Source organism: Triticum aestivum, chromosome 4B (genome assembly GCF_018294505.1).
Source record: "Triticum aestivum cultivar Chinese Spring chromosome 4B, IWGSC CS RefSeq v2.1, whole genome shotgun sequence".
NCBI classification, from domain to species: Eukaryota; Viridiplantae; Streptophyta; class Magnoliopsida; order Poales; family Poaceae; genus Triticum; species Triticum aestivum.
The window spans coordinates 574,968,261-575,040,349 of record NC_057804.1 but is presented as its reverse complement, the minus strand read 5'-3'; the positions used below and the strand labels follow the sequence as shown (position 1 = coordinate 575,040,349).

At 44.0% G+C, this 72,089-nt stretch overlaps 1 protein-coding gene and 1 long non-coding RNA gene across 4 annotated transcripts in view; both read right to left on the bottom strand.

Annotated features, from left to right (window-relative positions):
- Positions 1–55,677: 55,677 nt before the first annotated feature.
- LOC123093345 (uncharacterized) lies at positions 55,678–69,560 on the bottom strand. 3 transcript variants are annotated; one of them, XR_006445296.1, is made up of 16 exons: positions 68,795–69,560; positions 68,293–68,451; positions 65,138–65,314; positions 64,434–64,687; positions 64,098–64,316; positions 63,780–63,921; positions 62,694–62,779; positions 61,813–62,022; positions 61,631–61,708; positions 60,873–60,984; positions 60,687–60,752; positions 60,496–60,582; positions 58,601–58,714; positions 57,852–58,012; positions 56,147–56,252; positions 55,678–55,981 (listed from the first exon to the last, which is right to left on the bottom strand). It is a non-coding gene; the product is annotated as an uncharacterized lncRNA (long non-coding RNA). The 3 variants fall into 3 exon arrangements; XR_006445295.1 differs by having other exon boundaries at positions 68,814–69,560; XR_006445297.1 differs by lacking the exon at positions 65,138–65,314 and having other exon boundaries at positions 68,814–69,559.
- A 1,924-nt stretch (positions 69,561–71,484) lies between these two features.
- Positions 71,485–72,089, bottom strand: part of LOC123090229 (uncharacterized) — a 6,032-nt gene continuing 5,427 nt past the window's right edge. The window contains exon 7 of the mRNA XM_044511633.1: positions 71,485–71,501. Coding sequence (XP_044367568.1) covers positions 71,485–71,501 — 17 coding nt within the window. The remainder of the gene's footprint in view (positions 71,502–72,089) is intronic.

Here is a 72,089-nt window from a genome sequence, read left to right as displayed (position 1 = left end):
CTAGACATACTTTCGATCCTACAATATGAATGAATGTGATGCACCAGTATAAAGAAGAACGATTGCAGTAAATGACTTAACCAAAAACTTACCTATTACTGCATCAGGCTGCGCTTCAACCTCCTCCATGCTAACGTGGTTCACTTTTCCCCTGTTGAAAGGGTTGGGCTTCTTCCCAGAGCTTCTATTGCCATTTCCATTCTTTGCTTTAGAACACTCAGTGGCATAATGTCCATTCTTCCCGCACTTGAAACAAGTAATGTGACTTAGATCCTTCTTGGCGGGCGTTGCTGGGTTGGAACAGTTCTGGCCTTTGCTTTCTCCGTTACCATTCCCATTCTTGGGTCCACTATGGTTGTGTGGAATCCCTCCATTGTGATTATTACCTCCATGGTTATGTTGAAGGTGTCCTCCCGAGTTCGAGGTAAAACGGGGCATCTGTTGAGCTCCAGAATTGTACTTCCCTTGTCCATACTTCCTCTTGCGGTTTTCAATCTGCTGCTGCTGCTTCCCTTCAATCATGAGAGCTCTATCTACCAACTCCTGGTAGTTGTTGAAGGTTGCCACCATCAACTGCATGCTCAGCTCATCATTCAGTCCTTCCAGAAACTTCTCCTGCTTAGCGGCGTCTGTAGCAACGTCATCAGGGGCATAACGTGCTAGCTTACGAAAATCATCCACATATTGGCCTACTGTGCGTCCTCCTTGGCGCAAGTTGCAAAACTCGCGCTTCTTCATGGCTATAGCTCCTGCTGAAACATGGGCAGTGCGAAAAGCCTGCTGAAACTGATCCCATGTGACAGTGTCGATGGGATAAGTGGCTGTGAAATTCTCCCACCATGATGTTGCGGGTCCATCAAGCTGGTGTGTGGCAAAATGCACTCTCTCCGCATATGTGCATCCTGTAGTGGTCAGATCCCTTCCAATCTTGTGGAGCCAATCATCTGCAACAATCGGCTCTGTGCTACTGGAAAACACCGGTGTGTTTAGCCTTAGGAAACGGGCTAAGTGATCAACAAGTGGTGGTGGTGGTGGGTTGTTGTTGTTCCCTTGGTTCTGATTCTGGACTAGTAGCTGCATCAGGGTATTTTGTTGCTGGATCAACTGGGTGAGCTCCGGTGGGAAAGCAAATCCATTGTCATGTCTCGAAGGCATCTGATAGGTTTAGAAAAGGTGAGAAAACAGAATAGAATGAGGTCTAGGGGGAAAACACTACCCATATGCTCGTGAGACAAACACAAACAGTTTCACTTCAATCAAATCAAACAAGGGCATACAATCGGTCTAGCTATCGTTACAAAAGTGCTTGGACTATACTATATACATGGTGGAAATACTACTACTGATATGGTGGTCGACTAGAAAACTTGATCGGTGGAAGACTCTATGATATCTGCTCCAGCTTCATCAACATAGTCATCATCGCTATCGTCGGGGTCCGATTCGGTGTCGTCAATGATGATGTAGTTCTCCGGACAAGTGGAATCGTCGTCTTCTCCTCCTGGCGCGGGGTCTCCCATGAACACTCCTAGCTTCCTTGTCAGATCGTCATTCTTCTCCACGAGTATCGTCGTTTCCTCCTCATATCCATCGCGTGTAGACTTGAGTTCTTCCTCTAGCTCCGTGATCCTGGTCATTGCCTTCTTCAGATCTATCATGCCTGCGCACATCTGGTTCTCCTGGCGACGAATGTGCTGGTTTAACTCCTGGATGAAAGCTGCAATAGATCTATCCTTCCTCGTGCTAATCATCTCCCATTGCTCATCTCGGCGCCCAAAAATCTGGTAGATAGTATCCTTGAGATCCTTGTGGCAAACTTCACCAATGCGTCCCATGGCGATGTGGGCTGCCATGCTCTTTCCTAAACTCCAGGTTGGTGCATCAAAGGAAAACTCTATGGGCTCAGTGACTGGCATGAACGTCCTCCCTGGAACTTGAACTTGAATCATCCAACGCTCCTCTTCTGGTAAAGTGGCGATGTAGGTCCCGATGAAGCTTGATATTCCTATGCTCAGGTATCTAGTGACTTCCTTCAGGTGTCGTCCAAAAGGTGTATCTTCATCCGGTTGTGCGAACTTGTTCCTTGCATCCGCCATCCTAAAGAGTAGAAAAGGGAGAGGAGTTATAATGAGAAGAGAGTAGTGATCTAGGGCTTTAGCTTAGTGGTCGTGTCCTACAGTCAGCGTGTGCTCTGATACCATCTTGTAGCGACCAGACCTCAAACAATCTGATCTCTGTGCATCGGTGTCATCCCTGGGTCAGTAATGCTGACACGCACAATACTTGAAGGATTTATAACAGAGTAGCAATCACACACTTATTACATCGAATGTCTCAAAAGAGATCTTATCTTTACCTACTAATAAAGCGACTATCGCTTCTGGTCGCCCGTCATTAAAATTACCCTTCAAGTTGGTAAAAATTACCCACCAATGCCACCGGTAGGTGAAAAACGATTCAATTGTTCGGACAAAAATTGTCGCCTTTTGCGTTGTCTTATAGGTACGCGACGAATAGAAATCATAAAACGTCTAGCTGCAGAGTGGTTGGCCTATCACTCATCTAGCGAGGAGATCAGGGTTCGATCCCCAGCTTCCGCAATTTTTAACTTTCTATTCTCACTCATGTCCTACGTACGCGTTCATGGGCCGGCCCATGTGCGTGGCTTTACTCACCTGTTTTTTTCATTTTACTTTTTTGTCCTTTTCTTTTCTCATTCTATTTTCTTTCTTCTTTAAATTAATTCGTGATTTTAATATTCTAAATAGTTGCAAGTTTTCAAAAAAAATTGTTTGAGAAATCATAAAATATATGTGAATTCAAAAAGTTTAGAAAATCATTAAAGTTTGGCAGATTCAAAAAATGTTAGTGGTTTTGCAAAACTGATCGCAAAATTATAAAAAATCACAATTTGGAAAAAAATGTCGGGAATTAAAATCATGTTCATGATTTTGAAAAAAATGATTGTGTATTTAAAACATATTCGGGAATCTGAAAAAACAATATTCATGACATTTTAGAAAATGTTCACAGAAATAAAAATAAATACTTATTTTTTTAAATTTGGTCACCAATTAAAAAAAAGGTCGTCCATTCAAAAAATGGTTGTTGAGTCAAAAAATGTTAATGAATTCGAAACCGGTTCATACATTTCAATTTTTTTGTAAACAAAACTAATGTTCATGATTTTTTGAGAAAATCAAAATTTACAAAAAAAATGTTTGTCGATTCTAAAAACTGTTCACTAATTCAAGAGTATTTTATGTCTAGGATTTTATTAGTTTTTCAAAAGTGTTTATATGTTTGGCGTTGGGAGTAGTTCGTGGTCAATGAGATTTGTTTTAAAGTTTTAAACGGTCCCCTGCACAACATAATGACAAGTGTGGCATGCACTGGCAAACTCATAACCTTGGGATTTACCACGTCAAATGCATTGTGATCATATGGATATCGCGACCATCATCGGCTAGGGTAAGAAACATAAATAAATGGCAACATGGTGATCCACTGTGTTAAAATAGAGTACGCTCATATATCAGGATATTGAGTCATACTTATTTGGTTAGTCATAATTTTTTGTCTTCCGTTGCAACGCACGGGCATATTTGCTAGTTATAATAATATGGATTAAGGCCATCTAAAAACAAAAAAGCGGAAGGCTTGGAAGATCAAGTGAGTCCATCAACTCCAACGACATAGCTGAGTGAAAGACCAAGACCTAAGGCACCTTACTCGTCATCTGAAAAGTCTGCAACATGAATGTTGCATCCCGAAAACGGGTCAGCACATGGAATATGTTGGCAATGTAACACAAGAGAGTAATGAACAGAATAATTGTTATCACTACATGCAATATGGCTGGTGGAAAGCTCTATGGTTACAGTTTTGCATAAAGCCAATTTTTCCCTACAATAAAGGAATAAATCTTATTTAACTATCATGGTGGTTGTTAAACATTGAGAAGGTTCCTTCAACTCAATCCCAATTAAACATCATCATTAAACCCAATCAAATTTTATTAAGAGTGATGAGATCGACAGGATAATCCAAGAACTAGATACCCAAGACGTCCATAACCGGGGACACGACTAACCATGATTAGTTTGTACACTCTGCAAAGGTTTGCACACTTTTCCCCACAAGACTCGATTACATCCATGGTCGAAGAATCGAGACACAGTCTTTCTGAAGCATTAACTCTCTACTCTGGATAGACAGTACCACCTACAACCCAACCAAATCTGCTAGTCTACCTCTTCAAGAGCTTCACGCAACTTACTCAACTATGCCAGAGCCCATATTGGCTTGTGGCTGCACACGAAAGTTTCTAGCATGAATAGTCTTATGATCTCTTTGAGCCTGGGTGGCGGACCGTAGGATGATCACACGGGTACTCCGGGATATCCTAGGACAACAGTGGATTCTCCAGGTGCCCTAACAACCACTGGGTACTCCAGGGTGCCTTCAAGCAATCCACCCAGATGTGTATTTAAGTAGCCACCTTAATTTCAACCTTTAATTAACAAAGCTCACATATGTCATGAATCACTCGAACAAACCACGTCTACGAGCATAGCATAGTAATATAAGCAACGTAGAAGTAACTCCCAAAGGTTTGATAATAAACAGGTGACTAGGTACTACCTCATATACTTCCCAAAACCCACAGATTAAATCAGATCCTAATCATGCAATTGTTTGAGGATTGATCTAATGCAATAAAACTGGGTAGTAAAGAGGTATGATCAAAGTGTTACTTGCCTTGCTGATGATCCACAAAACCTAGAGACTCGTAGTAGCATGCTTCACACTCTCTATCGCAAACAAACAAGCATACAATAAGCACTCAACTAGAAGCACGGGTAAAACTCAAATAAGATATTTAACCAGAAAGTTCAACTTAAGAACTCCAGTTTGCAAAAAGAATCAAATCAAACGAAGCAACGAAACTCAAACTGCGAAAGGAACAAGATCCATTTACTAATCTGGACTTCGGTCAAATTTTACAGTACCAAAATCTTGTTCAAGTAGGTTAAACAGAAAGAGGGCTTCGAGACGAAGATCTAGGCACTTGAATCGCCTGATTCCGACAAACAAGCAAAAAGATAAACTAAAACTAAGATTCGGGCTGAAATCACTTTCGAAAATAATCGTGGAAAAACCCTGGAAAAAGAAAAACTGATGAATAGGCTAACGAACGAATGTTCGCTGTCTGTGGCTAAACGGTGAAAACCGTTCGTTAAAATGAAGGTATGAACGGGCATCCGCTAATTAACTAAACCGGAAAAATCCGATCTAATAAAAAAACCGAATGGTTTTTCTTCGAAAACCGGGGCTACCTCGGGATGCGTGTTGGCGGCGGCGTTGGCTCCGGCGGCGAGGCGCGGCGGCGGCGCGGTGCAGCGGCGGCGGCGGCGACTGGCGGCGCGGCGGTGGGGTCGGGCTAGGGTAAGGGTTTGGGGCGGCTCGGGTGGTGGGCTGCGGGATCGGGTGGGCGGCTTATAAAGGCCGGCCGGGGCGAGTCCTAGTCGGGTACGGCCCGACTAAGTCGGTTGACTTTTTTTTAAAATAATTCTATGAACAGAAAAACAAAGAAAAGAAATACTAAACGGACTCCAAAAATCCTGAAACAAATTTTCCCCGTCCTCTAAAAATAAGACGGACCGGGTAAACATTTATTTAGTCCTCTAATGCAATTTTGAAAAATGCATTTTTTTCCTAATTCAAATAAAATAGCAATAAAAGTTCGAATAAAAATTCTTATTTGATTTTAATATTTAACCTCCAATATTTCTTTATTTTTGGGAAGTCATTTTATCCCCTCTCTTTTATTTTCATATAAGAAATATATGAAGAGAAAAATAATTAAAATCAAATGATCCTCTTTTGAAAATTTGAGAAACCTCAAATATGAAAATAACAAAATCCCCAACTCTCTCCTCGGGTCCTTGAGTTGCGTAGAATTTCTAGGATCAAGCCAAAATGCAATAAAATATGATATGCAATGATGATCTAATGTATAACATTCCAAATTGAAATTTTGGGATGTTACAAGTAGGAAAAGACCATCGCTCGTCCCCGACCGCCACTCATAAGGAAGATAATCGAAGAAACACCCCATGGTTCAAATTTGTCACACAACGATTACCATACGTGCATGCTACAGGACTTGTAAACCTCAACACAAGTATTTCTCAATATCACAATTACTCAACTAGCACGACTCTAATATCACCACCTTTATATCGCAAAACTATTGCAAGGAACCAAACATATCATATTCAGTGATCTACAAGTTTTATGTAGGATTTTATGACTAACCATGTGAATGACCAATTCCTGTCATCTCTCTAAATATATATAAGTGAAGCAAGAGAGTTTAATTCTTTCTACAAAAGATATCCCCACACTCTAACAAATAGAAGTGAAGCAAAAGAGCATTCTACAAATGGCAGTTTTCTATGTGAAGAGAAACAAGCAATCCAAACTTCAAATGATATAAGTGAAGCACATGAAGCATTCTATAAAGCCATACTAAAAAGATTTAAGTGAGGTGCGATGAGAATTCTATAAATCAACCATGGACTATCTCATACCAGCATGGTGCATAAAAGAAAAATTAAAACTAAATGCAAAAGACGCTCCAAGACTTGCACATATCGCATGAACGAAACGAATTCGAAAACATACTGATACTTGTTGAAGAAAGAGGGGATGCCTTCCAGGGCATCCCCAAGCTTAGACGCTTGAGTCTTCTTGAATATTTACTTGGGTTGCCTTGGTCATCCCCAAGCTTGAGCTCTTGCCTCTCCTCCTTTTCCTCATATCGAGACCTTCTCGATCATCGAACACTTCATCCACACAAAACTTCAACAGCAAACTCGGTAAGATCCGTTAGTATAATAAAGCAAATCACTACTCTAAGTACTGTTGCAAACCAATTAATATTTTATTTTTTCATTGTGTCTACTGTAATATAAATTTTCCATGGCTTAATCCACTGATAGAAATTGATAGTTTCATCAAAACAAGCAAACTATGCATAAAAAATAGAATCTGTCAAAAATAGAACAGTTTGTAGCAATCTGAACCTTCACCATACTTCTGGTACCCCAAACATTCTACCACAATTAGGAAAAATAAACAATTTGTATAGGAAGACAGTGCAAAAAGTTACGGAACCGTTTGACATTCCAGTAAAAAATATAAAATCGTGCACTACAGCCAAAGTTTCTGTCTTGTACCGTACAAACCAAACAGCATTGTAAACATCCTAAAGGCAAACCTTGGCACATTATTTTTATAATACAATGGAATTTTACAAGGGCATAATTATTTTTGATGAAAAGTTTCTGTAATTAAGATTCACAAAGTTTCCGTGAGCATGAACAAAGTTCAAGGAGATCTCCCACTTCAACAATGCTTGTCTTTCTCACTTTCACTTTCCTTTTTGAAAAGGTTTTGGGTTACCCTCTTTAATTTTTTTTGTTTTAAAACTATATAAAATCACTCAACAGAAATACATGACTCTCTAAAACTTCCGGGTTGTCTCCCTGGCAGCGCTTTCTTTGAAACCATTAAGCTAGGCATATAGTGCTCAAGTAATGGATCCACCAGGATCCCAAGGTATATCAAACACAATTTTAATTAACAATGATTTGTAATTTAGTAGTGAGCACAAAGTAACATATATCATGCAACAGCAAAGTCTAACTCTCTTTCTATGCATCGGCATGTCATAAAAGAACAATTCATGCACACATAGTAAATGCCAATGCATAGTATAAGCAGTTTCTTGCAATTTCATCATATGGAAAATGTAGAGAGGTGGAGATATAGTTACTCTCTCATAATAATTGCAAGTAGGAGAAGCAAGCACATGCATATTATATCTATCAAAATCATCATGTGTAGTAGTAAAACGCAACCCATCAATATAATCCTTAATAAGCACAAACTTCTCTGATATAGTGTAGTTTGGAGAATTCAAAAAGATAATAGGACTATCATGTGTGGGTGCAATAGCAACAATTTCATGTTTAACATAAGGAACTATAGCAAGTTCATCTCCATAAGCAGCATTCATATAGGGATCTTGGCCACAAGCATAGCAAGCATCATCAAAAAGGGATATTTCAAACGAATTAAAGGGATCATAGCAATCATCCTTCGGTAAGCAGGAAGGGGAATTAAACAATGTATGAGTTGAAGAGTTACTCTCAATAGAAGGTGGGCACGGGTAGCTAATCTGCTCTTCCTCCTTTTGTTCTTCGCTCTCCTCATCATCGGTTTCATCTAATGAGCTCACAGTTTCATCAATTTTTTCTTCCATAGACTCCTGCAAAATATTAGTCTCTTCTTGGACAACAAAGACTTTCTCAATAAATGCATCAATATCGGAAGTGTATTCATAATTCTCATAACAATATTTAAGTATAGCAAAAATTTCAGGTCTGTAAACAGCATCATCAAGATTTTCACACTCTTTAAACCAAGACTCAATTTCATAAGCACCCATAAAAGCAACAAATTCTTCTATTTGTTCCACATCATAGTAATCATATATACCATTAGCATAAGAAGCCAGGGTTTTATCATCATTGAATTTGCATGAAAAGGAAATGTGTGGAGCCTTCATCCTAGAGCAACAAGAATAATCATATCTCAAGCATAGTTGGCGAGCATACCAATGTAACATATGAATTTGATCCCATAATAGTTCCCCTTTTTGTGTCAAGGGATAATTCCTAAAGTATTCACGTTGATCCAACATGTCTCCCATAACATAATCGAATGGGATTTTCTCAGGATTATCAAAGTAGTACATAATATCTTTCACATAATGAGCATCGAGGGTTTTAGGAGGTTCCCCATCTCCATGAGTAGCAAGTAAACCTAATTTTTTTGGTATTTCGTGTTCCATATCCATAACTAAAGATAGAGAACAACTTAGAACAGCAAATAAAAATTACTTAGTGATAATGCAAACAAGCACACACGAGAATATTCACCCCATGCCATGACTCCCCGGCAACGGCGCTAGAAAAAGGTCTTGATAACCCACAAGTATAGGGGATCAATTGTAGCCTCTTTCGAGATGTAAGAGTGTCAAACCCAACGAGGAGCTAAACGTAGAACAAATATTCCCTCAGTTCTATCGACCATCGATACAACTCTATGCATGCTTGACGTTCGCTTTACCTAGAACAAGTATGAAACTAGAAGTACTTTGTAGGTGTTGTTGGATAGAATTGCAAGATAATAAAGAACACGTAAATAAAAATTAGGGGCTGTTTAGATAAATAAGCAATAAAGTAAATATAGCGAGTGTGGAAAAGTGGTGGTAGGAGTTGTGAAATTGTCCCTAAGCAATTGACTACTTTACTAGACCGATCGCAAGTTTTATGTGGGAGAGGCATAAGCTAACATGCTTTATCTTCTTGGATCATATGCACTTATGATTGGAACTCTAGCAAGCATCCACAACTACTAAATATCATTAAGGTAAAACCCAACCATAGCATTAAAGTATCAAGTCCCCTTTATCCCATACGCCACAACCCCCTTACTTGGGTTTATGCTTCTGTCACTCAAGCAACCCACTATAAGCGAATCATGAACGTATTGCAACACCCTACAACGGGAATCCCTCACGCTTGCGCGACATGGAGGACACAATAGGACAGCAACATAACCACAAGAAAATTAAACCAATCATAGCAATTCATTAATCATCGATAGGACAACGGAAATCTACTCAAACATCATAGGATGGCAACACATCATTGGATAATAATATGAAGCATAAAGCACCATGTTCAAGTAGAGGGTACAGCGGCTTGCGGGAGAGTGGACTGCTGAATATAGATGGGGGAAGGTGATGGAGATGTTGGTGAAGATGATGGAGGTGTTGTGTGACACCCCAAAATTTTGGCCTTGTTTTATTAAATTATTTTTTCTTCCAGGAATTAAAACTTTGAATTTTTGAGCTCCATTTTGATTTTTTTGTTTAAATCATTTCCTTCCCTGTTATGATGAGTTTTTCCCAAAAAGAAAACTTTTCAAAATTGTTGTTGGACTTGTTTAACCTCTCAAGAAAAACTTTGTTGTTATCAGTGTAACTAATTAAATAATTAAGTAGCTTGATCTTTATTTTCTTGAAAAGGGTTTTCTAGGTTAAATGGCCTTATTTGAACTACAACCATTTGATAAATTCACTTAAAATTCCCATAAAAATTTGGAGATGTCATGTGATGTTTTTAAATCACTTTTATGCAAAAATATATTTCATCCATGAAATATTTTGAGCCCTACACTCAATTTTTCTTCTCTGGTCCAGAGTGCATTTTGCACTACAACCTATTTAAGTATTTCTTTAAAACCTCTACCAAAATTAAGGGAGGTCAGTAGGAGCCTGTTATCCCTCTTTGTGCAAAAACCTAATTATGTTCTTTGAAAAATTTGAGTGAATCAACCTCATTTCCATTCAGGACCAACTTGAGGATTTGTACAGCAACCACCATTTTAGTTGCTCCTATACCCTTAATTATTTCTCCTACTTGTAGTCCCCCATGTTAAACCCTTAAGTCCAGGAGCATGCACCATTTAGATCATTTTTGGTTCATGAAATAATGCTATTTATTTCCTGTCCAGAAATGTAGTTTTGTAAAACTTGCACTAACAAGTTTCTTCTTTTGACCAACTAACATCACCACTCTCTCTTTCTTCCACAGAGACACTGATCTGGAGATTTTGGCCACTCCAAGAAATGCCTAAGTGCCCTTGGCATTTTGTCAAACACCTGGTGCGCATGGCCAGTTTTGACATGATTTTGTCTTTGCATTGTGACCTTGAACCTTGGATCGTACCAGCTTGTCCAATGGTTTTGCCTTAGACTATAACCCCACCCTGCTAAATCCCAGCTCCAACCAAGCGCTCTGGAGTGCCATGGCATTTCGTCGAGCACATTCAGTGCGTGCACTGGACGCGCCCAGAGCGCGCGTATTGCAGCCACGCGGCCGAGCCGACACGCTGGCCCCCACGGCTTTGGCCCGCTCTGCAGAACCACGCCACGCGCTCCCCTCCTCGCAGCAACGCGCCAAGCAGCCCCCGCCGCGCCCGGCAGGCCAAGAGCTAGCCGCCGCCGCCGCCCGACAGCCCCTGCTCCGTTCAGCGCCGCCCAAGCCACCCCGGCTCGCCACCTGGCCCCGGCACAGCCCGAGCTCATCCACACGGGTGTCCGCTAGCGTTCGTCGCCGCCACGTCGCCCTAGTTACAGAGAGGCGGTTCGCCGGAGAGCTTATCCCCACCGCCGCGGAACCGACCTCGGCGTGCTATAAATGGACACCCCGAGCCCCTCTGAGCACGCACGCGACCTCATGCTACCCCCATGGCGCTCCCCTGCCTCGCATTCGACCCGGGGAGGTCTTCTTCATCATCTCCGGCAACTCCTGCCGCCGCCACCGCCCCGGCCAATCCGGCACCTCCAGCACCTCCCCCTCTCCGTTCTCTTCGCCAGGAACTTCCTCATCCTCCTGTGAACCCAACCCACTACTTGATTTTGATCGGGAACCATCGCCGCCACATAGTCACTTCGCCACCGAAGCTTTCCTCCGCCGCGGAGCTCGCCGCCGGCAGCTCCCTCCACCTCCGACAACCCCACGACCACCGGGAGAACCGCTCCGGCCGTGCGGATCCATCCCTAACCTCTGGAGCCCGCAAGGAGCAGCCAAACGCCGGCGACGATCGCCGGAGCCCCGCTCCGCTCGGACAGAGGAGGGAGACGACGCGCGGCGACTGGTCAAACATGACCAGTGGGCCAGGCGGGCCCACTGTCAGCGACACCCCGCGCTGTCCACGTCAGATTAAGTGAAGACGTATTATCCCTAGTACGCTTTCCCCGCTCCGAAAGCGTATTCCCCTCCGAAACGTTTTCTTTTTCTGTTTTATTTAAAAACAGATTTTTGACCAAATCTTTGACTGGCTATAACTTTTTAAATATAAGTCCAAATGAGTTGATTCTTTTTCCTACCTTCCTCATATTTGATCTAGTTTATTTTAAGATTTATTTGAAAATTTTCAAACAACTTTTTGGTTCTGTTTTTGAAATGTGTGTTAATTCAAATATATTTTCAAATAGGATTTTTGGGAGAGAGAAGAAACTTTCAAAAGTTTGGAGAGCACCCTGCCTTTCCACACATTGAAGGCAAGCATTCTGAACCCCGGCATAATAATTTTGGAGTGATCGTTGATGCATTTATAACACCACCGCATTTCGAAGGACTTGTTATTTCATGTGATATGATCATATGCATGGGTGCATGTTACTGATTTCCATGCTGTTGGTAATGGACACACTTGTGATGATAATCACCCTCATGAGCTTTACATGCATACCGGCAGGAAACCGGGAAGACCTCTGCCTTGGGTAGGTATGAGTTTGTCGCCGGTCTCCGTCGGGACGGTTCTGTCTGGTATGGCATGGTAAGGTGATATGAGTGGTGACTCTGTTTGATGAAATATATTTGTTATACTAATCATGCAGGGAATACTTGAACCTCCTGAGTCGACCGTAGATCGAGTCTTGTTCCAGTAACCCCATACTTGTTTCGTACTACCACTCGTCTCTACAGCAAGTAGAGTACGGTTCAGTAAGTTGTCAACCTCTTTCTAGCACACACCGTACAGAGAGGCCATGGTGGAAGATACTGGTTGTAACTGGTAGGCAGGCCACCTGGTCCGGGAGCATGGGTGTTTCCGGTTGGGACCGAGAGGGGAGGCCACCCCTTAGAGCGCGCGATATAAATTTGATCCCATGCTACGCGAGGTTGTAGCCTCCCCACTTAGAGTTTGCTTAACAGGTGTCGTGGGTGATTCCAGACACGTGTGTGATAAGCTGGTGTGTGCAAGTTAGGTGTGTTTTCAACAAAAAGACCGTAGATGGAATTAGTCCCGATGGACTAAAGAAATCCGTTACTCGTGGGTAAAGAGTACACCCTCTGCAGAGAATAAACCTATTCGAATAGCCGTGTCCATGGTTAAGGATTACAGTCTGGGATGGGTCAAGTATCGGTCTTAGTGTCGGTCTTCGGAGGTGAAACTATTAATCCAGAAATGGAATTACTACTTGTGACTGGTGATAACTATGATTATTATTATTTGACTAACCCATGATATTGTTGTTATTATCGTGTATCTCTGGGATAGTTCTACCTCCGGGATATTCACTTTGATTGTTTCTTTTAAAGCCCTTTATGAGGCGTCGCTCAGACGCCCGACTGTGGCATTTCTTTTAAGGCCCTTTATGAGGCGTCGCTCAGACGCCCGACTGTGGCATTTCTTTTAAAGCCCTTTATGAGGCGTCGCTCAGACGCCCGACTGTGGCATTTCTTTTAAAGCCCTTTATGTGGCGTCGCTCATACGCCCGACTGTGGCATTTCTTTTAAAGCCCTTTATGTGGCGTCGCTCAGACGCCCGACTGTGGCATTTCTTTTAAAGCCCTTTATGTGGCGTCGCTCAGACGCCCGACTGTGGCATTTCTTTTAAAGCCCTTTATGTGGCGTCGCTCAGACGCCCGACTGTGGCATTACTTGTTATTTATTTCACAAATTCTTTTTATACTATCATGTTATTGCAATTTTATAAATAACTTGCTTGCACGCATCCGAGAGTTACTTATCTTTTATGACTGACGTCATGAGCATAAAATATTTTTCAGCACATCATTGTTATATTATACCTGTGTTCATAATGTTTGCGAGTACATTCAAAGTACTCACTGGCTTGTCCCTGGCTATTGTCTTGGCCAGATTTTCCTGCACGGAGAGGAGCGACGTGATGCCAGCCCCGGAACCCACGCAATGGAGATAGCAGCCTCGCGAAGATAGGAATTTAACCTGGTCAGCTGTTCCCGTGGGGAATGGAGTCCCATAGACACAGATGTTTCACAACCCGCTTCCGCCATCAATCACTAGAAACCATTGGTTGTACTCACAGGCCAGAATGGTCTTGTACTACATATTCTGTATTTGGCTTGGAATTTCTGTATCAAGTTGGAGCCTCATCAGCTAACAGTAATCCTGGGGCTGATGAGAACAACAGTCTTTTCTGGAAATTTATTACCCAGAAAACCCGGTCGCGACAGACTTGGTATCAGAGCCATGCTGACCATTGGCTAATCCTATCTTAGCCCGGTCAATAAACTTAGGCAAACCAACCCACCAGACCTTAACCAAACCCCAGCCAAGCTTCTCGTGCAAGATAGCCACACAGTGACCCAACACTTTTGGCAGTCGGTGCCCAACCTATCAACCTAACCTGTCACTCATGCGCCAGTGACCGGCCCCTAAATAATCTTTTCTCGCAAGCGTGCGAAGGAAGATTCCGTCCCCTTTTCCCTATAAAAAGGGGCGTGCTAGCCCCAACCAGCACACATAGTCGCTACCCCCAAACCGAGCCACAATGCCTGGACCTATAGTGCACAACGAAACCACAGCAACCAACCTTGGAGGTTTTGTGACCATCCTCGCAAACCTCACCCGTCGTGCCTACGCGTTAGAGGAGCCACCAGAATATGTTGTGTATCAAGGACCCATGAGCGGTGAAGACCGCCAATTCTGGGCCACTGTGCACATTTACGATAGGAGTCTAGCCCCCAAGCGCCCCTACCGGTTCACCGGAAGAACAACTTCCTTTGAGCCACAAGCCATCCAGCTAGCCGCTCGAGAGGCTATAGTTCATCTCAGGCACTTGTCGCCCAGAGTTAACTGTCGCTCGTTCCACTACTACCCCAGACGTGAAGGGTATGGTAGACCACCCCAAGTCGCCAATGGAGACCACGAGACGGACCCCGCATTGTTGCACCTAGTGCGCTATGTAAGTGCACTAGAGGCACTGTTCGACCAGATCACTATTGATCTAATCGCAGCTCGTGGAGAGTTGGTTCGTCGAGCCCCGGCGAGAGAAGGAAACGAGCCCAACACCGACAACCCAGTCGTGTTGTTTGGACAACCAATCGAGACCCCGAGATCTGCCCCAGCCATCGGCCAAGGTGCTGCGATAACCCCAGAAGTGCTTCGTCGCATATTGGGAGCACACTCCAACGGGGTTGTGGCCAACAATCCCCGCAATGGTCATTCTCACTACCCCGACCCTGCAGTTCCTCCGCCATCTCCGACTAATCCCGGCAGAGAGACACGTGGAGAAGCCTCGACATCCACCAGGCACGCCCGTTTAGACATAAACGAGGTAGACTGAGCCGTATGAGTAGTACCAAGTTTCAATGTATCCTCGCTTTGTAATCATGCGACCGCGTATATTAACGCAGCCTGTCTTTGTGCCTCTGTGTTGATAGTAGCCTTGCATGTTTGGTCAGCGCATAGCTGCATATTTTTCCGGGCACAACTACCAAAACCAGCCCGACGACAACCACAGTAACACATCTCTTTATGAGATATGTGTATCTCTGACACTGACCTGACCTTTGGATCCAAGCTGGCAAATTTATTACCTTTCACCACGGTAAAATGATCCAGCTCCATTGCTATATAAAGGCCACCTTGTGACCTTACCCAGCAACCCCCACCTTGTGCACCACACTCGCACTTTTTCCTGTCATGCCGAACCCCAGCATTCATCTGAGAACCCCAGATGCAACCCCAGGTAGCTTTGTCAAAATATTGTGGGATTTTACCCGCAGTACCATGGGTTCTACCCAGCCACCCCAGTACGAGCTGTTCAAATCAAGGATCACCCCATCCACCTCGGAATATTGGGCAGCAGTACACATTCCTCCTGTAGACCCCAACCAAGATCCAATAGAAGTTTCCTTCGTGGGGAAATCTATGCCAACCCCACACTTGGCCATAGAAGCTGCTGCGAAAGAAGCGATTGCCCGTCTTCGATCCGCAGTACCCTATGCCCGCGAACGAGGATATTATTACTTTCCGAGTCGTGCAGCACCCGGAGAAGTAACGTCTTTTTCCGGTGGGCGTATTGAGAGAGACCCAGTTCTGGCCAACCTTATCCAGTACATCATTGCTCAAGAGCATTTAAACCAGCGCGTGATGGATTATCTCCAGAGCCTCGCAGATTTAAATCCTCAGGTTGCCATCGGCAGACCACTGAGACCCGACACGGAGAGACGCATACATCGACTGGTCAATCCACTTCCTCCGATTGAAGAAGAATGTATTCCTTTATAAGAGACATTTTATCAGGACCCTGTCCAGTTACCGTTTTCTTTTTAGACGTCACTACTGTATTTGTTCTTTGCTGCATTTATTTATGTGTGTGACTAATGCGTAATACCCTAAGTTTGTACGACGAGTTAATTATTTGGCTTCTGCTCATGTGTGTAGTTTTGTTGTGGTTTACGCTCCTTTAAAGTAACTGTTTTCCCCTCGCGAAACCCTAGAGTGAGATTTTCTTTTCCCTGAGTTGCTACATCTCCACTTTCTCACGACGTGGATTATTTAATTTCACTCAGCACCACGAGCAGACTCACAACCATAATCATTCGGACCCATACACTGTTTGCAAAATTTTGCAACGGTGTTACATCCAGATAATCACCCCCTAACAACAGTTAGCACCCGACACACTCCATCTACTCCTCATGATCACCACCACCGCGGAGAACCAACACCCGAGCCGCAGCATCGCGATACTCGTCGAAGATTATCGCGCACAGGAGCACAGAGAGCCCCAGCAGCGTCACCAGCCCTCCGCATATCAGGATCACAAACCAGTCCGGCATCGCCTCCGCCATTAGAGCCTCGACCGAGCTTCTGTAAGCAGTAACGGAGAAATAAGGAGGAGGAGAAGTGAGGCCAGGTGTAAGGAGGAAGAGAGAGGCACCCCGGCCGTTTTTATAGCTCGAGCTCGGTGTACGGTGGGCGAAGTCCACCAACGCCGCTCGTCGCCGATCACCGGTGTTCGGAGTCGAATCCGCGAGCAGTGCCGACAGCGCGCTGGCCCGCGAGGTGAGTGCACGCTGCACCAGCAGCTAGCACGCCGCGCACTACCACGGTACGGCCTAGATGCCCTACACACTAGGCGTCGCCGGTGGAGAAAGCGCGCGGGAGAGAGGAGGAAGATAGGTCCAGAGGGAGAAGAAGAGGAGACTGACAGTGGACCCCGGGTCCACCTGTCGGCCAGAGAGAGCACTGTGCTCTCGGGTACGACCAGCGTATATCTAAATTTAGGAGTTGTCCTAAATTTATATCCAGCGTAGAAATCACCCGTTTTGTCCCGAACCGTAGACTTTTCCGCGCAGCCCCAGTTTTTCACACGGTGGTTTTTCACCACTTATTGCCCTCTCACTGTAGCTACATCTTTATTGCGTAAATATTCTCTTAACACCGCTTTCAGCAAATCTCGAGGACGAGATTTTTCTTAAGGGGGATAGTATTGTGACACCCCAAAATTTTGGCCTTGTTTTATTAAATTATTTTTCTTCCAGGAATTAAAACTTTGAATTTTTGAGCTCCATTTTGATTTTTGTTTAAATCATTTCCTTCCCTGTTATGATGAGTTTTTCCCAAAAAGAAAACTTTTCAAAATTGTTGTTGGACTTGTTTAACCTCTCAAGAAAAACTTTGTTGTTATCAGTGTAACTAATTAAATAATTAAGTTGCTTGATCTTTATTTTCTTGAAAAGGGTTTTCTAGGTTAAATGGCCTTATTTGAACTACAACCATTTGATAAATTCGCTTAAAATTCCCATAAAAATTTGGAGATGTCATGTGATGTTTTTAAATCACTTTTATGCAAAAATATATTTCATTCATGAAATATTTTGAGCCCTACACTCAATTTTTCTTCTCTGGTCCAGAGTGCATTTTGCACTACAACCTATTTAAGTATTTCTTTAAAACTTCTACCAAAATTAAGGGAGGTCAGTAGGAGCCTGTTATCCCTCTTTGTGCAAAAACCTAATTATGTTCTTTGAAAAATTTGAGTGAATCAACCTCATTTCCATTCAGGACCAACTTGAGGATTTGTACAGCAACCACCATTTTAGTTGCTCCTATACCCTTAATTATTTCTCCTACTTGTAGTCCCCCATGTTAAACCCTTAAGTCCAGGAGCATGCACCATTTAGATCATTTTTGGTTCATGAAATAATGCTATTTATTTCCTGTCCAGAAATGTAGTTTTGTAAAACTTGCACTAACAAGTTTCTTCTTTTGACCAACTAACATCACCACTCTCTCTTTCTTCCACAGAGACACTGATCTGGAGATTTTGGCCACTCCAAGAAATGCCTAAGTGCCCTTGGCATTTTGTCAAACACCTGGTGCGCATGGCCAGTTTTGACATGATTTTGTCTTTGCATTGTGACCTTGAACCTTGGATCGTACCAGCTTGTCCAATGGTTTTGCCTTAGACTATAACCCCACCCTGCTAAATCCCAGCTCCAACCAAGCGCTCTGGAGTGCCATGGAATTTCGTCGAGCACATTCAGTGCGTGCACTAGACGCGCCCAGAGCGCGCGTATTGCAGCCACGCGGCCGAGCCGACACGCTGGCCCCCACGGCTTTGGCCCGCTCTGCAGAACCATGCCACGCGCTCCCCTCCTCGCAGCAACGCGCCAAGCAGCCCCCGCCGCACCCGGCAGGCCAAGAGCTAGCCGCCGCCGCCGCCGCCCGACAGCCCCTGCTCCGTTCAGCGCCGCCCAAGCCACCCCGGCTCGCCACCTGGCCCCGGCACAGCCCGAGCTCATCCACACGGGTGTCCGCTAGCGTTCGTCGCCGCCACGTCGCCCTAGCTACAGAGAGGCGGTTCGCCGGAGAGCTTATCCCCACCGCCGCGGAACCGACCTCGGCGTGCTATAAATGGACACCCCGAGCCCCTCTGAGCACGGACGCGACCTCATGCTACCCCCATGGCGCTCCCCTGCCTCGCATTCGACCTGGGGAGGTCTTCTTCATCATCTCCGGCAACTCCTGCCGCCGCCACCGCCCCGGCCAATCCGGCACCTCCAGCACCTCCCCCTCTCCGTTCTCTTCGCCAGGAACTTCCTCATCCTCCTGTGAACCCAACCCACTACTTGATTTTGATCGGGAACCATCGCCGCCACATAGTCACTTCGCCACCGAAGCTTTCCTCCGCCGCGGAGCTCGCCGCCGGCAGCTCCCTCCACCTCCGACAACCCCACGACCACCGGGAGAACCGCTCTGGCCGTGCGGATCCATCCCTAACCTCTGGAGCCCGCGAGGAGCAGCCAAACGCCGGCGACGATCGCCGGGGCCCCGCTCCGCTCGGACAGAGGAGGGAGACGACGTGCGGCGACTGGTCAAACATGACCAGTGGGCCAGGCGGGCCCACTGTCAGCGACACCCCGCGCTGTCCACGTCAGATTAAGTGAAGACGTATTATCCCTAGTACGCTTTCCCCGCTCCGAAAGCGTATTCCCCTCCGAAACGTTTTTTTTTCTGTTTTATTTAAAAACAGATTTTGACCAAATGTTTGACTGGCTCTAACTTTTTAAATATAAGTCCAAATGAGTTGATTCTTTTTCCTACCTTCCTCATATTTGATCTAGTTTATTTTAAGATTTATTTGAAAAAATTTCAAACAACTTTTTGGTTCTGTTTTTGAAATGTGTGTTAATTCAAATATATTTTCAAATAGGATTTTTGGGAGAGAGAAGAAACTTTCAAAAGTTTGGAGAGCACCCTGCCTTTCCACACATTGAAGGCAAGCATTCTGAACCCCGGCATAATAATTTTGGAGTGATCGTTGATGCATTTATAACACCACCGCATTTCGAAGGACTTGTTATTTCATGTGATATGATCATATGCATGGGTGCATGTTACTGATTTCCATGCTGTTGGTAATGGACACACTTGTGATGATAATCACCCTCATGAGCTTTACATGCATACCGGCAGGAAACCGGGAAGACCTCTGCCTTGGGTAGGTATGAGTTTGTCGCCGGTCTCCGTCGGGACGGTTCTGTCCGGTATGGCATGGTAAGGTGATATGAGTGGTGACTCTGTTTGATGAAATATATTTGTTACGCTAATCATGCAGGGAATACTTGAACCTCCTGAGTCGACCGTAGATCGAGTCTTGTTCCAGTAACCCCCATACCTGTTTCGTACTACCACTCGTCTCTACAGCAAGTAGAGTACGGTTCAGTAAGTTGTCAACCTCTTTCTAGCACACACCGTACAGAGAGGCCATGGTGGAAGATACTGGTTGTAACTGGTAGGCAGGCCACCTGGTCCGGGAGCATGGGTGTTTCCGGTTGGGACCGAGAGGGGAGGCCACCCCTTAGAGCGCGCGATATAAATTTGATCCCATGCTACGCGAGGTTGTAGCCTCCCCACTTAGAGTTTGCTTAACAGGTGTCGTGGGTGATTCCAGACACGTGTGTGATAAGCTGGTGTGTGCAAGTTAGGTGTGTTTTCAACAAAAAGACCGTAGATGGAATTAGTCCCGATGGACTAAAGAAATCCGTTACTCATGGGTAAAGAGTACACCCTCTGCAGAGAATAAACCTATTCGAATAGCCGTGTCCATGGTTAAGGATTACAGTCTGGGATGGGTCAAGTATCGGTCTTAGTGTCGGTCTTCGGAGGTGAAACTATTAATCCAGAAATGGAATTACTACTTGTGACTGGTGATAACTATGATTATTATTATTTGACTAACCCATGATATTGTTGTTATTATCGTGTATCTCTGGGATAGTTCTACCTCCGGGATATTCACTTTGATTGTTTCTTATAAAGCCCTTTATGAGGCGTCGCTCAGACGCCCGACTGTGGCATTTCTTTTAAGGCCCTTTATGAGGCGTCGCTCAGACGCCCGACTGTGGCATTTCTTTTAAAGCCCTTTATGAGGCGTCGCTCAGACGCCCGACTGTGGCATTTCTTTTAAAGCCCTTTATGTGGCGTCGCTCAGACGCCCGACTGTGGCATTTCGTTTAAAGCCCTTTATGTGGCGTCGCTCAGACGCCCGACTGTGGCATTTCTTTTAAAGCCCTTTATGTGGCGTCGCTCAGACGCCCGACTGTGGCATTTCTTTTAAAGCCCTTTATGTGGCGTCGCTCAGACGCCCGACTGTGGCATTACTTGTTATTTATTTCACAAATCTTTTTTATACTATCATGTTATTGCAATTTCATAAATAACTTGCTTGCACGCATCCGAGAGTTATTTAGCTTTTATGACTGACGTCATGAGCATAATATATTTTTTTCAGCACATCATTATTATATTATACCTGTGTTCATAATGTTTGCGAGTACATTCAAAGTACTCACTGGCTTGTCCCTGGCTATTGTCTTGGCCAGATTTTCCTGCACGGAGAGGAGCGACGTGATGCCAGCCCCGGAACCCACGCAATGGAGATAGCAGCCTCGCGAAGATAGGAATTTAACCTGGTCAGCTGTTCCCGTGGGGAATGGAGTCCCATAGACACAGATGTTTCACAACCCGCTTCCGCCATCAATCACTAGAAACCATTGGTTGTACTCACAGGCCAGAATGGTCTTGTACTACATATTCTGTATTTGGCTTGGAATTTCTGTATCAAGTTGGAGCCTCATCAGCTAACAGTAATCCTGGGGCTGATGAGAACGACAGTCTTTTCTGGAAATTTATTACCCAGAAAACCCGGTCGCGACATGTTGGTGTAGATCGCGGTGATGATGATGGCCCCCGGCGGCGTTCCGATGCCACTGGAAACAAGGGGGAGAGATCCCCCCTTCTTCTTCTTTTTCCTTGACCTCCTCCCTAGATGGGAGAAGGGTTTCCCCTCTAGTCCTTGGTCTCCATGGCATGGGAGGGGCGAGAGCCCCTCTAAGATTGGATCTATCTCTCTGTCTCTCTCTGTTTCTGCTTTGGAGATTATGCCCTTTCACCGTTTTTTATATTCCCGGAGATCCGTAACTCCGATTGGGTTGTGCTTTGGACACGATTTCTATTCGGATATTAGCTTTCTTGCGGCAAAAGAAGGACACCAACCGCCTTACGGGGTGTTCCCGAGGGTCAGGGGCGCGCCCCCTGCCTCGTGGGCCCCTCGAGCATCGTCTCGCATTGATTCCACTTCCCAAAAATTCACATATATCCCAAAAAAAATCTCCGTCCGTTTTTATTCCATTTGGACTCCGTTTGATATGGGTTTTCTGCGAAACAAAAAACATGAAACAAACAGGAACTGACACTAGGCACTGGATCAATATGTTAGTCCCAAAAATAGTATAAAAAGTTGCCAAAAGTATATGAAAGTTGAATAATATTGGCATGGAACAATCAAAAATTATAGATATGATAGAGACGTATCACCCCCCCTCCATAGTTTTCCACCTTGGTCATATCGTCCTAATGCTTAGCCCTGCGCCGGTAACTTCATCATCACCGTCACCATGTCGTCGTGCTGATAGAACTCTCCCTCGGCCTCTGCTAGATCTAGAGTTCGAGGGACGTCACCGAGATGAACGTGTGCAGATAGCGGAGGTGTCGTGCGTTCGGTACTTGATCGGTTGGATCGCGAAGACATTCGACTACATCAACCGCGTTACTTAACGCTTCCGCTATCGGTCTACGAGGGTACATGGACACACTTTCCCCTCTCGTTGCTATGCATCACCTAGATAGATCTTGCGTGATTGTAGGATTTTTTTTTTGAAATTACCACATTCCCCAACACAAATAACATGAGGTAAAAAGTGGTAGATAGGATAAATAGATCGCAGAAAAAATAAATTGCAGCAAATTATTTTTTTTATTTTTGGTTGAATAGATCTGAAAATAAATGCAAGGGAAAATAGATCGCAAAGGCAAATATGATGAAGAGAGACCCGGGGGACGTAGGTTTCACTAGTGGATTCTCTCGAGAAAAATAGCAAACGATGGGAAAACAATTACTATTGGGCAATTTATAGAACTTTGAATAATCATGATGATATCCAGGCAATGATCATTATATAGGCATCACGTCCAAGATTAGTAGACCGACTCTTGCCTCCATCTACTACTACTACGCCACACATCAACTGCTATCCAGCATGCATCTAGTGTATTAAGTTCATGAGAAAATGGAGTAATGCATTAAGAATGATGACATGGTGTAGACAAGATCCGTTTATCTATTGCGGCAGATATAGATCTCATCTTGTTATCCTTAGTAGCAACGATACATATGTGTCAGTTCCCTTGATGTCACTTGGATCAAGCGCAGTAAGATTGAACCCACTACAAAGCACCTCTTCCCATTGCAAGATAAATAGATCAAGTTGGCCAAACAAAACCCAAATATCGGAAAAGAAATACGAGGCTATAAGCAATCATGCATATAAGAGATCAAACAAGACTCAAATAACTTTCATGGATCAAAATATAGATCTAATCATAAACACAAAGTTCATCGGATCCCAACAAACACACCGCCAAAAGACTTACATCATATGGATCTCCAAGAGACCATTGTATTGATAAACAAAAGAGAGAGAGGAAGCCATCTAGCTACTAACTATAGACATATACGTCTGCAAAGAACTACTCACGCATCATAGGAGAGGCACCAATGGAAGTGGTGAATCCCTCCATGACGGTGTCTAGATTGGATCTTGGTGGTTCTAGACTTTGCGGCGGCTGGATCAATATTTCGTCGACTCCCCTAGGGTTTTAGGAATATTTGGGTATTTATAGAGGAAAGATGCGGTTCGGGGGGCACCCGAGGTGGGCACAACCCCCCAGGGCGCGCCTGGGCCTCTTGGCGCGCCCTAGTGGGTGTTGATCACCTCAAGCAGCCCCTCAGGTGCTTCTTTGGCCCATTGGCTTTCTTCTGGTCCAAAAGAAGTCATCCAGGAGTTGCGTTGTTTTTGGACTCTGTTTGATATTGATTTCTTGCGATATAAGAACATGCAGAAAACAGCAACTAGCACTGGGCACTATGTCAATGGGTTAGTACCAAAAAATGATATAAAATGACTATAAAATGATTGTAGAACATCCAAGAATGATAATATAACAGCATGGAACAATCAAAAATTATAGATACGTTGGAGACGTATCATTAACCTTCATGGGTTTAAGTCTCCATCAACGTGGATGTACGATAGCACCACCAATCGGAACCACGCCAAAAATCTCTGTGTCTACATTGTGTTTGCTCCCTCCAAACTCCTCCCCTTTACCTTCATATGCAATGATTTACATTCCGCTCCTATACTCTTAGAATTGCATGTGTAGGTTGTTTGCTTGACTAGTGCTAAGTTGCTAAAATCTCCCAAGACTTAAAATTGGGAAAAGGCTAGATTTTTATTTTGTCAAGTAGTCTAATCACCCCCTCTAGACATACTTTCAATCCTACAAGTGGTATCAGAGTTTTGGTCTCCATTTTCCTTGATTTCCATTACTTTGGTGGTCATAGACTTGGTTTTGCAACCTAGGAGAGTGTGGTGTCTAGCGAGGGAAATTACCACCGAAGAGGTCCATACTTTGATGGCACTAATTTTGCTAGTTGGAAGCATAAGATGAAAATGCGTATTCTTGGACATAACCCTGCCGTTTGGGCTATTGTGTGCATTGGTTTGCAAGGTGAATTCTTCGACGGGAGAGAACCAAATCGTGAAGAAACTTCGGAAGAATTGAAGATGCTACAATACAATGCTCAAGCTTGCGATATCCTCTTCAATGGATTATGCCCCGAAGAATTCAACAAAATCAGCTGTCTTGAGAATGCAAAGGAAATTTGGGATACTTTGATCAATATGCACGAAGGTACCGAGTCTGTCAAGGAATCCAAGTTGGATGTGCTTCAAAGTCAACTTGACAAGTACAGAATGAAGGATGGTGAAGGTGTCGCTGAAATGTACTCTAGGCTTGCTCTCATCACAAATGAGATTGCTGGCTTAGGAAGTGAAGAGATGACTGACAAATTCATCATCAAGAAGATCCTAAGAGCCTTGGATGGAAAATAGGATACCGTGTGCACATTGATCCAAATGATTCCCAATTACAAAGATCTCAAGCCAACGGAAGTCATTGGAAGAGTTGTTGCTCATGAGATGTCACTCAAGGATAAAGAAGAGCTTCACAACAAGTCTAGTGGTGCATATAAAGCCTCATGTGATGCTCCTGCCACATCAAGTGAAAAAGAAGTCTTCAATGAGGAATTGAGCTTAATGGTGAAGAACTTCAACAAATTATACAAGAGTAGAAGCGAAGAGAGAAGCTCCAAGTCAAGATCCTATCATGACAAAAGATCTTCTAGTCATGAGCAAAATTGCTACAATTGTGGAAGACCCGGACACTACTCCAATGAGTGCACAGCTCCCTACAAAAGAAGAGAAGACTCACCTAAAATAAGAAGTACAAGAGAAGAATCACCTCCAAGAGAGAGAAGGAGTAGAGATGATCGTTATGAACGAAGAACCCTCTCCCAGAAGCAAGGATTCGGAAAGGAAGGAAAAGTCATCAAAGAGCTACACGAAGCAAAGACATCAAGCTCATGTTGGTGAATAGGTAGCCAGTTCTGACTCCGACCACCACTCCGAGAGAAGTTATCACTTCGACTCCGAATATACTCAAGATGAAGGTGTTGCCGGTCTTTCACTTGTGTCAACCAACTCCTACGACATATTTGACTCACCAAATGAAGGAATTGGAAGATGCTTCATGGCTAAAGACCCCAAGGTATCACACCCCGAGTATATTGATTTCAATAGTGATGATGACGATTTTCTAGGTGATGATGAGTTACTTGTTGACAATGCTAGTGATGAAAACTATGATGAAACTATTATTAATCATGCTAATCAAGATGAAACAAATGACAATGATAAGAAGGAGATTGAGCGTCTAACTAAAGAACTAAACACTCTTAAGTTGGCTCATGAAACTACTTTAGAAGATCATCGAGAACTTTTAAAAACTCATGAGAAGCTACGCTTCGAGAAGCTCAACCTAGAGCAAGAACATGAGTTCTTAAAAGCCATCAATGATGATCTTCGGAAGAAAAGTTCTTCTTAAATTGCCAAGCGTTTACTCTTGTCTACTTACATGCCACAAGTAAAATCTAGCAACAAGAGTAAGAAAGATTCTTCTTCTAGTAGTAACAATAATCATGCTAAATCCAATATTGTTGCTTCTAGTAGTTCTGTTGATTCCACTAATGATTCTCTTAGCCAAGTTACACTTGAGCAAGAAAATAGCTTATTGAAGGGAATTATAGAGAAAGGTGTTTACAAGAGCCTTGCCGGAAGTAAACAATTTGAGGAAATTGTACACAAGCAAGGAAGGCACCGGAAGAATCAAGGTGTTGGTTCTGAACCAAAGTTCAATGCCAATGGAGTTGAGTGGGAATAAGATCAATACCCCAAGACAAAGTTTGTTCCTCAACAAGAGAAGTATGATCCTACTTCCTTCAAGGGGAGACAAGCTCAATATGATATTCCACCACAAGACCACAAGCTAAAAGGCAAGGACAAGCTTCGAGAGGAGATTGATGCATTTGAAGAAGCTCCAAAGGCCTTGGTCAAGTGGGTTCCCAAGTCCACCTCAAGTTCTACTTCATCAAGTACATCTACAATCCCAAGGATTCCCATCAAGATGATGTGGATCCTGAAGAAGAAGAACTAGAGATTTCTTGAGGGTGACTCCGCCATCATAGTTCACTCATATTCATATTGGCGAGATCAAGTGCAATCAACTTCCACATTTTGCACTAATTCAAGGAGTCACAAACCCTCTTGTGTGTACTTCACTCTATGTCTATGGATATACTTGTTTGTTCCTTGTGGGACTAACCCATGTAGGTATTGAAAGTGCAACTCATTCCAATGGATTGCTCCAAATGATCTACATCAACATTGAGCATCCACACCTTCAACATCTACATGAAGTCATCATCGACAAAACCCAAGGTTAGTCATCCCTCTAAAAAGGGATATCACATCTAGGGGGAGATTTACTCAAAGAATTAAGCTAAATCAACTCTAAAGGTGTGAACACAACAATGCTTTATGTAAAATTGGTAACCCCACTTGTGCTTAAACGATGAGTATGACCTATAATCAAATGTTCTCTTTTGACTCCCAAGTCAATATACTCATATATAGATGACCTAGTCATCGCTAATTGTTTGATAGATGCTAGAGTGTTTGTGCATGCTTTGCACATATTTCATTAGCTATCTTATTGTGTGAGCATGTTTTGCATAATTTTCTTCATTCGAGGACATCCATTTGTTGTTTTGATTGTTTTGTCTCTTCTTTTGCCAAATGGATGAACAAGAATGCCTAAGTACTCCCTCAAACTCTATTAATGCTACATCACAAAGTTTGATCTAAGTCAGGTTCGAACCTTCTGGGTGAGGATCACTCAGAGCCACCGATTCATCATAGACTTAAAACTTCCAAAACCTCTTGATGCATTTCGGTCTGACCGATCCATTCCTTTCGGTCATACCGAGTTCATTAAGTTGATCTAGGTTTCAATCTCGGTGCAACCGATTTGAACACTTCGGTCTCACCAAGTTGCAGTAATCGCTTGCGATTTTGCATCTCGGTGCCACCAAGTTGTTCCACTCGGTCACACCGACAGGGTCTGGATATATATACCCACGTGTCGAATTATTGGAAATTTCTCCGAAACCCTTCGCATGCGCTATCTAGCTCTGCTGACTCGAGGTCTCCGGATCGTCACCTCCGTCGCCAGCGACCCCCTACCGCTGGTCTCCACCGCCGTTGTCGCCGTAGCGAGCTCATCACCAAGTTAGGGTATGAGTTCAATCCTTTGTGCTTTCTCACTCCGATTCTTAGCACAAAGACAATGCCATGATTCTTGCCACATTTGAGATTATTCTATCCATCAAAAACTTCCTTTAGATTAGTTTTGATTTGAAAACCTAGGGTTAGGTTTCCGCTGAATTCATCTCGGAGCGAGCGAGTTGTAGAAACCGGTCTCACCGATTTGGCCTAGGCCATAGCACTTGTGAGTTTCGGTCTGATCGAATCTTGCATATCGGTGTGATCAAGTTCAGAAATTTCTAAAACCCTAGCAGTCTCGGAGTCATGGAACCGTGTCTCGGTCTGACCAATGTCACCAATTTAGACTCTGAACATTGCTTCTGTGTCACCGAGTTCAACAAATCGGTAGCTCCGAAATGCCTTCTATAGAAAACTAAAACTAAGTTTTTGGCTCAATTGTTTTGAAAAATCTCTGCACTTTGTGATACCCATCCACTCTATCTCATCTATATCTATTCACAGCGTCAGCCTTCAGCTTTCAGCATGTCTGACAATAGTGACAGCCAGAATCAGTCTGAGAAACATGTTTAGATGAGTGAGGGCACTAGTCCCTACGAGAGCGGTTATGATGATGGGAGCAGAAGCACTCCCAGCAACCTGCCCAAAGCTGCAACTAGGTAGAGGAAGAAGAAGGCATCAGATTATAAGGATGAGGATTTCAAGATTGATGAGGAAGTCTCTTCCAAGAGGAAAGGAGACAAGAAAGAGCTTGGTGCTGCTGCTAACACCAAGCCAGGAATGAAGCAGAGCTCCTACAAGAAGAGTTCCTATGCCCAAAGCCAGAGCCTCAACCAGAGAAACCATGGAGTTCATGATTGAACCCAAAGAGGCTAGTGAGGGCAAGAAGAGGAAGTAGAGGGTCAAAAAGACAATGGCCAGAGCTATTGGGAGATCTTCTATGATCAGAGACCCAGATGAAGAAGAAGAGCAAGATGCACCGCCTGCAAAATCTCAGAAATCAATGGGGGTGCAATCAGATCAGGGGATGCTCCTTCAAAGCCCAAGTCTGCCCCCAAGGCTGCTGCTCAAGCCCCCAAGAGATCCACCAGGAACATTCCAGCAGCTGAGAAAAACAAGGCCCCAGTGCCTAAAGTGGAAGAAGAAGAGGAAGGGCAAGTTCTTAGAAAGTTGAAGCCCAAGATTCCTGACCATGATGACACCCATCCAGTGGCTGAAAACATGAAACTTAGAAAGGATGCAGGTCTCGGGCTATGGAGGCAGAATGACCCATATGCCATTAGAAGAAGAATAGTTGTTGATTACAGGTTCCATAGAAAGGAACAACAAGACTTCTATGAGACTGTGCTGCTTGACAAGAAGCCAATAGTAAGTGACATGAGATGGATGGACTGGAAGTTCATTTACAGCAATGAAGATCATTTCCTAGGAGTTCATGAGAGTTTCAAATCAATAGGAGTTGATGCATTTGTTGGCCAGAAGTTGACAAAGTGGAATGGTGAGTTGATCATGTAGTTCTACTCCACAACACACTTTTACCTAGATGGTAAAATTGTTTGGATGACAGAGGGTACCAGGTACCAATCTTTAGTGGCTGAGTGGGCAAAGCTGATAAATGCCCCAGAAGAGCATGAGGATGATACTGATGTATATGCTAAGCCAAGAAAGGGACATGACTCAATGGCTCACATGTACAAGGAAATTCCAGATGCTGCCTTGGACACCCACAAGTTTGGGTGAGTGTATTATCTGCTATCAGGTCTGCCAACCATCAACACAATTCTCAGACACACTTTGCTGCCCAAGTATGGAGATGATAGAATGATTAGAGGGCACTCAATAAATCTGCTGCATATGTTTGATGTGCCTAAAAAATTCAAAGTGATGACATTGATTGTTGAGACAATCAAGAAGACAGCTGCAGACCAAAAGAAATCATGTGGCTATGCTCCACATATTTAGATGCTCATCAACTCCAAGATGGGCAAGGGCATGTATCTCTTGGACAAGGAACATCTTCTTCTGCTGCTAGAGTTTGAAGATAATGTGGTTGTCATGGATCCATCACATCCCACATTTGTGTAGGCTTAGGAGAAGAAGGAAAAAAGCTAGAGAAGAGAAGGCATCCAAGCCACCAAGTGCTGAAGAAGCCTCCCAGATTTTTCCTGAAATCCAAGCAAGATCAACTTGGCTATATCATTCAAGCAACTTTGAGGATTGAGAAAGGGTTGGGAACCCCGACTCAGAATCAAGAGAGTCTACAGATGATCATTGAGACTAAATTTTATGATCTAGACTTGAAGGTCACAGAGATCCAAACTGCATTTGAGCAACTCCAGGTTGAAGCTGAAGAGAGAAGATGGAGAGCTACCACTGAAGCTTTTAAGAGAGTGCCAAGGGAACAAAGGTCTGCAGCTGTGCCAGCTAGTGACACCAGGGCTACTACATCACCACTAGCAGTTATAGCCTCTGTTGCTCCTCCAGTTGCAACTCCACCAGCTCCTCGAACCTCACCAGATGCATTCATTGCAGGACTCCTCTCCATGCCACCTTCGCACTTCAGAGCTCTCGGAGATCATGCTTAGAGCCGCATAGCACTATGCATTTTCTAGCTTTTTGGTAACTTGTTGCCAAAGGGGGAGAAAGTGTATAGATCATAGGCTTCGAGAGAGAGTGTGTGTTTGCTTCTTTTTGCTTTCTTGCTACTCCTTTTGCTTTGCTTGTTTGGATGATACAATGTTTTATGCTTGTGTGTGAGATACTTCTATGATCACATGTTTGATCATATCATACTTTAATGCTTGTGCTTAATGATGATATTCTATCTCTCACGTATGATCATTCATATCTTGTTTTGGTGATGAGTGCATATTTCATATTTTATCATTTTGAGCGCTCCACCAAGATGTATGTGACATGGAAGAGTGAATCATGATCCTAATTTATTGTGCATTTGCATTCAAAAATAAATTTCAAATAATACACAAATTTAGGGGGAGCTCTTGCTTATCACATACTTCCCAAAGCGACAATGTACTTTAGTTATATTATCATTTGTCAAAGCTTTGATCTATATGTTGTCATCAATTACCAAAAAGGGGGAGATTGGAAGTGCAACTAATCCCCGGGTGGTTTTGGTAATTCATAACAACATATACCTCATTTAACTAATATTCTTTCAAGATCAACATTTCAGAAAGTTCAATGGTTGGTATGGCATGGACCAAAGATGTGGACCCATCAAAATGCTAAGGACGCATATTGGCAAAACCTGAAGACTCTACATTTTCATTTAAGTGATCTAAGATCACATTGAGTCCATAGGAAAAGCCAATACTATTAAAAGGGCATGAGGTGTTGCTTAATGGCTTGCTTGCTCAAAATGCTTAGTGATATTCTCCAAAAGCCCTCAATCACTTTCTCATTTCCACATATGTCCTAAACCTAAGGTCAAACTCGGCCCCACCGATTTGATCTCGGCACCACCGACTTCACTTAACATAGCCATATCCACAAACCCTAATCAGTTCGGTCTTACCGATAGGGATCTCCATCTCACCAAGATGGGATTGCAAACTCTCTGTTTCCCTTCATAAGTTTTAGTCTAACCGAGATGAGCGATTGGTCCTACCAAGTTCGCAGTGCAAACTCTCTGTTTCCTTTTCGTAATGTTTCGGTCTAACTGAGATGAGTGATCGGTACCACCGAGTTTGCCTGACCAAGTATATGTTTGCTTATTACTGAAATTGGTCTCACTAAGTTCATGTGATCGGTCTCACCGAGATGAGGTTTTGCCCTAACCCTAGCGCATCAGTCTCACCGAGTTGACGTTGTCGGTCACACCGAAAACACTAACGTTCACATTTTTAACCATCTCGGTCTCACTGAGTTTCACTATTCGATCCCACCGAGTTTGGAAGATTGTGTGTAATGGCTAGATTTTGTGTGGAGGCAATATATACCCCTCCACCCCCTTCTCCATTTGAGAGGGAGCCATCAGAACGTGCTTACACTTCCACTACTCATTTTCTGAGAGAGAACCACCTACTCATGTGTTGAGTCCAATACATTCCAATCCAACCACAAGAATCTTGATCTCTAGCCTTCCCCAAGTTTCTTTTCACTCAAATCATCTTTCCACCAAAGCCAAATCTATGAGAGAGAGTTGAGTGTTGGGGAGACTATCATTTGAAGCACAAGAGGTAGGAGTTCATCATCAACACACCATCTATTACCTTTTGGAGAGTGGTGTCTCCTAGATTGGTTAGGTGTCACTTGGGAGCCTCCGTCAAAATTGTGGAGTTGAACCAAGGAGTTTGTAAGGGCAAGGAGATTGCCTACTTTGTGAAGATCTACCCAAGTAAGATAAGTCCTTCGTGGGCGATGGTCATGGTGGCATAGAAAAGGTTGCTTCTTCATGGACCCTTCATGGGTGGAGCCCTCCGTGGACGCGCGCAACTGTTACCCTTTGTGGGTTGAAGTCTCCATCAAGGTGGATGTACGATAGCACCACCTATCGAAACCACACCAAAAATCTCCGTGTCTACATTGCGTTTGCTCCCTCCAAACTCCTCCCCTTTACATTCATATGCAATGGTTTACATTCCGCTCCTATACTCTTAGAATTGCATGTGTAGGTTGTTTGCTTGACTAGTGCTAAGTTGCTAAAATCCGCCAAGACTTAAAATTGGGGAAAGGCTAGATTTTTATTTGGTCAAGTAGTCTAATCACCCCCTCCTCTAGACATACTTTCGATCCTACAATTTCCTCCTAAACTGCAATACGATCATGCAATCAACCTGGAGCCCGGCACAACACCTATCAACACCAGGCCCTACCACTACTCGCCAACACAAAAAGATGAAATCAAAAAGCAAGTTCAGGAGATGTTGCAATCGGGCATTAGCATAGAGCCTGAGTCCATACGCGGCGCTGGTCCTGTTGGTTAAGAAGAAGGACGACACTTGGCAATTCTGCGTGGATTTTCGACGCCTCAACACAGCTACGGTCAAGAACAAGTTTCCATTGCTGGTGGTGGACGAGCTGCTCGATGAGCTGGGTGGAGCAGCATATTTCTCCAAAATCGACCTACGTGCGGGCTATCATCAGATACGCATGCGCGAAGAGGATGAAGAGAAGACGACCTTCAAAACACACCACGACCACTACCACTATAGAGTGATGTTGTTCGGCCTCTGCAACGCGCCGGCCACATTCCAGTGTTTGATGAACTCGATCTTCGGTCGCCATGTTCACAAGGTCATCATTATATTCCTCCTGGTCTTCAGTATTGATTTACAGGAACACAAAGAACACTTGCGCACTGTCCTCGACCTGCTGTGGGCGCACTAGCTCCAAGGCCTCCAAATGCTCGTTCGCTCAGCATGAGATCGAGTACCTAGGGCACGTCATGTCCAAGAATGGTGTCGCCTCTAATTCCAGCAAGATCAGCGCCATGAGTGCCTGGCCCATGCCCACGACGCCCACAGAGCTCCGCGGCTTCTTCGGCCTCGTAGGCTACTACCGCTAGTTCGTGCCACACTACATCATTATCGTGAAGCCCCTGACGCACCTTCTCACCAAGAAAGGATTCCTCTGGGACGACAAGGCGCAGACCATGCTCGAGAAGTTGAAGAAGGCGCTGGTGAGCACGCCCGTTCTGGCACTCCAGGACTTCAAGCACCCATTCACCATCGAGACCGATGTGTGCGACACAGCCGTCAGCGCAGTGCTGGTGCAGGATGGCCACCCGATTGCATACCTGAGCAACATGCTGGGCGTGCGGAACCAGAAGCTTTCGGCGTACGAGAAGGAGTTCCTCGCCGTGATGATGGAAATCGACAAGTGGCGCCCGTACCTGCAGTGTGCATCGTTCGAGATCGTCACCGATCACAAGAGCATGTGTTCCTTGGGCGATCAACAGCTCATCACAGATCTACAGCGCAAGGCCATGTCCAAGATGGTGGGGCTGCAGTTCACTTTCTGCTACAAGAAGGGCACCGACAACGGTGCGGCCGATGCGCTCTCCAGGGTGGGGCACTTACTGGCCCTTGACGCGCTCTCGGTGTGCCAACCCCAGTGGTTACAAGAGGTGGCCAACTCTTACGAGACGGACGCGGACGCCCGAGAGCTACTCGCCAAGCTGGCTCTCCGCGACACCGTCGACTAGGGACGCACTCTGCAGCAAGGGGTGATCCACTAGCGCGGGCAGCTCTGGATCGACGCCAATAATGCGCTTCAAACCAAGCTGATCGCTGCGTTACACCACAACGCGGTGGGAGGACATTGGTGCCACCGCCACCTATCAGCGCGTCCGCAAGCTCTTCGCCTGGACCGACTTGAAGCGCACCGTCTAGGATTTCGTCAAGCAATGCAGTATTTGTCAGCATGCCAAGCACGAGCAAACCCATCCTGTGGGCAAGCTCCAACCGCTTCCCATTCCGCAAGAGCCCTGGCACGACATCACCATGGATTTTGTCGAAGGGCTACCCAAGTTAGATGGCCACGATGCGATCATGGTGATCGTGGATCGCCTCACCAAGTACGTGCACTTTGTTCCTCTTCGGCACCCCTTCACCGTTGCCCAAGTCGCCCGCGCCTTTTGGGACAATATCATCAAACTCCATGGCGTGCCACAGTCCATCGTCTCCGACCGCGACAAGGTGTTCACTAGCACAATGTGGCGGGAAATTATCGTTGTTGCAGGCACCATGCTGCTGTACTCCACGGCATACCACCCCCAAACTGATGGCCGGACGGAGCGCGTGAACCAGTGCTTGGAGATGTACCTCCGATGCACCGTCCACGATGCACCCAAGCAATGGCGCAGGTGGCTCTCAGCGGCCGAATTCTGGTACAACTCCTCCCACCACTCCTCGCTCAATGGCTCTCCTTTCAAGGCTCTGTATGGGTGAGAACCCAATTTGGGGGGCCTTCCCGTGGCCAGCACCAACATTCCCGCGGATGCACACCCCCCCCCCCCCCCCGACGAGATCGACTGGGCGACCCACACCACGCTGCTTCGTACCCAGCTCAAACGCGCCCAGGCTTGCTTCAACAAGAAGGCCGATCGCCATCGCGTCGAATGCGCCTTCGATGTGGGCGAGCAAGTTCTCCTCAATCTGCAACCCAACACGCAATCCTCTGTCGCCAACCGCCCATGCAAGAAGCTAGGGTTCAAGTTCTTCGTCCCATTCACCGTGCTGGAGCGCATCGGCACCCTGGCGTACCGCCTACAATTGCCCCAAGACAGCCGCATCCATCCAGTCTTCCACGTCTCCCAGCTCAAGCCGTTCGTCCCCAACTATACCCCCGTGTTCACCAAGATGCCCAAGATCCCGGACCTCGCCGTCGACGAGCGTGCTCCAGTGGCCATCCTGGACCGCTGCATGATGAAGAAGGGGAACGCTCTAGTGGTACAAGTGCAAGTGCAATGGAACTCCAGGCCACCTTCGGCTGCTACCTGGGAAGACTACACCGTCCTGCGGCAATGCTACCCTGACACGCAGCTCCGGGAAGAGGAAGAAGCAGCTGCTCGAGCGAGGGCAAATATCACGCCTGCAGATCAATCAGATTGAAGAAATGCAGTTCAGAGTTCTGAACCTGCAACCGCACGACCTGGTTAGCAGGCCGAGCCAGGCCCATAGTCAAGAGTGGGTGTGTGTGTGTGTGCCAACTATCGTGTGGCTTACTTGTATGCGTGTGTATGGACGAAGAGAGCATCGAGAATTGAATGAACCCCTTTCCTTCATGTCTACTCTTCTCTCTCGCTCGCTCTCACATACCCTCGTCCTTCTCCCCTCATCCTGATCCTCCCCCTCTCAGATCTCACAATCGGGTCGTGACAGAGGGCTCAGGGTTCGTGTCCTTCTCGGGCTCCAGTCGGCGTGCTGCCACAAGACTTCCTACCAGACTCTTTCCGATCTGAAGTACAACACGTCTTCCCAAAACACCGAAGTCCCAGCGAAGCAAGGGTGGATGCAGCTGCAACGATGCCCATCACATGAAGGGGAGTGCATGTCATGGCAACATCTCTGGTGGGCACGGGGCCGGGACAAGCGCCCCTTGGTCGCGCGCTAAACCCTAACATCCACCTTGCTATATACTCTGTATCTTCGTATCAAACATGCAAACCCCTGTCCCTAATAATCACAACCTTGCTTGGAGTAGTAATTCTCGGTATCTTACCCTACCTGGACTTCCTTCTCTAGTCTATCTAATACTAATAACCCTACCTGGGGCTTCCGCTCGTGCATATCTAGCGGTGACTACATATACTTAGCTCATGTCCATGTACACACCCTCGATCAAGAACACAATGAGATCATCAAACACCCATCGATCGATCGATCGATCGAGAAGAAAATATGACCAAGATGGAAGCCGCGGGGGTACACTGCAATGTCTATCAGCTAGACCTTGTGCAATTCCACACGAAGCATGGCACAATCGACCATGGCCTACCGATTTTGTATGCCATGGAGGACGACATGTGCACGCTATTCCGCCTCGACGGCACAATGGTGACCAAGAAGTGATAACCCACAAGTATAGGGGATCGCAACAGTTTTCGAGGGTAGAGTATTCAACCCAAATTTATTGATTCGACACAAGGGGAGCCAAAGAATATTCTTAAGTATTAGCAGTTGAGTTGTCAATTCAACCACACCTGGATAACTTAGTATCTGCAGCAAAGTATTTAGTAGCAAAGTAGTATGATAGTAATGGTAACAGTGGTAAAAGTAGCGATAGCAGTTTTGTAGTAATTGTAACAGTAGCAACGGAAAAGTAAATAAGCAAAGCACAATATGTGAAAAGCTCGTAGGCATTGGATTAATGATGGAAAATTATGTCGGATGCAATTCATCATGTAATAGTTATAACATAGGGTGACACAGAACTAGCTCCAGTTCATCAATGTAATGTAGGCATGTATTCCGAATATAGTCATACGTGCTTATGGAAAAGAACTTGCATGACATCTTTTGTCCTACCCTCCCGTGGCAGCGGGGTCCTAATGGAAACTAAGGGATATTAAGGCCTCCTTTTAATAGACTACCGGACCAAAGCATTAACACATAGTGAATACATGAACTCCTCAAACTACGGTCATCACCGAGAAGTATCCCGATTATTGTCACTTCGGGGTTGTCGGATCATAACACATAATAGGTGACTATAGACTTGCAAGATAGGATCAAGAACTCACATATATTCATGAAAACATATAGGTTCAGATCTGAAATCATGGCACTCGGGCCCTAGTGACAAACATTGAGCATAGCAAAGTCATAGCAACATCAATCTCAGAACACAGTGGATACTAGGGACCAAACCCTAACAAAACTAACTTGATTACATGGTAAATCTCATCCAACCCATCACCGTCCAGCAAGCCTACGATGGAATTACTCACGCACGGCGGTGAGCATCATGAAATTGGTGATGGAGGATGGTTGATGATGATGACGGCGACGAATCCCCCTCTCCGGAGCCCCAAACGGACTCCAGACCAGCCCTCCCGAGAGGTTTTAGGGCTTGGCGGCGGCTCCATATTGTAAAACGCGATGAAACTTCCTCTCTGATTTTTTTCTCCGTGAAACGGAATATATGGAGTTGGAGTTGAGGTCGGTGGAGCATCAATGGGCCCACGAGACAGGGGGCGCGCCCAGGGGGAGGGGGCGCGCCCCCCACCCTCGTGGACAGAGTGTGGGCCCCCTGACCTTCATTCTTTCGCCAATATTTTTTATATTTTCCAAAAGTTATTTCCGTGGATTTGCAGGTCATTCCAAGAACTTTTGTTTCTGCACAAAAATAACACCATGGCAGTTCTGCTGAAAACAGCGTCAGTCCGGGTTAGTTCCATTCAAATCATGCAAATGAGAGTCCAAAATAAGGGCAAAAGTGTTTGGAAAAGTAGATACCTTAGAGACGTATCAACTCCCCCAAGCTTAAACCTTTGCTTGTCCTCAAGCAATTCAGTTGCCAAACTGAAAGTGATAAAGAAAAACTTTTACAAACTCTATTTGCTCTTGATGTTGTAAATATGTAAAGCCAGCATTCAAGTTTTCAGCAAAGATCATAACTAACCACATTCACAATAACACTTAGGTCTCACATTTACTCATATCAATGGCATAATCAACTATCAAGCAATAATAATAAAACTCGGATGACAACACTTTCTCAAAACAATCATAATATGATATAACAAGATGGTATCTCGCTAGCCCTTTCTGAGACCGCAAAACATAAATGCAGAGCACCTTTAAATATCAAGGACTGACTAAACATTGTAATTCATGGTAAAAGAGATCCAGTCAAGTCATACCCGATATAAACTAATAGTAATGCATGCAAATGACAGTGTGCTCTCCAGCAGGTGCTTTTTAATAAGAGGGTGATGACTAAACATAAAAGTAAATAGATAGGCCCATACAGAGGGAAGCAGGGATTTGTAGAGGTGCCAGAGCTTGATTTTGAAATAGAGAGATAAATAACATTTTGAGCGGTATACTTTCACTGTCAACACAACAACCATGAGATCTCAATATCTTCCATGCTACATATATTATAGGCGGTTCCCAAACAGAATGGTAAAGTTTATACTCCCCCACCACCAACAAGCATCAATTCATGGCTTGCTAGAAACAATGAGTGCCTCCAACTAACAACAATCCTGGGGGAGTTTTGTTTAATTATTTTGATTTGCTTTGATCTTTTTGATCATGGGACTGGGTATCCCGGTTACCAGCCATTTTCTCATGAATGAGGAGCAGAGTCCACTCCTCTTGAGAATAACCCACCTAGCATGGAAGATACAGACAGACCTAGTTGATACATGGGCTGCTCGAGCATACAAAACAGGATTTCATTTGAAGGTTTGGAGTTTGGCACATACAAATTTACTTGGAATGGCAGGTAGATACCGCATATAGGAAGGTGTGGTGGACTCATATGGAATAACTTTGGGGTTCATGGAGTTTGAATGCCCAAGCAGTATTCCCGCTTAGTACAAGTGAAGGCTAACAAAAGACTGGGAAGCGACCAACTAAGAGAGCGACAACAGTCATGAACATGCATTAAAATTAATCAACACCGAGTACAAGCATGAGTAGGATATAATCCACCATGAACATAAATATCGTGAAGGCTATGTTGATTTTTGTTTCAACTACATGTGTAAACATGTGCCAAGTCGAGTCACTTAATTCATTCAAAGGAGGATACCACCCTATCATACCACATCACAACCATTTTAATAGCATGTTGGCACGCAAGGTAAACCATTATAAGCTCCTAGCTAATTAAGCATGGCATAAGCAACTATAATCTCTAATTGTCATTGCAAACATGTTTATTCATAATAGGCTGAATCAGGAACGATGAACTCATCATATTTACAAAAACAAAAGAGGTCGGGTTCATACCAGCTTCTCTCATCTCAATCAGTCCATCATATATCATCATTATTGCCTTTCACTTGCATGATCGAACGGTGTGTATAATAATAAGAGTGCACGTGCATTGGACTAAGCTAGAATCTGCAAGCATTCAACTCAAGAGAGAAGACAAGGTAATATGGGCTCTTGGTTAAATCAACAATCATGCATATAAGAGCCACTAAGCATTTTCATTATGGTCTTCTACTCTTGACCCCCAAAGGAAAAAAGAAAAGAAAAGAAAACTATTTACACGGGAAAGCTCCCAACAAGCAAAACAAGAACGAGAAATCTTTTTGAGTTTTTATTTTAATTATTACTACTACAGGCATGGAAATTAAACTAACTAATTTATTTTGGTTTTTCTTAAGGTTTATCAAACACACAAGAAGAAAACTAGAAAAAGAAATTAAACAAGCATGGATAATACAATGAAAGAGTATGAGCACCGACAACTAGAATAATGTGTGAACATGAATGTAAAGTCGATGGGAAATACGTACTCCCCCAAGCTTAGGCTTTTGGCCTAAGTTGGTCTAAGCCCAAGGATCGTGGCTACTCTCCCCGGTGTACTGAGGAGTGTCATTGTACTGCCACTGGCTGGCGATCTCCTCCGGATCCCACTAATAAGATGATGGACGATAGGGGTCCAATGGTGGTTCCAGCTCAGGCTCTGGAGCGGATGTCTGACCTCGGTGCACGTAAACGGCCTCCAGCAAAACAAGGTAATGACCTGCAGTTAAATCAAACAAAGAAGGTGCACGCAGGGTAATAATCTCATTGTGTTTCTTATTAAATCTCAGGTTATACAGGAGCATCTTATCATCGTTGTAAACAATAAACTCGTGCGCTACCATGCTCCTGTAATCTAAAAAGGTAAGAGGCAAAAATGTCTCCTCTTCCTGATCATGTCTAATAGGTATCTCGAAATGTTTTTGCAAGGCATGCAGCATAGATACCTCCAAAGATGCGGCCCTTTGTACGGTTTAGGCTTAACCTTTTAGCAATAACGGCACCCATACTAAAAGTGTTATCACCGAATAAGGCATGGAGCAGAATAATAATATCAGGAACACTGAAGTTTCCACTATTTCCACGACCAATTAAGCATCGACTAGCAAATATGGCAAAGTAGCATAAAACAGGAAAGTGTATGCAAGAGATTCTCGCATCGGAACCCTTCTTCGATTCCCCTACAGTAATAGTATCAATGAAACCCTCCACATCTTTATGATGTGGTTCATCTAAGCTTCCCTCAAAGGGTATTCTACAAACTACGCAAAAATTATGTAATGACATTTCCTTAGCCTCATCATATAAATGAAAAATACTAAAGGAGGTGAATTCTTAGGATGATAATAAAAGTTTTGCATGAAAGTATTGGTAAGTAAGAGATACTGTTTGATCCGGTCGTGGAGGAAGTCGGTGAGGCCAGCATTTTCCGCCAAAGAATAAAAGTCTTCATAAATCCCGGTTGCTCTCAAGAAATTATCACATGGCCACTCACAAGGCCTTACTTCCGCTACGCGAGGAAGATTATACTTGGCCTTTTCTTTCTCCTTAGCTTGCTTATCCTTGGAGCGTTGGCTAGAAGAGCCCCTCAAGAACAACCTCTTCATCTTTTTCTGAAAATTCTGAAATTTTTAGTAACTTCAAAATAAAAGTGAATCAAACTAAACAAGATTGATAGCAACTACTCCCATAAGTGCCTAGAGCCTATATCATGCATTAGAATTACTTGGGACCTCACAAATTTAACATGCAAGCTCAAGAACAGGGTCACCAAGGCAGCAAGGATTTGCAATGAATAAAGCACTAGAACAAAAACTAATTGGATCATTGGAGGAGTCACATACCAAGCAACAATCTCCCAAAGCAGTTTTGTGAATGGAGCTTTGAGCAAGGAGATCGAAAATCGCAGCAAAACGAGCTAGAACTCGTGCTTGAGCTGGATGGGGATTTTTTTTGGGAGGAAGATGGAGTGTATAGGTGCAGTAATAAGTGGAGGGGAGCCACCATGGGCCCACGAGGCAGGGGGGCGCGCCCTGTATGGGTGGGCGCACCCTGGACCCTCATGGCCAGGTGCTTGCTCCCCCTGTTGTGTTCTCGATGCCAAATATTCTCAAATATTCCAAAAAAATTATATTAAATTGGCATGGCATTTGGAGAACTTTTATTTTCGGGATATTTTTTATTGCAAGGATAACTCAGAAAACATAAAAAATATTCTATTTCTACTTTATTTATTCTAAGTAAGAGAAAGTACAAAGAGAATACAGAAGGTTATGCCTTCTAGTTTCATCCATCTCATGTTCATCAAAAGGAATCCACTAACAAGGTTGATTAAGTCTTGTTAACAAACTCATTCCGAATCACGTGAAACCGGAGAAATTTCGAAGTGACACTAGGTTACCTCAACGGGGATATGAACATCCCCAATAATAAGAATATCATGCTTTTTCTTTGCAGTAGGGAGAGGAAATTCAAAACCTCCAAATATAATTGATGGAATTTTCCCAATAGAATTTATGTTGTGAATTTGAGGTTGTTTCCTCGGGAAGTGTACCGTATGCTCATTTCCATTAACATGAAAGGTGACATTGCCTTTGTTGCAATCAATGACAGTGCCTGCAGTATTTAAAAAGGGTCTACCAAGGATAATCGACATACTATCATCCTCAGGAATATCAAGAATGACGAAGTCTGTTAAGATAGTAACATTCGCAACAACAACAGGCACGTCCTCACAAATGCCGACAAGAATAGCAGTTGATTTATCAGCCATTTGCAAGGATATCTCAGTAGGTGTCAGCTTACTTAATTCAAGTCTACGGTATAATGAAATAGGCATAACACTGACACCGGCTCCTAAATCACATAAAGCAGTTTTAACATAATTTCTTTTGATGGAGCATGGTATAGTGGGTACTCCGGGATCACCAAGTTTCTTAGGTATTCCATCCTTAAAGGTATAGTTGGCAATCATGGTGGAGATTTCAGCTTCAGGTATTTTCCTTTTATTTGTAATGATATCTTTCATGTATTTAGCATAAGGGTTTATTTTGAGCATATCAGTTAAGCGCATGCATAAGAAAATAGGTCTAATCATTTCAGCAAAGCGCTCAAAGTCCTCATCATCCTTTTTCTTGGATGGTTTAGGAGGAAAAGGCATGTGTTTTTGAACCCATGGTTCTCTTTCCCTACCATGTTTCCTAGCAACAAAATCTCTCTTATCATAACGTTGATTTCTTGATTGTGGGTTAGCAAGATCAACTGCAAGTTCAATTTCTATATCATTGTTATTACTACGTTGAGCATCTATATGGACATCATTATTAACATTATCATCAGGTTCATGTTCATCTCCGGATTGTGTTTCAGCATCAGAGATAGAAGCATCATTATGATTCTCAGGTGTTTCTACATTAGGTTCACTAGAAGCATGCAAAGTCCTATCATTTTTCTTTTAGTTCTTTTTAGAAGAACTAGGAGCATCTAGGTTATTTTTCCAAGAATCCTGCTCGATTCTCTTAGGGTGGCCTTCAGGATACAAAGGTTCTTGAGTCATTTTACCAGTTCTAGTAGCCACTCTAATAGCAAAGTCATGTTTATTATTTAATTCATCTAGCAATTCATTCTGAGCCTTAAGTACTTGTTCAGCCTGAGTGGTGACCATAGAAACATGTTTACTAGTGAGTTTAAGTTCACCCTTAACTCTAGACATATAATCACTCAAGCGTCCAATCATATAAGCATTATTCTTCAATTGTCTACTAACATAATCATTGAAATTTGCTTGTTTATCCATAAAGTCATCAAATTCATCTAAGCACTGGCTAGCAAATTTAGTTGACGGAATTTCAACTTTATCATATCTATAGAGAGAATTTCCCTTCACTACCTATGTCGGGTTATCAAGACAATGTGTTTCTTCAACAGGTGGTATATTAAGACCATGTATTTCTTCAATAGGAGGTAGATTCTTAACATCTTCGGCTTTAATACCTTTTTCTTTCATTGACTTCTTTGCCTCTTGCATATCTTCGGGAATGAGAAATAGAACACCCCTCTTCTTTGGAGTTGGTTTAGGAATAGGCTCAGGAGTTGGCTCGGGAAGAGTCCAATTATTTTCATTAGTCAACATATTATTTAATAGTAATTCAGCTTTGTCGACTGTCCTTTCCCTGAAAACACAACTAGCACAACTATCCAAGTGGTCCTTGGAAGCATCGGTTAGTCCATTATAGAAGATATCAAGTATTTCGTTTTTCTTAAGAGGATGATCAGGCAAAGCATTAAGTAATCGGAGAAGCCTCCCCCAAGCTTGTGGGAGACTCTCTTCTTCAATTTGCACAAAATTATATATTTCCCACAAGGCAACTTGTTTCTTATGAGCAGGGAAATATTTAGCAGAGAAGTAGTAAATCATATCCTGGGGACTACGCACACAACCAGGATCAAGAGAATTAAACCATGTCTTAGCATCACCCTTTAATGAGAAAGGAAATATTTTAAGGATATAGTAATAGTGAGATTTCTCATCAGTAGTAAACAGGGTGGCTATATCATTTAACTTAGTAAGATGTGCCACTACAGCATCAGATTCAGTGCCATAGAAAGGATCAGATTCAACTAAAGTAATAATCTCAGGATCAACAAAGAATTCATAATCCTTATCAGTAACAAAGATAGGTGAAGTAGCAAAAGCAGGGTCATATTTCATTCTGGCATTCAGAGTTTTCTGTTTCAGCTTAGCTAATAGTTTCTTAAGATCTGATCTATCATTGCAAGCAAGAAAATCTCTAGCAGTTTCTTCATCCATCACATAACCCTCACGAACAATAGCAATTCATATTTAGGGGGAGAACCTTCATCATCACTATCATCAATATTATTAGTTTCAATAATTTCATTCTCCCTAGCTCTAGCAAGTTGTTCATCAAGAAATTCACCTAATGGCAAAGTAGTATCAAGCGTAGAAGTAGTTTCATCATAAGTATCATGCATAGCAGAAGTGGCATCATCAATAACATGCGACATATCAGAATTCATAGCAGTAGCAGGTTTAGGTGTCGCAAGCTTACTCATAACAAAAGGAGAGTCAAGTGCAGAGCTAGATGGCAGTTCCTTACCTCCCCTCGTAGTTGAGGGATAAATTTTAGTTCTTTGATCTTTCAAGTTCTTCGTAGTGATTAGCAGATATAAATCCCAAGTGACTCAAAGAATAGAACTATGCTCCCCGGCAACGGCGCCAGAAAATAGTCTTGATAACCCACAAGTATAGGGGATCGCAACAGTTTTTGAGGGTAGAGTATTCAACCCAAATTTATTGATTCGACACAAGGGGAGCCAAAGAATATTCTTAAGTATTAGCAGTTGAGTTGTCAATTCAACCACACCTGGATAACTTAGTATCTGCAGCAAAGTATTTAGTAGCAAAGTAGTAATGGTAGTAATGGTAACAGTGGTAAAAGTAGCGATAGCAGTTTTGTAGTAATTGTAACAGTAGCAACGGAAAACTAAATAAGCAAAGCACAATATGTGAAAAGCTCGTAGGCATTGGATCAATGATGGATAATTATGTCGGATCCAATTCATCATGTAATAGTTATAACATAGGGTGACACAGAACTAGCTCCAGTTCATCAATGTAATGTAGGCATGTATTCCGAATATAGTCATACGTGCTTATGGAAAAGAACTTGCATGACATCTTTTGTCCTACCCTCCCGTGGCAGCGGGGTCCTAATGGAAACTAAGGGATATTAAGGCCTCCTTTTAGTAGAGTACCGGACCAAAGCATTAACACAAAGTGAATACATCAACTCCTCAAACTACGGTCATCACCGAGAAGTATCCTGATTATTGTCACTTCGGGGTTGCCGGATCATAACACATAATAGGTGACTATGGACTTGCAAGATAGGATCAAGAACTCACATATAATCATGAAAACATAATAGGTTCAGATCTGAAATCATGGCACTCGGGCCCTAGTGACAAGCAATAAGCATAGCAAAGTCATAGCAACATCAATCTCAGAACATAATGGATACTAGGGATCAAACCCTAACAAAACTAACTTGATTACATGGTAAATCTCATCCAACCCATCACCGTCCAGCAAGCCTACGATGGAATTACTCACGCACGGCAGTGAGCATCATGAAATTGGTGATGGAGGATGGTTGATGATGACGACGGCGACGAATCCCCCTCTCCGGAGCCCTGAACGGACTCCAGATCAGCCCTCCTGAGAGGTTTAAGGGCTTGGCGGCGGCTCCGTATCGTAAAACGTGATGAAACTTCCTCTCTGATTTTTTCTCCGCGACACGGAATATATGGAGTTGGAGTTGATGTCAGTGGAGCATCAGGGGGCCCACGAGATAGGGGGCGCGCCCAGGGAGAGGGGGCACGCCCCCACCCTCGTGGACAGGGTGTGGGTGTTGGGGAACGTTGCAGAAAATAAAATGTTTCCTACGGTTTCACCAAGATCCATCTATGAGTTCATCTAGCAACGAGTGATATTAATGCATCTACATACCTTTGTAGATCGCGAGCGGAAGCGTTCAAGTGAATGGGGTTGAGGTAGTCGTACTCGTCGTGATCCAAATCACCGATGACCAAGTGCTGAACGGACAGCACCTCCGCGTTTAACACACGTACGGAGCGGATGACGTCTCCTCCTTCTTGATCCAGCAAGGGGGGAGGCGAGGTTGATGAAGATCCAGCAGCACGACGGCGTGGTGGTGGATGCAGCAGGACTCCGGCAGGGCTTCGCCAAGCAACTACGGGAGGAGGAGGAGGTGTAGCAGGGGAGAGGGAGGCGCCAAAGCATCAGGTGCGGCTTCCCTCCATCCCCCCTCCTTTATATAGGCCCCCAGGGGGGCGCCGGCCCTGGAGATCCAATCTCCCAAGAGGGCGGAGGCCAGGGGGGTGGAGTGCCCCCCAAGGCAAGTGGAGCACCCCCCCCCCCCCACCCTAGGGTTTCCAACCCTAGGCGCAGGGGGGCCCAAGGGGGGCGCACCAGCCCACCATGGGCTGGTTCTCTCCCCACTTCAGCCCACGGGGCCCTCCGGGATAGGTGGCCCCACCCGGTGGACCCCCGGGACCCTTCCGATGGTCCCGGTACAATACCGGTGACCCCCCGAAACACTCCCGATGGCCAAAATAGCACTTCCTATATATAATTCTTTACCTCCGGACCATTCCGGAACTCCTTGTGACGTCCGGGATCTCATCCGGGACTCCGAACAACATTCGGTTTGCTGCATACTCGTATTCATACAACCCTAGCGTCACCGAACCTTAAGTGTGTAGACCCTACGGGTTCGGGAGACATGCAGACATGACCGAGACGGCTCTCCGGTCAATAACCAACAGCGGGATCTAGATACCCATGTTGGCTCCCACATGCTCCTCGATGATCTCATCGGATGAACCACGATGTCGAGGATTTAAGCAACCCCGTATACAATTCCCTTTGTCAATCGGTATGTTACTTGCCCGAGATTAGATCGTCGGTATCCCAATACCTCGTTCAATCTCGTTACCGGCAAGTCACTTTACTCATACCGTAATGCATGATCCCATGACCATACACTTGGTCACTTTGAGCACATTATGATGATGCACTACCGAGTGGGCCCAGTGATACCTCTCCGTCTACGGAGTGACAAATCCTAGTCTCAATCCGTGTCAACCCAACAGACACTTTCGGAGATACCTGTAGTGCACCTTTATAGTCACCCAGTTACGTTGTGACATTTGGTACACCCAAAGCACTCCTACGGTATCCGGGAGTTACACGATCTCATGGTCTAAGGAAAGATACTTGACATTGGAAAGCTCTAGCAAACGAACTACACGATCTTTGTGCTATGCTTAGGATTGGGTCCCGTCCATCACATCATTCTCCTAATGATGTGATCCCGTTATCAATGACATCCAATGTCCATAGTCAAGAAACCATGACTATTTGTTGATTAACGAGCTAGTCAACTAGAGGCTCACTAGGGACATGTTGTGGTCTTAGTATTCACACGTGTATTACGATTTCCGGATAATACAATTATAGCATGAATAAAAGACAATTATCATGAACAAGGAAATATAATAATCATTTTATTATTGCCTCTAGGGCATATTTCCAACAGTCTCCCACTTGCACTAGAGTCAATAATCTAGTTACATTGTGATGAATCGAACACCCATAGAGTTCTGGTGTTGATCATGTTTCGCTCGCGGAAGAGGTTTAGTCAACGGATCTGCGACATTCAGATCCGTATGCACTTTGCAAATTTCTATGTCTCCATCTTGAACATTTTCATGAATGGAGTTGAAGCGATGCTTGATGTGCCTGGTCTTCTTGTGAAACCTGGGCTCCTTGGCAAGTGCAATAGCTCCAGTGTTGTCACAGAAGAGTTTGATCGGCCCCGACGCATTGGATATGACTCCTAGGTCGGTGATGAACTCCTTCACCCAAATTGCTTCATGCGCTGCCTCCGAGGCTGCCATGTACTCCGCTTCACATGTAGATCCCGCCACGACGCTCTTCTTGCAGCTGCACCAGCTTACTGCTCCACCATTCAACATATACATGTATCCGGTTTGTGACTTCGAGTCATCCAGATCTGTGTCGAAGCTAGCGTCAACGTATCCCTTTACGACGAGCTCTTCGTCACCTCCATAAACGAGAAACATGTCCTTTGTCCTTTTCAGGTACTTCAGGATATTCTTGACCACTGTCCAGTGTTCCTTGCCGGGATTACTTTGGTACCTTCCTACCAAACTTAAAGATCCATTTGTTTTCTATCGCTCGCCGATCATCGGGCAAGTCTGTCAAAGTCCATACTTTGTTTTCATACATGGATTCTATCTCGGATTGCATGGCTTCAAGCCATTTGTTGGAATCTGGGCCCGCCATCGCTCTTCATAGTTCGAAGGTTCACCGTTGTCTAACAACATGATTTCCAGGACAGGGTTGCCATACCACTCTGGTGTGGAACGTGTCCTTTTGGACCTACGAAGTTTAGTAGCAACTTGATCCGAAGTACCTTGATCATCATCATTAATTTCCTCTCCAGTCGGTGTAGGCACCACAGGAACATTTTCCTGAGCTGCACTACTTTCCGGTTCAAGAGGTAGTACTTCATCGAGTTCTACTTTCCTCCCACTTACTCCTTTCGAGAGAAACTCTTTTTCCAGAAAGGATCCATTCTTGGCAACAAAGATCTTGCCTTCGGATCTAAGGTAGAAGGTATACCCAATGGTTTCCTTAGGGTATCCTATGAAGACGCATTTTTCCGATTTGGGTTCGAGCTTTTCAGGTTGAAGTTTCTTGACATAAGCATCGCATCCCCAAACTTTTAGAAACGACAGCTTAGGTTTCTTCCCAAACCGTAATTCATATGGTGTCATCTCAACGGATTTAGACGGTGCCCTATTTAAAGTGAATGTAGTTGTCTCTAGAGCGTATCCCCAAAATGATAGCTGTAAATCGGTAAGAGACATCATAGATCGCACCATATCCAATAGAGTTCGATTACGACGTTCGGACACACCGTTACGTTGAGGTGTTCCAGGCGGCGTGAGTTGTGAAACGATTCCACATTTCCTTAAGTGCGTACCAAATTCGTGACTTAAATATTCTCCTTCACGATCTGATCGGAAGAATTTTATCTTTCGGTCACGTTGATTCTCTACTTCATTCTGAAATTCCTTGAACTTTTCAAAGGTCTCAGACTTGTGTTTCATCAAGTAGACATACCCATATCTACTTAAGTCATCAGTGAGAGTGAGAACATAACGATATCCTCCGCAAGCCTCAACGCTCATTGGACCACACACATCAGTATGTATGATTTCCAATAAGTTGGTTGCTCGCTCCATTGTTTCGGAGAACGGAGTCTTGGTCATTTTGCCCATGAGGCATGGTTCGCATGTGTCAAATGATTCATAATCAAGAGACTCTAAAAGTCCATCAGCATGGAGCTTCTTCATGCGCTTGACACCAATGTGACCAAGGCGGCAGTGCCACAAGTATGTGGGACTACCGTTATCAACTTTACATCTTTTGGTATTCACACTATGAATATGTGTAACATTACGTTCGAGATTCATTAAGAATAAACCATTGACCATCGGGGCATGACCATAAAACATATCTCTCATATAAATAGAACAACCATTATTCTCGGATTTAAATGAGTAGCCATCTCGTATTAAACGAGATCCAGATACAATTTTCATGCTCAAACTTGGCACTAAATAACAATTATTGAGGTTTAAAACTAATCCCGTAGGTAAATGTAGAGGTAGTGTGCCGACGGCGATCACATCGACCTTGGAACCATTCCCGACGCGCATCGTCACCTCGTCCTTCGCCAGTCTTCGCTTATTCCACAGCTCCTGCTGTGAGTTACAAATATGAGCAACAGCACCGGTATCAAATACCCAGGAGTTACTACGAGTACTGGTAAGGTACACATCAATTACATGTATATCACATATACCTTTAGTGTTGCCGGCCTTCTTGTCCGCTAAGTATTTGGGGCAGTTCCGCTTCCAGTGACCCTTCCCTTTGCAATAAAAGCACTCAGTCTCAGGCTTGGGTCCATTCTTTGACTTCTTCCCGGCAACTGGCTTACCGGGCGCGGCAACATCTTTTCCGTCCTTCTTGAAGTTCTTCTTACCCTTGCCCTTCTTGAACTTAGTGGTTTTATTGACCATCAACACTTGATGTTCTTTCTTGATCTCAACCTCTGCTGACTTCAGCATTGAAAATACTTCAGGAATGGTCTTCACCATCCCCTGCATATTGTAGTTCATCACAAAGCTCTTGTAGCTCGGTGGGAGCGACTGAAGGATTATGTCAATGACCGCCTCGTCCGGGAGGTTAATGTCCAGCTGGGACAGGCGGTTGTGCAACCCAGACATTTTGAGTATGTGCTCACTGACAGAACTATTTTCCTCCATCTTACAACTATAGAACTTGTCGGAGACTTCATATCTCTCAACCGGGGCATGAGCTTGAAAAACCATTTTCAGCTCCTCGAACATCTCATATGCTCTGTGTTGCTCAAAACGCTTTTGGAGCCCCGGTTCTAAGCTGTAAAGCATGCCGCACTGAACGAGGGAGTAATCATCAGCACGTGACTGCCAAGTGTTCATAACGTCTTGGTTCTCTGGGATGGGTGCTTCACCTAGCGGTCCTTCTAGGACATATGCTTTCTTGGCTGCTATGAGGATGATCCTCAGGTTTCGGACCCAGTCCAAATAGTTGTTGCCATCATCTTTCATCTTGGTTTTCTCTAGGAACGCGTTGAAGTTCATGTTGACATGAGCGTTGGCCATTTGATCTACAAGACATATTTTGCAAAGATTTTAGACTAAGTTCATGATAATTAAGTTCATCTAATCAAATTAGTTAATGAACTCCCACTCAGATTGACATCCCTCTAGTCATCTAAGTGTTACACGATCCGAGTCGACTAGGCCGTGTTCGATCATCACGTGAGATGGACTAGTCATCATCGGTGAACATCTCCATGTTGATCGTATCTACCATACGACTCATGTTCGACCTTTCGGTCTCTTGTGTTCCGAGGCCATGTCTGTACATGCTAGGCTCGTCAATTTAACCCTAAGTGTTTTGCATGTGTAAAACTGTCTTACACCCGTTGTATGTGAACATAAGGATCTATCACACCCGATCATCACGTGGTGCTTCGAAACGACGAACTTTAGCAACGGTGCACAGTTAGGGGGAACACTTTCTTGAAATTATTATAAGGGATCATCTTATTTACTACCGCCGTTCTAAGTAAACAAGATGCATAAAACATAATAAACATCACATGTAATTATATAAAGTAGTGACATGATATGGCCAATATCATATAGCTTCGTCGATCTCCATCTTCGGGGCTCCATGATCATCTTCGTCACCGGCATGACACCATGATCTCCATCATCGTGCCTCCATGAAGTTGCTCGCCAACTATTACTTCTACTACTATAGCTAACGGTTTAGCAATAAAGTAAAGTAATTACATGGCGTTAAATCATTGACACGCAGGTCATACAATAATTAAGACAACTCCTATGGCTCCTGCCGGTTGTCATACTCATCGACATGCAAGTCGTCATTCTTATTACAAGAACATGATCTCATACATCACAATATATCATTCATCATTCATCACAACTTCTGGCCATATCACATCACATGACAATTGCTGCAAAAACAAGTTAGACGTCCTCTAATTGTTGTTGCATCTTTTACGTGACTGCAATTGGGTTCTAGCAAGAACGTTTTCTTACCTATGAATAACCACAATGTGATTTTGTCAACTTCTATTTACCCTTCATAAGGACCCTTTTCATCGAATCCGCTCCAACTAAAGTAGGAGAGACAGACACCCGCTAGCCACCTTATGCAACTAGTGCATGTCAGTCGGTGGAACCTGTCTCACGTAAGCGTACGTGTAAGGTCGGTCCGGGGCGCTTCATCCCACAATACCACTGAAGCAAGAAAAGACTAGTAGTGGCAAGCAAGTTGACAAGATCTACGCCCACAACTGATTTGTGTTCTACTCGTGCAATAGAGAACTACGCATAGACCTAGCTCATGATGCCACTGTTGGGGAACATTGCAGAAAATAAAAATTTCCCTACGGTTTCACCAAGATCCATCTATGAGTTCATCTAGCAACGAGTGATATTAATGCATCTACATACCTTTGTAGATCGCGAGCGGAAGCATTCAAGTGAACGGGGTTGAGGTAGTCGTACTCGTCGTGATCCAAATCGCCGATGACCAAGTGCTGAACGGACAGCACCTCCGCGTTCAACACACGTACGGAGCGGATGACGTCTCCTCCTTCTTGATCCATCAAGGGGGAAGGAGAGGTTGATGAAGATCCAGCAGCACGACGGCGTGGTGGTGGATGCAGTAGGACTCCAGCAGGGCTTCGCCAAGCAACTACGGGAGGAGGAGGAGGTGTAGCAGGGGAGAGGGAGGCGCCAAAGCTTCAGGTGCGGCTGCCCTCCCTCCCCCCCCCCCTCCTTTCTATAGGCCCCTAGGGGGGCGCCGGCCCTGGCGATCCAATCTCCCAAGGGGGCGGCGGCCAGGGGGGTGGAGTGCCCGCCAAGGCAAGTGGAGTGCCCCCCCCCACCCTAGGGTTTCCAACCCTAGGCGCAGTGGGGCCCAAGGGGTGGCGCACCAGCCCACCAGGGGCTGGTTCCCTCCCCACTTCAGCCCACGGGGCCCTCCAGGATAGGTGGCCCCACCCGGTGGACCCCCGGGACCCTTCCGGTGGTCCCGGTACAATACCGGTGACCCCCCGAAACACTCCCGATGGTCGAAATAGCACTTCCTATATATAATTCTTTACCTCCGGACCATTCCGAAACTCCTCTTGACGTCCAGGATCTCATCCGGGACTCCGAACAACATTCGGTTTGCTGCATACTCGTATTCATACAACCCTAGCGTCACCGAACCTTAAGTGTGTAGACCCTACGGGTTCGGGAGACATGCAGACATGACCGAGACGGCTCTCCGGTCAATAACCAACAGCGGGATCTGGATACCCATGTTGGCTCCCACATGCTCCTCGATGATCTCATCGGATGAACCACGATGTCGAGGATTTAAGCAACCCTGTATACAATTCACTTTGTCAATCGGTATGTTACTTGCCCGAGATTCGATCGTCGGTATCCCAATACCTCGTTCAATCTCGTTACCGGCAAGTCACTTTACTCGTACCTTAATGCATGATCCCGTGACCATACACTTGGTCACTTTGAGCTCATTATGATGATGCACTACCGAGTGGGCCCAGTGATAGCTCTCCGTCATACGGAGTGACAAATCCTAGTCTCAATCCGTGTCAACCCAACAAACACTTTCGGAGATACCTGTAGTGCACCTTTATAGTCACCCAGTTACGTTGTGACGTTTGGTACACCCAAAGCACTCCTACGGTATCCGGGAGTTACACGATCTCATGGTCTAAGGAAAGATACTTGACATTGGAAAGCTCTTGCAAACGAACTACACGATCTTTGTGTTATGCTTAGGATTGGGTCCCGTCCATCACATCATTCTCCTAATGATGTGATCCCGTTATCAATGACATCCAATGTCCATAGTCAGGAAACCATGACTATCTGTTGATTAACGAGCTAGTCAACTAGAGGCTCACTAGGGATATGTTGTGGTCTTAGTATTCACACGTGTATTACGATTTCCGGATAATACAATTATAGCATGAATAAAAGACAATTATCATGAACAAGGAAATATAATAATCATTTTATTATTGCCTCTAGGTCATATTTCCAACAGTGGGCCCCCTGACCTTGATTCTTTCGCCAATATTTTTTATATTTCCCAAAAGTTATCTCCGTGGATTTGCAGGTCATTTCGAGAACTTTTGTTTCTGCACAAAAATAACACCATGGCAGTTCTGCTGAAAACAGCGTCAGTCCGGGTTAGTTCCATTCAAATCATGCAAATTAGAGTCCAAAACAAGGGTAAAAGTGTTTGGAAAAGTAGATACATTGGAGACGTATCAAGAAGCTTGATGAAATCCCCATCCTCGAAAGAAGCTCCATCCACGTCAGCCAGTTCGTGGTGTCGGCGTCGCCGCGTCGGACGCCGGTGGCCAAATCGGTGTTGTCACGGGCGTCGCCACCAATCTCCACGTCGCCCAGATCGACGACCGTGGGAAGGTGGGCAAGCAGATCCTGGGAGTGTCGACGATTGGCGTGCGGCGCATCAGAGCGCTCAGCCTTGGCGACTACATCTTGTCCGGGCCATGGCTGGGCCGGGTGGTCGAGGTGTCTGTGGACGTTGACGTCTTGTTCGACGATGACGCTATTTGTAGGGTCGCCGACACGGGGCCCAAGGTGCTAAAGCCGGTGAGTAAGAAACAGGTCTGTCACTTCCCGCTTAACATTTGAGAAAGCATAGGCTTTCCTACACCCCCTTATCCAGTCATTTATTTTTGCATCGCGATTCGTGTGAGCAACTTTTGTCTTTTTTGTTTCTTCTAAATAGAACAACATATGAACTTGAAATTTGCAGGACAACAAAACATTCTAACTAGAATGTGAGAAAAAACTTTCAGATTTTTTCGTCGATCATATATACAAAAAAATAATGGTTTTACTCAAAAAATCTCATTTTGTATTTTTATGTCGGACAAAAAAATTTAAAAGTTGTTTCCCACATTGTAGTAAGAATGTTTTGTTGTCCTGCAAAGTTTGAAGTTTATATGTTGTTTTGTTTTGAAGGAACAAAAAAATTGTGTGTTGTAAGTTAGTTGTGTAGCACGGATAAGGGAAAGGATAAGAGGTGTTCAGAAGTCGTCACGGGCCTGAAAAAAAAACCTATGTAATTATAGCTTACTGATTTTCCACACCCCGGGCCTGGGCCCTGGGTGCCCAAGGCCCAGCTCCGCCCCTGCATGCAACAGCTGCTATTAACCATGGAATGGAAGACGGATCATCCCCACATTAATCATCCGGGCAGGCATGCAAGGGACCGCTGGCATTAATTAAAAGTGTGTACTTAAGCCGATGTAAAAGCAGACTAGTTGCTCGTCTTCAAAGCGCGGCAATTCGACTACTGAATGGCTCCCTCGATGCTTTACTTCTTACTCCCTCCGTTCCAAAATAGATGACCCAACTTTATACTAACTTCAGTATAAAGTTGGGTCATCTATTTTGGAACGGAGGGAGTACTTACCAACATATATACTCGGTACAATTCGTAGGCCAAAAGACATACAAAAGATGTGATGGATAGTGAGGAAAGTGGAAGAGAAAGGAGAAAACAAAACAAAAGGAAGAGAAATGCATGGGAATCAATTTAATAGGTGATGCTAGTTTGAGAAATAATGGTTACAATAAAATAAACAAAGAGGTGTATATGCTTTTTGTTTCTTGGAAGAAAACCTAGTTTTATATATTCAATGTGATCCAGGACATTTAACATGCACAATGACACACAGGTAGAAAAGCAATCCTCAAATCATGATAAATCCAATCTATAGCATATATATTGCTCTCATTCAAGAATTCCACTACATTGCATTTGGCTCAACAAACACATAACCTTTGGATTCCATCATTAACCAGAAAACAATGTACAGAAGAAGGTACTTCTCATTCATGATCCTGAATTAGTTCAAGCTCCCTGCTTTATGCCTCGGTATCTATCTATCTATATGTATGCGTACAAAACACCTACTCCCTCCCTTCTAAAATAAGTGTTTCAAATTTTTACTAACCTATTTACAAAGTTTGTACAAAGTTGGCACTTATTTTGGGACGGAAGGAGTACTTTACAAGCCAAAAAACCCGGTAAAAAGAGCATAAAATCCAGGGCGGCGACTAGCACGCCAGCACACTTGCAATGGCCTCTTTTCTTCCAAAACCGAAAAGCATGATCCAAAAAATACCGACGACTTGGGAATCCAGAAACTCATTCATTCATGCACTCAAATCGAATTCATTCCTTTGTAAAGCATCCAGCTCATTCAAAATCATCCTGCCAAGACAATATCTTCCACAACAACAAAAATCAACAACAGGAAGCCAACTTAGCTCTTCACCACAATTCTAAAAACAAGAAGCTATTTCAACACCACAACAAACTAACTGAGAAGTCGATGAATCTAACAGCCAGCTTCTGGCCACAACCCAGATAGAAAGCCACTTGAGCATGTCAAGTTACCTCTGTGGCCCTACCAACCACAACTTCCAGCCTTTTCTTTTCTTTGGACAGATATGCTCTCCCCTGTAATATATCCAAAGAAAGAACCAAGTCAGGTTTTTCTATGAACACAAGACAAGACAATGCCAGACTACACTGCTCCACCACAAGCCAAATTGGCAAGAATCAATCAAGGACCAAAGCAACAAGATCAGATTACACATACTAGAAATGTAAAGGAAAATCAACCTGTATTCTCACCCTTCGGAGGATCAGATTTCCAGCAGCTAACTGACCTTCCATCATCTCAAGCATAGACTGCGTCGCCATCCTCGCCATCATTCCAGACCACTCCCTGGGTAGAGAGAAAGAAAGATTAATTCCATTGTACTAGGCGATGCAATAGTGTACTCGTGGCTACATAAATATAAGTAACCACATTACTGATATGATGCATGGAACAAACAGTATAAAATTGGCTGTCGTTACAGAGTAAACCTGTTCTTGTTTCCTTCCTCTAATGATATTCATTAATATTTAGCAAAAGAAATAAAAACGCCCGCACCCTTCAATTACCACAAAAGAATGGCACTTCAGCCGACTGACGTTCCACTGGAAGATTAAAACAAGCATCTTAACAAGTTACTGTTTTTAACTGTAGCTACCATCATTGAATAATCCTTAAATTTACAGTGAGACTGTGCATGGCTCTTTCTTTCGTGCACTCTGGTGTCATCACAAAGTATATGACAAAACTAATAACAATCTAGCCACCACCAGCAAGATTACATCAACAAAGGAATCAGCAAAGTCAACAAACACACCAACCCTGTAGCACTAGATACATATCAAGAAAAGCTCGCAGCATTAGAGGGAGATTAGCTTTAACATCAAATCTAGCTAATCTTAGAATTCCATAATATTAATTAAATATTAAAGCCAATTGTTAATGCCATTAAGGAGAGACATTTCTCTCAGAAAATAAACGAAGTCCACCATACATTATATTCCAGCAACTAAGACAATAGTGACTAATTCATTTCAGAAAATAAAGAAGCAAGGATAAATGCAACAGTAAGAAACTACATCAACACCAGGAGAGTACAGCAATGCCAAGCAAGTATGGATCAGAGCTTGCAAATCGTCTTATATTGTGGGACGGGAGGAGCAGTTGGCATTTCAATCTCCGTTTCTAAACAGAAAAGCTTAGAGGAAGTTGTGACAATGGGGCATAGTTCAACACAGCAAAGACAAAAAAATAGGATAGACCTTACAATTCTATTTGGTAGCCAAAACTGCAAGGACAGAACTACATAGAAGCATGTCGTTGCCCTTTATTTGTGTATATAATTTCTGAAATAAAGTGAAAATAGGCACTTACTTTCCATATTATGGCATCAAAGCTGAACCCTATGGATCATATTGTCATCAAACGGAGAGGATCACATAAAGAAGGGAAGCAGCTAACTGCAAACCCAATAAAGCAAACTCAAACTAAGAACATGACCCTCCGATAAACTCAAAGCAAAGAAAAGAAACAAAGAGGAGCACAGCCTCCGCATGTTCAGACACACACAGTGCACCAAGCAAAAAGTGAAACAAAATAAATGGGCCATCCGATCGGTCGCACGTATCCCAACTCCCAAGTCACCTAGCAAGCAAGCTAAAGTACCCAATCAGAAAGGTCATTTGATCTTCCCTACTCTGTCTATCATGAATACATCATTTAAAAGCTAAAGCGATTATTTTTCTCAATTGTCTGAGGCACCAACTAAGAGAAAATCACACTCGGTAATGGAGGAACAGTTGTAGTATAACGCCATTGGTTGCCACAAATCATAACTAAGCCAAAACCAACCAGAAAATGATCCTAGTTATAAATTTTGTAATTGAGATGAGACAAATCTGCTCCTCTTACTGCAACGAGGAGGGAGAGAAACGAGCTTAGCATTACCAGGGTTCGGAGGACGACGAACGCGGGGAGGACTACATGGTCAAGCATGATGCAGGAAGGCTTGGTCTCTATTCTCTTCTTATCTGCATCAGGGTGGCCCTAGAGGCACAAATTCTCCTTATCTGTGCCGGGATGGCCTTAGAGGAACAAATTCTCCTTATCTGCGTAAAGCATAAGAAATTCGTTGTCAGTTTGTCATTGTCAAAAAATCAAGTCTGCCATGGCACCTATTCGCTTGCATCACAGAAATACAGAGATAGCCCAAGATAACAAAATTTCAAGCAAAGTGGAACAAGTTCCACACACACACACACAAACTTCAAACTGGTATGTGTGCAACCTGACTTGTATTCAACAAAAGAAACAAGTCACACTTTTTTGTTTGAAATGAGAAACAAGCCTCCCTTACATATTAATCAGCTCAAAGTCTAAGTTGTGTAGATTTGTTGATGCACCAATGATAATTGATAACCACCTTGACATATTCATTTGTAGCCACTTTGGCCCATCAAGTCAGGCATAAAAAAGTTATCTATTACACAAATCTCAATATTTTGTCAGGTTTTAAACATTTTACTGTGCCATCTGATTAGTTTGCAAAAATGCAGAGACGACCACTATAAATAAGCCAGGCCACCATAAAGGCCTAGAAATCACCATGGCACGATGGCAAGCACAAAAAATACCACAGCTCAATGGCCATGGACACAGAGAGAGTGAGAGAGCAGATGAGGGAACCAGTCGCTTACCATCAGCTCTGACAGAGCGGAAGAGTAATGGGGGCCACCTAAGGGGAAGGGCGGGAGCCGTCAGAGTGGAAGAAGAATCACATGGGCACACTACATGGCAGTTCTGTCCTGCACCTGTGAGCGTGAGGAAACTGCATCAGGAAACCAAGCCTACCAACTGCACATCACGACTGAAATGAGGCTCATCAAAATCATTGATCAATAAAGCATGGAATGCAACAAAAATGTCTAGGCTTTGTCCAGAGCTACACAAAAATATCCATCCATTGCTTTGTTCAATGCTACAGATCAGTTGTGCACTTGAACCCTACATTTAAACTTCTATATGATGATCACACAGGAATACTTCCTTGAACAGAAGGATGAATCTCGAGATTTCAGATGCGTGAAAGATAGAACTTTCTTGCAGGACATCCAGGTCCCTACTAATTAACTTAGTTGATCTTAGATTAATGGGAGCAATTTCTAACCGACACAAATATTGAATAGCATCTAATCTTTTGTTGACGAATGCACTTCACTGTAAATTAGGTGACATGCCTACCAAATAAAAATTGAACCTAACTTGAGAGGCTACAATGAAAAAAGGAGCAACAATGGACCTGAGAGGCACCAACTTTAATTGTTCATTGAAAAATTAAGTGTTGAAGCAGAACTAAAGGTAGCAGCTACAAGTGATTGAAATCTATACGAGTGGGATTTTAATCTTTTTTTTGAATAAGAAAGACCACGAAGGGCCTAGATCTTCATTAAAACTACATCGGTTACAACATAAAGCCCACACAAGGACTCACATAAAAGGAAAATAACACCTAAGCCCTTGATTTTGACAAGGACCCTAAACTAGAACTGAAAATTGCAATCGGGTCCACAACATCTTCTTCCTAGATTTAGACTCGCCGTCGCCGGGGACGCACCACTTGGGGCGACGAGACCATCACAGCAGCTTGGAACCGCTTCGAACTCCAGATAGAAGATGCATTTGCCTCCCCTATCGCTCTTTGGCTGGGAGGAAATACACGGCCGCCATTCGGCCAGAAGGGGCAACGACATGGTGTGGTAGACCGGCTGCCAGCGGGCGCCGTATCTCTACCTGATCTGCCGCTGCTGATATGCTCAGAACCCACCTGCAAAAACCAGATCCTCTAGCATCACCATCGCTCCATCCACCTCCATAGAAGCTTGAAGCAACAGAGGAAGGGGACGAATCCTTCTCCAAATCATGGCAGCAACCGAGCTTATTGGAGGATGCACCGACGATGAATCACGCAACAGGGAGTAGCACCATGCCATCGCCACCAACAAGAGCATCGTCGCTAGCCACCATGCGTTGCTCGTACGCGCAGGCGGCGCGCTCCTCATCGGCATATCGCGAGTCCTAGGAATCACGCCCAACACACCAGAACAGAAACTGAACCTACAACTACTATGTACAAGAACACGCCGAGCACCTCCCCCATCACTTCTCTGACGAGCGCTACCGGCGGAGAGGATCCGGGATCAGGCCGGGAAGGAACTGTCTCGAGAGACTCTCAACTGTAGCAGGGGAAGGAGGAGACGTCTCTACCACCCCAAGTGGGATATTAATCAAGTGCACACACACCGTTGCAGAATTGGGAGATCACAAATCAGAATAGCAGGAGAGCATTACACAAGCCAGCTCATAAGGACGAAAAAAAATCTTATTTAAGCCATCAATATCAAATCAGTGCTCGAAAGGAGATAAAGCCATCCACACCAGCATGTTCAAAACTAATATCATAACAAGCATAACTAGAAATACCTAGCATTAAACCTAATGTTCATATAGGACTCCACGTGGCATAGCTTTACAGGAGATACAAGAGCCCTATGAATCAAACAAGCATGCATTTGTGTTGAGGTGATTTTTTTACCTGGGTAGCAGTGCGAGAGATGGCATCCTCCCACTTTGCTTGTCGTATGCAACCCTACTATTTGGTGTCGACTCACTATAATCTATCCTGGAAATTCACAACATGATACTGTGCTCATTTACACGAGAACTTGCTGGTTTCAAGACTGGAAATCATGAAACTGAAAAGTTCAATTGACCACTGTTGCATACCGGACGGCAAAGAATGAAAAATCATCCAGATGGAGATGAGCAGGTCTGGACATGGGTTTCATTGTTCTGGAAGAAGCACTCGGTGCGGCACCCAATAGAGTTGTGAAGATCAGTCAGGGCGACTCATTCTTTCTTCAACAGAAGAAGGCATGAGAGAGACAGGCGGAGAGGGACAAATGAGCTTACCTATACCACCGGAGTCGATTCTGTCCACCGGATGCGAAGGGATAGCCGAGCGGCACGTTGGGGAAGAGCAGCAGGGGCACGGCTAGGGTTCGCTGCCGCCTCCATCTGGTGGCTGCGCGCCCCCATCACCGTGGATCAACAACATAAATTAGCAACTTAACAGGAGGTTCATAACTTGGGATAGTACTTAAAAAAACAAGACATTATTTTGGTCCCCCAGGAAATCTGGCTCAGGCTCTCAGCACAAGCAATCTATAAGCAACAGGAACAATAGAAATGAAATCTAATTACACTTTGATTTATAATTTAAGCCAAGGAAAAGAAGCCGAGCATGCGGCAGTAAATAGCGAGGCAATATGATAAGAAACACAAACCAAATCATATAGTTTGCTCCATATTTGACAAAGGCAACATTTGATTGGTCAGAGGACCTATATAGTTTTTGCATTTTGAATCCAACTTAGCCCCTTGCTGTCCAAAATCAGTGGTGTTTGGAAATAATGCAGCCAGCCAGTTCATAAGGACAAAAAATCCATCTTTTTTAAGTCATCAACATCAAATTAGTGCTAGAAGGGAGATAAAGTCCACACATCGGCATGTTCAAAACTAATATCAGAACAAATACAACATGAAATAGCTAGAGTTAAACCTAAGGTTCATACAGGGACTCCAGCACAGGCCGTAGCATAGCTATACAAGAGATGCAAGAGCCCTAGGAATAAAGCAATCATGCATTTGTGTTGAGGTGATTGTTTTACCTGAGTAGTACCATGAGAGATGGTATTCTCCCACTTCACTTGTTGTATGCACCCCATGCTGTTTAGCTGTAATCCATCCTGAAAACTCATAACACGATAGTGTGCTAATTTCATGAGTAACTCTCTGGTTTCAAGACTGGATATCATGAAACTGAAGAGTTTGATTGACCACTGTTGCATACCAGACATCAAAGTATGAATAACCATCCAGATGGAGATGGGTAGGTGCGGACATGGGTTTCACTGTTCTGGAAGAAGAAGCATTCGGCACACACCCATGTAAGGTTGTGAAGATGAGCAAGGGTGCCTCGTTCTTTCTTTACCAACAGTTGAAGTAGATCTCGCTGGTGATATTGGGCGCCTTCTCCACGTGCACACTATCTCTTCTGCACCTTTGTGAGGAAAATACACCAGGGAAATAAAGCAAACTGGACCTTGATTATTAATATATACACAAACTGAAACCCTGAAGTCTATTTTTTTAATCCATAGTTTTACATTACCATAGTAGACATTAAGCATTTATATGGTGCGTGCACCACATTCACCAAAGTGTCAGATTACATGATTATATGCTCATCACTATCAATCTGTAAGCAAGCAAATGCGAAACTGGAATCAGCTAGGGTTGAAACAGAAAAGAGCAAGGAAACTGAAATCAAATTGTGCCAGTAACATAAAAAATATAGTTCATGCAGCCGCTCAATGATCATGCATTCACTCTTGATTGATTGGCATAAAAAACATTCGACATCCAAAAATGGTGAAGAAACTACAAGAAAAACATAATAGCAGCATTTTTCGAGGTGCTCATGCCATACAGATTATTTTGAATACAACAGAATCAGATGGCATGCATATTAGGAGGTTTCTCTAAAAGACAAACATCTATGAAGTTCCCCAGCATGGGACAACAAGAGATTCCAGCAGAACAAGAAAACTAATATCGGAACAAGCACATCATATAGGGACTCTAGCATGGGACCATGGCATAGCTTTACAGGCGATAAAATATCCCTAGGAATAGAAAAAAGCATGCATTTGTGCTTAGGTGATTTTTTACCTTAGTAGTAGTGCGAGAGATGGCATCCTCCCACCTTGCTTATTGTATGACCCCTGCTGTTTGGCGTCGACTCACTATAATCCATCCTGAAATTCAGAACATGAGTGTGCTCATTTGCATGAGTAACTCACTAGTTTCAAGACTGGATATCATGAAACTAAAGAGTTCAAGTGACAACGGTTGCATAACAGACAACAAAAAAATGATGATTTTTTTTAGTTCATTATTAAATCCACAAGCGCAGTGGTAAAGCTGCTGCCTTGTGACCATGAGGTCACGGGTTCAAGTCCTGGAAACAGCCTCTTACAGAAATGTAGGGAAAGGCTGCGTACAATAGACCCAAAGTGGTCGGACCCTTCCCCAGACCCTGCGCAAGCGGGAGCTACATGCACTGGGGCTGCCCTTTTTTTTATTATTAAATCCACAAGCAGCAAATGAAGCCCATGACTCTGTTGGAAATTTGGGAACCACACATGCCAAACCAAGTCGAACAAAATATTTAAGCCAAGGAAAAAACTGAAGACAAGCATGTGCCCATGAAAATCTCATTGACTGAAGGAACATCGGGTCACACATATAAATGTGCATAACACATAGAGATGCAGCATTTTTACGAACTTATTTATTCAAAGCATCAATTTGACTCGAATAATATGGTATATTTCCTACTTTCACGAAGACCTTGCACAATTGCTAATGATATCCAGAGTAACCCAGTTCCATTAACTTCTCACCACCCTCTGTAGAATGTACATTTGATTATTTGGTCATTTACTAACCTTTTAGTAATATCTTAGACATCCTAAAAGATGGTGTCAAGGAAATGATTACAAGATAACACACAAATCAGCCATGTGCAGTAACTTGACTCAACTTGGTCATTCATCTGGGATCCAGAAAACATGCGCACAGATCATCAATGGCAAAAATCCACTTTTACAAGTTTCCACTTTTCCAAAAGCTAGAGTCCACCATCATAGAATCAACCACGGCACGATTGCCGGCACACAGAGCAGACATAGCTCGAAGGCTAGGTCTTGGAGCTAGAGGGACATAGGTAAGGACTGAAGAAAACCAGGAGATTACCAGAATGGTTGTAGCCAGGGAGGCAGACATGGGAGCCCACAACATCAAACCGCATATGGACTGCTGGAAGGTCTCGATGTCGAGCGCTTTCAGCTAGACAACCGACCGCACATGTCCCTTGAGCATATCAAGTTCCCTCAGCCTGTAACAACCAAGTCAGGTCTCTCTCAAATGAACACAATGCAATAAATGAGAGCATAAGAATATATGGGATTGATCAACAAAGTACCTAAGTAAACAGTAGGGGAAATCAAATTGTCAATCTGCACACATGAAATTGGGGAACAAAATTGGGTAAGGAAAGGAGTTCATGCTCACCTCACAGCATCTGACGAGGTTCATGGAGGAGCGCATGTAGGGTACGCATGTAGGGTACGGTGTTGGGCAAGCGAGCAGCGTGCACATGGCAGGAAGCGGGGCCTAACCTCGACATGGCTACAATCGTTGGAAGATGAACCTTAAGGACAGGTAGCCCACAACGGCACCAGTTCCCCCACAACATTGAAATTGAACCGCGGAGCCAAATCCTGCACCAAACTAGCAGAAATACCATTCATTAAAACAGCACACCCTGAGGCCACACGTGACATGCTCAACAAATTTCCCAAGAGAAGAAGAGCTGGAAGGACCAGGAAACGGAGGGTAGTTCCTCACCTGCACAAGCAGCCCGGTGGAGGCGAGCTCAGCGAAGGAAGCAGTGGCCGCCCCTCCTCCTCTCCTAGCGTGGGACTGTGAAGAAGGGGAGGCATCAGGCTAGCTAGGCTTGGTCTTCTTGGGCAGCAGGTAGGTGGCGATGTCCACCATCGTCACGACAGCCGTGCTTCTCGTCTTTTAGGACCACGCCATTGATAACCCACGTGGACACCCTTGTCGATGAGCTAGATGCTACCTTTGATGCAGACCTGAACCTAAAATTAGGTTAGTTAGTAATTGAGCCATTACCAAATTTAAGTCACAAAACAATAGTAAAAAAAAATCTAAGTCACAAAGCAGAGGTCCATGCAGATAAAAATAAGTGAGGAAAGGTCCATGGCTATAGACAATGCAAACATAACAGTGACCAACCCAGAAATTTAAACAACAGCTATGTTATGGAACCCTTTCAAGAGGAGAACATCCCTGATCAATCTAAGAAATACACATTGCACATCGCCTGTACACTACACGTGACTTGGTAAAAAGGTTTATAAATCAAATATCATCCAGTACACGGTACTAACTAGACAACCCAGTAAGTTCCAGAACCACATGTGTAAACTCTAGCATTAAGATTCGCACAGACCAGTTGCATTAGTTGATGATCAAATCTTAAAACTATCTATGCTTTAGAATTTGGAACGCGTGAATGGATTAATTACCCAGATCGGTTTCAGCGTGTCGACATCCATCTTGACCTCCTACACGAGCTACTGGTAGACCGGCAGCTTACCGAGGCCGCATGCAAAGTGGAGGGCATCCATGCCCATGTAGGTGGCATTGACCACTGTCACCTAACCGGGATCCCATGCCCCTGCACGTCCAACTCCTTTGCAAATCTTCAGTTAACCAAAAAGGGGACGCTTTTAGTTACCAATCATGACAAGAACATAGCTCTATCAGAGAAGCAGAAATTAAATAGGTGAATTTAATCTACAGAGAAAAGCCAGTGTCTTCCTAAAGCTACTACTACTATGTATTTGGACCTGTTCTAGCCAACTTGCGTTTGGACACTCCAGTTAACCAAAACTCTTTGTGTTTGGACGCTTTCTAACCGCTTGTGTGCTTTCGTGAGTAGTCCTCTCCTCCTATATCAGGACACGGTGACTATTATTTGAGAATGGGTAAAAAAAGTGAGAGAGAAAACGACAAGAAAGGCAGACTAAATACACTAAACTCCAACAAGAGAAGATGCACCTATACAGCAAGAAAGGCATGAGCCTTGGTGAGCCCATGCCACCTAAAGGTTAAAAAGAACAGGGTCATATTCTTCTCCTGAGCTTTTGGTTCCCCGAAGAAATCTGGCCACCAGGACAAAAAACACTTAGAATTTAAACCCACATAAAATCCCAGAACACCAAAATACAAATTCAGAATTCATAGGTTCTACTTGTAAAAATCAAGAAATCCTAGTAAGAGAATCATGAACAAGAAGAGCACAATTCAGCGAAATCCCATCATCGAACAAGAAAGCGAAAGGGCATACATGCTGGAATCGAGTAAGAAGGCAAGTGATTCTTTGTTGCTGCAGGTGCTCCTCATGGGGAGCAGGGAGGCAGAAGAAGATTGCATCCAATAAATTTCTACATATAATGATATAAACACAAGTATATTCAAGTATTCAACAGCAAAATTCAGAGTTCCCTCTTAATTTTCATAACGAAAGAGGCAGAGCAAGGAGAGAGAACTCCAAGGCAGCAAGCTCACTGCTTACAAGCTAAATAACAAGAAAGCTCAAATAAGCACTTAGTTTTGATAAAACAAGTTGGGGGGATTTCATTACCACGAATGAAGTATCTATAGTGTAGTGACCCAACACAACAACAGCTGCAAAAATGAGTCACAGGAAACATAGCTTCTGAAGAGCTTGACTTCATATGAATGGAGGAAATTCAGAAGAAGAAAAACTTTGACAATTCAGCCAGCAATCACAAAGTCCCCTCTACAGATGAGAAGCCCACATTATAGGCCAAGAAAGAAACATCCTATACAAAGGAAACAAGAGAAAAACAACAACAACAACAAAGGCAAAAGTAAAAAACCTGAACTCAAACAAGAGAAGATGCACGTATACAACAAGAAAGGAAGTAGCTTCGTGAGGCCATGTCACCTAAAGGTAAAAAACAGGGCGATATTTTTTCCCTGGGCTTTCAATTCCCCAGGAAAATCTAACCGCCAGGATGAGACGCCTTCAGAATTGACACCCACCTAAAATGCCCAAACACCAAAAGACGAGCTCAAAATTCAGAGGTCCTACTTGTACAAATCCAAGAAATCCTGGTAAGAGAAGCATGAACAATGTACACCACAATTCAGCCAAATCTCATCATCGAACAAGAAAAGCGGGGAAGGGCATACATGCAGGAAACAAGAGTGAAGGCAAGCGATTCTCTGTTGAGGTAGCTGCAAGAGCGAACTGAGGATGCAGGTGCACTCCTAGTGGGGGGCAGGTAGGCAGAAGAAGATTGCGTCCAAAGAACCTTTACATATAAACACAAGTATATTCTACGACAAAATTCAGATTTCCCTCTTAATAATTTTCAGAAAGAAAGAAGTTACAGGGTTTGCAGTTTTCAGTGTCATATTTGCAAACCAACATCACTAGTGCAGAATGCAATTTGGTTTTGGTGCCAGCTAATGGAGGATGTGCAGGTATGCAAGGTCACGAAATAATTTGGGGATTAATCACATGTGACATGACGACCAAATGAGAGGTCAAACAAACAGTAGAGTTGAAAAATCAAAGCCAGCAAGGATAGTTCATAGTAGACTTGTTGTTCTTAGGGAATCCAGGCTATAAACTTGAGAAAACAGAAGGCCTAGGGCATCCAACTACCTACTGTGAGCATTGTTTATTTACATTTTGCAGATTCATGATTCTGATATGCAATCTCTGATATAAGCATCAACTGCCTACCTACAGTGGCAGATTCATTGTGAGCATTGTTTCCTCTGATGCACATGATTCTGATATGCAATCTCTGTCGGCAAATTGCCAATTTTGAAGACTGTGCTATGGTGAAACCAAGAGCTCATGCTTGATTCCAGGACATGGTAAAAAGCATTACTGCTGCTTTCATATGAAACAGCCAAACTTTCTCTAGTTATCAGATCAGAAATGATCTAAACTAAGAGAGCACCAGATTTAAGAATTCAACAAGATAGAAGTTTTTGTGTTTTCAACAAGTCAGACTAATCCATCCACAAGCTCTTATCTTACAACCACTCAACTCTTGTACGTACACCCTAAAGAAAGGAAGTCTTTGCCTTTGGGAAGAAGATACATGATGCACTCAGGACTAGTGCTGCTATCCGGGGGGGTAGATCACAACACTAGCAAGTTCACTACTGTAGTAAGTAAACGAAACTAAGATAATTTTTTGCATCACGTATGGATCTATCCATCATACAGTAGCAGTAGTAGTACTAGTGGATCAGATCATAAATGACCAAACTTTCTCTTGGCCAGTATACTTGCTCCAATGATCAGATCAGAAATGGTCTAAATTAACAGAGCATCAAATTTCAGAATTCAACAACATAGCAAGTTAAGTGGTTTGAACGAGCAGTCATACTACCGGAACAAGGCAGATGCACTTATGAACCATGCAAACAAAGGCATATTGAGAAGCAACACTACTAGAACAGACTCTTGGTGCTCTGCTAATTAACATGTCCTGTTCCACACAATAACAGTAGCACATGCATACAAGGCATAATACAACAAGCATGTGACGAGCACTGAACCTCAGAGGCAAATCAAAAGCAACGGATGTGGAACTAGCAGGGTAAAGAACAAGCAAAAGACTCTCATTACCTCATGCAGACCTCGTCAGGGTCCACGCCCAAGAGCAGAAGGCTCTTTACAGTCTGTATCTTGAGTTTGCAATCCAGGCCCTAGGCTCCAAAGACAGAATAACTTAGCAGCATTATCATCGAGGTATCTCCGGTAGGTAAGCTTCACAAATCATTTATCCTGTAAGAATGTATGCGTTCACAAGAAGATTTCAGAACAAAGCAAAGAAAAACATGAACTTCATGCAAAATAGGTGTGTACAAACTCAAGAAGATGCATTATTTTTTATTTGTTAAAGCAACTGCCACAACAGCCATCTATTTTCTAACAAGTACAGTGAACTTCATAAATCCAACTACATCAATCAGTCTTATTCAGCCATCTATTTAAATTCAGTCAAGCAAGCAAATCAGGGAACTAAGCCTATGAAATTGAAATCTGAGACAGCAGGCAGAGCAAAGTGGTCAGTGCTCGACTCTGTTCGACATTACTACCATGTTGGTTAGTGCAACATAAATATAACCTTGAAGATAAGAGCAGACCATAGATAGGAGCAGGATTACTCTTGAAGATGGCCAACCCAGGCTCACATCTTTTGAGAAGATCCAATCCAAGAGTACGGATGAATGTAGTCTCAGGAAAACATATAACAACATATCATTTTCCATATCCACAATGCTGAATAACTAGTAGTCTATCTGTATCTCAAATGAGTAGCAGGTCACCATAAAAACACCCACCACAATAAATTTTGTGTTTTCTCAGCCGAGCATATACATCGGCAACATATTCGACTACAAAAATGCACCCATGATGTAGCGGCGGATATAGACAATGAGGCATAATTAGCAATAAAGTGCATAATATTTAAGACCAGATCTTTGTTGACTAGTAACAGTACATTTTAATACCACCTCAATGGATGTTACTAAATTGTTTTAGTGATTCAGGTGGTGACTCTCTCTCCCCCATGTTAATTACCTTAAAATTTTGTTTAATGAGAGCAAAGACGTGCTTTTAGTAAGTAATTGTCACAAGAACGCACCATCTCAAGAATAAGAGTTAAAGACAACCTTTAAGTCGCAACCACATACACATCATCTCATGAGATAAAATTGAACCTTTCAACAATCTGCGAGAAAACTCCGCCTATGTTGTCTCAACATAGCCGGTCCCAAGCCCGGGTAAAGGAGGAGGGTTGTGATAGGCTTGGCGAGCCAACGTAAAAACTCAACCACTCTTATGGAGATGAAACCCAAAAGATTTTCATTGGGGCGTAACCCTCTCAGCGACGCGCCACATCGGAACCCGGGTGTGGTGGAAAATGGGCAAGGGCCGGGGCGTCACCCCTCAAGTGGCGCGCCGTATCTTGATCCGGATACGGTGGCAAGTGAGCGAGGATCGGGTCATCGCATCCTTAGTGGCGCGCTACATCGGCGCCCGGATGTAGTGGAAAATGAGCAAGGGTCTTCGCATTTGACTCGACGAGTGCGAAGGGTAAGGAAGCTAGCCAAGCCTAGGAGGATTTGCTTAGGTAGCTGGAACGTAGGGTCTCTGACAGGGAAGCTTCGGGAGCTAGTTGATGCAGCGGTGAGGAGAGGTGTTGATATCCTTTGCGTCCAAGAAACCAAATGGAGAGGATAGAAGGCGAAGGAGGTGGAGGATACCGGCTTCAAGTTGTGGTACACGGGGACGGCTGCAAACAGAAATGGCGTAGGCATCTTGATCAACAAGAGCCTCAAGTATGGACTGGTAGACGTCAAGAGACGTGGGGACCGGATTATCCTGGTCAAGCTGGTAGTTGAGGACTTGGTTCTCAATGTTATCAGCGCGTATGCCCCGCAAGTAGGCCACAATGAGAACACCAAGAGGGAGTTCTGGGAAGGCTTGGAAGACATGGTTAGGAGTGTACCGATTGGTGAGAAGCTCTTCATAGGAGGAGACCTCAATGGCCACGTGGGTACATCTAACACAGGTTTTGAAGGGGCGCATGGGGGCTTTGGCTATGGCATCAGGAATCAAGAAGGAGAAGATGTCTTAAGCTTTGCTCTAGCCTACAGCATGATTGTAGCTAACACCCTCTTTAGAAAGAGAGAATCACATCTGGTGACTTTTAGTAGTGGCCAACACTCTAGCCAGATTGATTTCATCCTCTCGAGAAGAGAAGACAGGCATGCGTGCCTAGACTGTAAGGTGATACCTGGAGAGAGTGTTGTACCCCAGCATAAGCTGGTGGTTGCTGACTTCCGCTTTCGGATTCGTGTCCAGCGGGATAAGCGTGCCAAAGTCGCTAGAATGAAGTGGTGGAAGCTCAAGGGGGAGGTAGCTTAGGTGTTCAAGGAGAGGGTAATTAAGGAGGGCCCTTGGGAGGAAGGAGGGGATGCGGACAATGTGTGGATGAAGATGGCGACTTGCATCCGTAAGGTGGCCTCGGAGGAGTTTGGAGTGTCCAGGGGAAGGAGAAGCGAAGATAAGGATACCTAGTGGTGGAATGATGATGTCCAGAAGGCGATTAAAGAGAAGAAAGATTGCTTCAGACGCCTATACCTGGATAGGAGTGCAGACAACATAGAGAAGTACAAGATGGCGAAGAAGGCCGCAAAGCGAGCTGTTGGTGAAGCAAGCGGTCGGGCATATGAGGACCTCTACCAACGGTTAGGCACGAAGGAAGGTGAAAGGGACATCTATAAGATGGCTAAGATCCAGGAGAGGAAGACGAGGGATATTGGCCAAGTCAAATGCATCAAGGACGGAGCAAGCCAACTCTTGGTGAAGGACGAGGAGATTAAGCATAGATGGCGGGAGTACTTCGACAAGCTGTTCAATGGGGAGAATGAGAGTTCTACCATTGAACTGGACAACTCCTTTGATGAGACCAGCATGCGTTTTGTGCGGCGCATCCAGGAGTCTGAGGTGAAGCAGGCTTTAAAAAGGATGAAAGGAGGCAAGGCGATGGGCCCTGATTGTATCCCCATTGAGGTGTGGAAAGGTCTCGGGGACATAGCGATAGTATGGCTAACCAAGCTTTTCAACCTCATTTTTCGGGCAAACAAGATGCCAGAAGAATGGAGACGGAGTACCAATCTTCAAGAACAAGGGGGATGTTCAGAGTTGTACTAATTACCGTGGAATTAAGCTGATGAGCCATACAATGAAGCTATGGGAGAGAGTCATTGAGCACCGCTTAAGAAGAATGACAAGCGTGACCAAAAATCAGTTTGGCTTCATGCCTAGGAGGTCGACCATGGAAGCCATTTTCTTGGTACGACAACTTATGGAGAGATATAGGGAGCAAAAGAAGGACTTGCATATGGTGTTCATTGACTTGGAGAAGGCCTATGATAAGATACCGCGGAATGTCATGTGGTGGGCCTTGGAGAAACACAAAGTTCCAGCAAAGTACATTACCCTCATCAAGGACATGTACGATAATGTTGTGACAAGTGTTCGAACAAGTGATGTTGACACCGATGACTTCCCGATTAAGATAGGACTGCATCAGGGGTCAGCTTTGAGCCCTTATCTTTTTGCATTGGTGATGGATGAGGTCACAAGGGATATACAAGGAGATATCCCATGGTGTATGCTCTTTGCGGATGATGTGGTGCTAGTTGACGATAGTCGGACGGGGGTAAATGGGAAGTTAGAGTTATGGAGACAAACCTTGGAATCGAAAGGGTTTAGGCTTAGTAGAACTAAAACCGAGTACATGATGTGCGGTTTCAGTACTACTAGGTGTGAGGAGGAGGAGGTTAGCCTTGATGGCCAGGTGGTACCTCGGAAGGACACCTTTCGGTATTTGGGGTCAATGTTGCAGG